Source organism: Macaca nemestrina, chromosome X (assembly GCF_043159975.1).
Source record: "Macaca nemestrina isolate mMacNem1 chromosome X, mMacNem.hap1, whole genome shotgun sequence".
NCBI classification, from domain to species: domain Eukaryota; kingdom Metazoa; phylum Chordata; class Mammalia; order Primates; family Cercopithecidae; genus Macaca; species Macaca nemestrina.
Window position 1 is genome coordinate 155873970 of NC_092145.1, and position 72089 is coordinate 155946058.

Genomic DNA, 72089 nt, shown 5'->3' on the forward strand with positions numbered 1-72089 from the left:
CGCCACCACATCTGGCTAATTTTTCTTTTCTCTTCTTTTCTTTTTCGTTTCTTTTTTTTTTTTTTTTTTTTTTTTTTTTTTTTTAGTAGAGATGGGTTTTTACCATGTTGGCCAGTCTGGTCTCAAACTCCTGACCTCAAGTGATCCACCCACCTTGGCCTCCCAAAGTGCTGGGATTACAGGTGTGAGCCACCACATTCAGCATTCAATTAATCTTTCTTATTTGACTAAAGCATAAAATATTTAACTTGGATCTCTATATTATTAATTTTGTGGAAAACAATTCCTAACACTTGACTCTAATTATATTTCTGTTACATTGAAGGAAAAGATAGATTCTTGTTTAGATGCTCTTACAGGACAAAATTCTCATTTTTAAAATCTTGATGCTTAATATTTCTTTGAACAAGCAGGTTTGTTGACATTGTGCTTTATTTAAAAAGCCAATAGTTTTTTGTTGTTGTTTGTGTTGCTTTTATTTCTATCTCCCTTCCCAGCTTCCTGTTTTCAATATTAAGATAGTTCACCAGCTTCTAGAGCCATGTAAATATAAGATCACGACTTAGAAATCTAGAAAAGAGAGAGCGTTCCCCAGTGCTTCAAATAAATTCACTGTGATTGCACTTTATTTTCTTCCATTCATCCTAAATTCTGTAGTCAAGCTCATCCGCAGGAATGATTCAAGAGCCTTAACTAATAGTTTACATAGTCGTTATAATATGGTTTGGCTATGTCCCCAGCCAAATCTCATCTTGAATTGTAGCTCCCACAATTCCCACGTGTGGTGGGAGGGACAGGCGTGGAGGGGAGGTAATTGAATCATGGGGGCAGGTCTTTCCTGTGCTGTTGTCATGATAGTGAATAAGTCTCACAACATCTGATGGTTTTATAAAGAGGAGTTCCTCTGCACAAAATTATCTCTCTTCCCTGCTACCGTGTAAGATGTGACTTTCTACTTCTTACCTTCTGCCATGATTGTGAGGCCTCCTCAGCCATGTGGAACTATGAGTCAATTAAACCTCTTTCATTTATAATTGCCCAGTCTTAGGTATGTCTTTATTACCAGTGTGAGAACAGACTAATACACATTATTTCTGAGTTAATTGTATAATAAAGAGTTAACAGACTAGGTTAAACTTCTTAACAATCTTTCTCACCTAGTTTTCATCTCCATCATTTTTTCTCATTACTCTTTGTATGCATAAGGCAAAACCAGGTCATTCACGGTTAACTAATGGAAGCCCATTTTCCCATCTCTGTCCATAGATTAAATCATCTCTGCAACTGGGACTCCTCCTTCTCTATCAAGAACACTGTTCTTGTTTCAAAGTCCTGTTTGCTCACCAGCCTTCGCTTAAAGGAGACCATTTATGGGCTGTGTCTGTCGTGCTGTTTCTCCAAATCAACCTATCTCCACTGTGTGATCTTCCACCCAGTGGTCTGCTGCTCCATTCTGAACTTATCACATTGCCTCTTGCAGCGAAAGTCTGGGTTCAAGTCTTTTCCATTCATTCCCAAGGCCCCTTGTGAACAGCAATCACTCATACTCACAGAGCCCTGTGAAATGCTGGTTTAGTTGAATTGCCTGTTGGAAAGGCTAGAATCTGAATAAAATCATACAAAGCTCACATAAAACCTTCCTGGAAGAGCTTTGAATTCAAGGTCAGACAATAGTTTTTTTTTTTTTTTTTTTTTGTAAAGACAATAGTTCTCATGTTGTAGTCTTAGCCCATACCTGATGTGCATTGTTGGGTAAAGGAAGTTAAACCCTTCAGTAATCAATTTCTCTATCCATTCAACCAGAAAGTTAAATCTGATCATTTTAAGGTATTCCCCCTTCCTCACATCCTGTGCTTTTATGAAGCTTATAATTCCTAAAAGGGTGTTAATCTTGAAGCACATCTTTTGTAAAGAGGATTGAATATTCTATTACACAAAAGATCCATGGATTGCTTGTGAGCGAGTTTTCTTAAAGCTGGGTGGCATATCAACATTTCTTATCCACACTGAACCAGCATCTGTAATTTTATGGTACTTGTATGATAGAATGATCAGAATTTTCCTAAGCTCATTTGCAACAAATGAGGGTAAATATTTTTAATTACTTTTTAAAAAAAAATTTCCCAGAGGGAAGTAAAATAAAACTTCCTTTCTCAGGAACATTAGAAAAGCCTGCTGGGGAATACAGAATCTAATAATATGATTTTTCTTCCTCTTCTAAGGAACGCAGCTTTTGATGTGAGCACTCTACTCATAACTGAGAAACACCCACATTTTTCATTAGAAGTAAAATTCTAAAATGTGAAACTTCCTATTGTGTTAGAGGTGAAGATTTGCATCTAGTGTGTTCTGTGTTCTAATTTTAGACGTGCTTTGCTTTTAAAGATTATCACTCAAAGAAGCTACAAGTACCAAAAAGGTTTAAGAAATACATGGTAGGTAATTCACACAGATGAGTTCAGAGATTGAAATGAAACAGCTAAAGATTAATTGGCAGTGAGAAAATCGAAGATGTCAACTCTACCCTGTAACATCAAATGACTAAATACAAAGATTTTTTTTTAATGAGAATATTTCCGTTTAGTTTTTGCTATTTATTTATTTCTGTTTAGGAAGCCTCTTTGAACAAAATGACTCCAACTGAAGAGATGTACAAATGACATTGTCAATTTCACTATAAAATTATGCAATTAAATTTGCTTTGCAAAAGAATCCATGCAATTAACCTACCACTTAATCTATGCTTCATGAATTATATGTCTTTCTTATGGGGTGCATCACAAAACAATCAAATGTTATAAAACAATTTTAAACTAGTTGATATAGGTTATCATCTCCTGAATTATGCCAGATATTGTATATTATGCATCTTACAAAATGAAAAAGATGTTAAAAATGAAATGGGTAGTTTTTATAGCAGAACACCAAGTGAAATTAGGAAAACAGAAAGTAGGCATTATTTTATACAGATGACACAAATATTTATGTTATTCATATACTCTTAAATATGGAAAATAAACTCCATTAAACAAATTCCATTCATTTTTTAGGTAAAAAATTGAAATCCAGAAAGGCTAAATAACTTGCAAAGAGTGAAAAAATTAGCTAATGTCAGGATCAGACATAAAATTTAGATTAATGATATCTATATACTAATATTTTCCTTAAGTAGGCATGTAAAATTTAAATGTTATGTATGTGAATTTAGTGTTTGCTATATAGGGCTATAAGTTCAGAAATTCAATATATCAAACCTCTGAATTTTTTTTTTTTTTAGACAGAGTTTTGCTCTTGTTACCCAAGCTGGAGTGCAATGGCATGATCTCGGCTCACTGCAATCTCTGCCTCCCCGGTTCAAGCGATTATCTCACCTCAGCCTCCTGAGTAGCTGGGATTACAGGTGCCCACCACCATGCCCAGCTAATTTTTGTATTTTTAGTAGCGGCAGGTTTCACCATGTTGGCCAGTCTGGTCTCAAACTCCTGACCTCAGGTGATCTGCCCGCCTGGGCCTCGTAATTTTTTTTTTAATTAATTTTGACAACAGTAGACCATCTTAAAACTTATGCTACAAATCAAGATTGTAACTTCCATTATACAGGTTGTATTTTTGTGTTATTATACTATGATAACTTTAGTGATTATATTCATAGAATATAATATAGGCAGGGTAACCTAAAATCATTTCACTCATTAGAAAATTATATTCATAATATTGAGATTAATTCTAAAATGTAGGCCTTATCTTTTTACACAAGGACAGATCTTAGCTAGAAAACATAACAAATAGGTTTTTAAGGTCCAAGTGGTCTAAATGTTGTGCCATATTTATCTATCTATCTATCTATCTATCTATCTATCTATCATCTATCATCTATCATCTATCTATCATCTATCTATCATCTATCTATCTATCATCTATCTATCATTAGCTTGTATTTAAAGGTAGTTTATAAAGTATTGCTGAGGTCAAATAATGTCTTAGTATTTTTAAACTTTTATTTTAGGTCCATAAGGACATGTGCATGTTTCTCATGTAAGTAAACTCATGTCTCAGAGGCTTCCTGTACAGATTTTTTCATCACCCAGGTTCTAAGCCTTGTACCTCATAGTTGTTTTATCTGATTGTCTCCTTCCTCCCACCTTCCACAGTCAAGTAGGTCCCAGTGTCTTTTGTTCCCCCTCTATCCATATGTTCTCATTTAGCTCCCACTTATAAGTGAGAGCTTAGGGTATTTGGTTTTCTGTTCCGGGGTTAGTTTGCTAAGGTTAATGGCCTCGGACTCCATCCACGCTCCTGCAAAAGACATGATCTCATTTTTTTTTTTTTTATGGCTGCATAGTATTGATGTCTTAATAGCAGTACTTGTATACAATTAATTATCCAACAAGTCAAAGTCCTATAGAAATTGCAGACGACAAGCTTCCTCCTAATTCAAAATGAGGGGCACTGTTTGCAAGAGGAATCACAGAAGATTTCCAGACAACTAAACTGCAACATGGAAGAGAGGAATTTTGACACCGGTGGCAAGAAATAGTATTGCCTGCAGAAGGAAGTCGTGATCAGAGGCACAATGCAAAAAAAAAAAAAAAAAAAAAAAAAAAGTAAAATTTTGTGCGCACCCAGAAGGATGAATTATCTCAATACATCTGTTAATGTTTTAAGGAAATATAAAGATGTTCCCTCTACCTCTGTCTCTCTCTATATGTGTGTGTGTGTGTGTGAGTGTGAATGAGTATGGGTGTATGAGTGTGTGCACACACACATATACATACAGAGATCTTGTTTATGATTGGACCCCAAAAGATTCTATACCAAAGAATGACTCCTACATTCCTCATAGATGCAAGTTGTACAATAACTTTCCATTGGATTTGTAGGTTATCACATCATTGTGGTTCATAAAAGCTATTTAAGAAAGTCTTTGGGGTTCATAACACGTTAAATTAATGGGTGAGTAATGACTAGTGTTATTGTAACTAAATTCTTTCCTCTTTAATTGGCTTAAGAGAAATTCCATTAAGAGAATTTCTGTATCAAATAATTATGCTGTCAATTCTACTAAAGTAAAATTCGGCCAAATGTACTATTTTATTATTCCAGCCAAAAGTACTACAGCGGCCATTTGAAAAGTGTAAATTTTAACTAAACTTGTTTTTGACATTTATGATGAGAATTACAAATAAGATATAAAATTATGTTCTTGGAAATGTAATTTTTTTGTATTGATGGGACAGTAGAGTGAACTGTAATGAATGAGGAAGTTAGCAAAATGGCATTATGCATTTTTCATCTTTTATCATTCTAATATTTTTGTAAGCTGGTGGTTACTATTTAATACATATGATCCAAAATGTGTATGAAGGTTTGGAGCTAAGTGAATTGTGGTCACGATAGACTAAGGACTAGTTGTTAAAATGCAACTGCATGTTTCTACATAATATTCTTTAAAATTCCTTCTAGATCTTCATAATCACAGAGAAAAAAAAAGTCAGTTCTTTAAACTGACATTTTTACAGCATAAACAAATACCTTTTGCTGATTGCATGTGATATACACTAAAAAGTTTTACTGTTAATATTAAGTCCAACTCTTAAAAAGAGTAGTCATGTGGACTCCTTATTTCTGAATTAGCCTTGAATTAGCTCTTTCAGTGCTCAAAAAAGTTAGTATTCTTGCTAAACCGGGATCAGTATTTTTTAACTCTTATGTCAAGGAGAAGAAGAAATTCTGATATCGGCAGGCACTCAAATTTCTGTTTTAGGTAAAGCAGTATCAAATTATATCTTCTGTTTGTGTTTATGAAGGACTTGGAAGCCATTGTGCTTTCAAGGAAATTTCCTTTTTTTTTTTTTTTTTTTTTTTTCATTCGTAGCTTCTATTAGGGGAATTCTTAGGATCAAGAGTTCTTACACTAAAACATCAACTATCACATGCAATCTTTCAACACGTGCATTTCTCCTCTTCAAACTTCTTCCAACAACTATTTTCAACTATTTTTTGAGACACTTAAGTTGTCGCTGGGCAGAGTAGAAACTTACAAACAGCATTTGTTCAGCTTTGGGGGGATGGCTTAGGATCACAATGTCTCGTTCTCAAAAAGCAAATATCACATACAATCACTTAACATTTCGGAAATCTGTGGAGTCAACTGTGGTTGTCGCAAGGATGGCAGGGTCTTCTCAGCAATACAACACCTACAACAAGACGCAGGACAGCTCTGAACGTAGAAGAATTGTCCCTTGACTTCACTCTTTTCACAAATCTTCCTATATGTAGGTGAAAAATCTGTTTATGACTCTTCAAGCCTGGAAGCTAAACCCATTTCACAGATGAAGATAAATAAGGTTTTGCACGTTTCTCATACACACCGAATTTTCAAGGAACACATATAATTATGGAACTCTAATAAAAATGCTGTTTTGTTTCTTCTAAAGTTCCTTTCTAATTGCGTTTTTCTTTCTGGATAAAATAGTCGCAAAGTTCATGTAAGTTGCAAGGAAATTCTATTTGAAATAATGACTCTTTCTATACCACTAAGATTCTAACGAAACTGAAAATGAGTTTCCTGGTTACCATGAAAATCTAATTTGAATTCTGGACTGAATGAAAACATTTTCTGTATTTCAAATCTAATCATGTTGGTAGGTAAAGGTGAGTGTTCACTTGTGATTTCCTGTCACCCATTTTCTTTTCCCTTAGCATGGGAGATATTTTCTTCACTGAAGAGGATTATTTAGGAAAAAAAAAAAATAGATCATTGACGATAATGAGATTTTTATTCAGTTTTTGTAATTTCTCCTCTACATGTACTGTCACAATGGGAAAATGCCAAATGCTTCTATTTTCCATTACTTCTATCAAGTTTTACTATTTTGGAAATTTAAATAGCATAAACACTTTGTAATGGATGATTACGTGGTTTCCCATTCTACAAAAACAGAAAAATGAAAATAATGTAATTTGGGATACTCAAACTTCCACAGTTTACTCCTCCTTTAAAACCTTGCTGGCTAGAATAAGAAGCAACAAAAAATGATTTTCGAACACATGGCGAGAACTTGACCCAAGAGACAAACATACCATATTTTTTCATGCAATTTCAAGAAGGCTATTATCTGAAGAGGTAGCCTTAAAGCAACCTGTGATTTATGAATTGCTCCCAATGCATTATTCCAAAACAACTGGAATGTCCTTATGAAACACTTGCATTGACCAGACGCAGCTAGGGTCAGAGTAGTTTCAGATTTTAAATCACCATATGTACCCGTCTCTAGCAAATTGCAATAAAATGGCGCTGAAAGTATAATTGCCTTGAAATAGTTACAGAATCTTCCTGTAAAAGGGCTAAAAGCGAAAAGAACATAACAGAGATAGGAGAGAAGGAGAATTTTGCCTGGAAAAATGGAGAATGAGAGTGATTTAAGCCCCAAGCAGCACAGCCATGTTTTACCATGCTTTACCTTCCCCCTGCCTTTCATCTTATTCATGCACAAGAAAGGAATACAGAGTTGATTTCCACACAAACTGCCAAATAGCCATAGTTCTAGGATGTAGAATAGCTTGGAAACTTTCTTCATTGGCCACATCTCCAATCAATGAGGCTGCCCTTAGCAGTTGAGAAGAGGGTGTTTAAGAGACCAAGAAACATGGATGAACTGGAAAACATTAGGACATTATGCTTAGTGAAGTAAGCCAAACACAGAAAGACAAATGCCCTGTGATCTCACCTGTTTGTGGAATCTAAAGGAAAAAAAAGAAATCAAATTCATAGACGCAGAGAATGGAATGGGCTGGAGCAGGGGAGGAGATGATGGGGAGACATTGGTTAAAGCAAACAAAGTTATCAAGGATATTGGTGAAAGGATACAAAGTTAACAAGGATATTGGTTAAAGAAAACAAAGTTGTCAAGGGTATTGATTAAAGGATACAGAGCTATCAAGGGCGTTGGTTAAAGAAAACAGAGTTATCAAGGATATTGCTTAAAGAAAACAAAGTTATCAAGGGTATTGATTAAAGGATACAGGTATTGGCTAAAGGAAACAGAGTTATCAAAAATATTGATTAAAGGAAACCAAGTTATCAAGTATAATGGTTAAAGGACACAGAGTTATAAGGATATAGGTTAAATGATACAAAGTTAGATAGGGTGAATAATTTCTGGAGATCTATTGTACAGTATTGGTGACTATTGTTAATAATAATGTATCGTATTCTTGAAAATTACTAGGACTAGATTTTAAATGTCCCCATCACAATAAAACATTATACACTCTGTGAGATGATGGCTATGCTAATTAGCTTGATTTAATCATTTCACAATGTACACACATATCAAAGCACTGTGTTGAACTCCATCACTAAAAGGCCAACAGCACAGCAGCATAGAGAAAAGTCAGAACATTAAATGCAGCCGGGTGTGATGGCTCACACCTGTAATCCCAGCACTTCAGGAGGCTGAGATGGGCAGATCACTTGAGGCCAGGAGTTTGAGACCACCCTGGGCAATATGGTGAAACCCTATCTCCACTAAGATACAAAAAATGAGTTGGGCATGGTGGCTGGCATCTGTAGTACCAGCTACTTAAGAGGCTGAGGCAGGAGAATCCCTTGAACCCAGGAGGTAGAGGTTGGAGTGAATCAAAATCATGCCACTGCACTCCAGCCTGGGCAACATTGAATGCTGTGGAATAGACCATTCAGTAGTAATGGGGACCAAAAAAATGTCTAATACCAAAGTAAGAAAGTGAGACATGGTAGATGATGGAACAGGGACAAGATATATTGTAAATATGAATTATGCAATCATTTTTTCAGAAGGGAGTGTGCATAAAGATGAGAGTGAATGGCCCTCAGAGTACAGGGAAAGTAAAATTCACAGTAGATAATATATTTATGTTATTTTTCAAAGTATCCACTCTTGGTAACTTGTTTTTACTGTTTATTTTTGTGTGTTCATTTTCACATAATTATGACTCTAGAAGAGATTGAGTAGAAGTCTTGGCTGGAGCAAGTAATGAAGGTAAGTTTAAAGTCATTTCCTGATTTCAAAACAAGAAAGGGTCTGTAGAGGGAAGAAGGTAGGATTTTGACTCAGGTACATCTGCTGCATTGCTTTGTTGACCTAATTCTGCATAAATGAAAAAAAAAAAAGGAAAACAAGAATTACCTACTCATGATGTTTGTAAGAACTAGGTGGGTTATATAACAGTCCCTGACATGTCACAAATCTTCAGTGTGCTATTATGATTATAATGATGGCTAGATAAGTGGTATAGGGGACTCGTTCAAAGTTCAAAACACATGAGGATCAAAGTGCATGAGAACTTGACTTAGAGGAAATCCACAGTCTTTTAAAGATATCTGTTACTTGGGTACGTCTCCAGGCCCTACTTTCATCACCTTTCCTTCCATTAATTAGAAGGTATTGCATTAAAAGGAAAATGTACTGCTCCTTGGTGCAACCCTAAATGAGCTGGGTGTGGTGGTTTAATCTTCTAAATACTAAGGATAAAGCCAAACAAAAGACAAGAGTATTATCACCACAGTAATTGCCTGAACAATTGCCCAGAGACATTCAAAATTATGAAACCCAATCATCAGCACTGAAATCAAAGAGAATTTGAATGATCTCTAGCAGCCGGAAAAGTATGTCTGCTCTCTGCTCTAATCCCAAATTTCTACTGAACTCAATAGGTCCCACTTTTAAAGGACACCTGTTAGGACTTGGACAAATGTATTAAATAGGTAGTTTTCCCCTGACATAATCAGACAACTTACATTGGCAATGCATCCATAATTAATCCTTAAACAAGGAACGTTGAGAATTAACTGTTGCATTTGACTATAAGAATCCCTGCATGTTGTTTTGGTTAATTCACTTACTGGACAAACCAAGAAAGTGATTGATTAGTTTGTACAAACCAAGACGTGATATATTGTTGAGAACGAATCACTTTTCTTTAAGCTTACTGACTTCTTCATCTAATTTAGAAATGTTTATGTTTAAAGTAAACAGTCTGCAACCATTTTAAGGCAATTCTACTTTCAGTGCCATTTTATTGCAATTTGCTCAAGCTGGCTACATATGGTGATTTAAAATCTGGAACTACTCTGACCTTAGCCAAGTCTGTTCAGAACAACTGTTTCATAATTTCTTACATAGAATGTTTTCTTTCCTGAAGTTTTGTATGCATCATATGCTATTATAGTTCTTGGCAAGTCTTCTAAATTCTTAGCAATATTATTCTCCTTTTTCAATCTGAACTGATTTTTCTTTTGTATATGATCTTTTATCCTAAAGCTTTCCTTCCCTGTTTCTTCAATTTTGAAAGAAAACAATGTGTAAAGCTTTATGCTAGTAAGTAGCGAGATGCATACAATAACCTGCAGACTGTGCAGAAGAAGGATGACAGGTCTAACAGAACATGGAAATGCTTTGCTCTGTGACCATACGAAAGAGTAGACACTGGATCTATTATGTCTAAACAAAGAGCCTCAAAGTGCTGAAAAATGACTATGTGATTCCAGTGTTTGGAAGTGTGTCAACGATATTAGAGTTGAAAAAGTCTAGAGTAGGGCGTTAACCAACATGGTGCCCTGAGTGCCAAATTAATGTTGTTAGTAGCAATGTTTACCAACTATCTACCATGTATTAAAAATTGAATCACTGCAATCTTATGATGCACGTATTAGAGGTTATGTTGAAAAATGGAAAGAATCCGAAAATTTAGCTCCTAAACACATGGGATTTTCACAGAATAATTATTATTGAGTGCTGTTGGAAATTTTTCTAAATTCTCAAGTATTTACTTCTCAATAATAATTATCTTCTTTTTCCAGTCTGAACTGATTTTTTCTTCAGACAATCTGCCATCCTAAAACTTACCTTCACTGTTTCCTTAATTGAATCCATTATTTCTTGGGGCCTGGGTTTTATTTATTTGATGATTTTGCTTTTTTTCCTGTAGAGTATTCTGTGAAAATCCCTTGTGTGTAGGAGCTAAACTTTCAGATTCTCTCCAATTCTAAAAGAAACCTGAGTTATCCAGCAAGACACATGACTAAAGTTGGTATCAGCACCATTTTGCATTGCCTTCTGGCAAGGCTCTAGCCATCCCACCTCTCTTTTTATTTATCTCCACTCTTCATTTGATTTGTGCCCCCCTGATCTTGTTTCAGATTTATTAAAGGACTAAGAAGATTAAGTATCAATTAATGAAACAGCTCTACTTGGCTCCTCATAGGTTCCTGGAGAATTTTTTTTTTCTTACTTAACAATTTAGTACTGTCAAGTGTGGCTGGCTCACCCGACACTACTCTAAGTAGAAAATACAGAGCTTCCATCTATCTTGGAATCAGCATTTTAATTAGCTGGCCCTCCATGGAGGATTGACAAGTGTTCTCTTAATTTTGGGAGCAGTCAGGGGATAATTCTCCTAGGAAAACTCCCATGCCAGAGGGTCTTATTTGGCATATTTAAGAAATACTTTTAGACGCCTCTTTAATTAGCTTCTGAAACCCTTCAATCAAGGTGTCACGGGCAGTTGCATTTCACTTACTTTATAAAAGGAAGAGGTCCACTTAAGATGCAGAAACACTCTGTGTCTCAAATATAACAGCTGCTGTAACAGAAACTCTTCAATGGGTATTTTCACACAGTTAACATACATCTACTTTTCCCATATCAAACACATCCCATCTCGGAGATTCAGCTGCACGGTACTTGTTTTTGGTTTTATTTTTTCTCTTTTCCTGGATGTTGAATTAACAATTTGAATCACTGCAATTTTAAGGTGTAATGATAATTTTGGGAAAGTATTTACTTTTAAAATCTTATGCTCAGACATCACGTCTCTGATTTCTGGCCATTGCTTAAAAATATAAATGCACTTATGAGTAAAATATCAAGGCAATATTGGCTTGTTTTTACTTTGAACTTCATTATGGTGTTATACTTTATTGAAATCATGACACTTTAATGCCTGTAATCCCAGCACTTTGGGAAGTCAAGGCAGGCGGATAACCTGAGGTCAAAGTTTGAGACCAGCCTGGCCAACACGGTGAAACTCTGTCTCTACTAAAAGTACAAAAATTAGCCGGGCATGGTGGCGGGCACCTGTAGTCCCAGTTACTTGGGAGGCTGAGGCAGGAGAATTACTTGAACCCAGGAGGTGGAGGTTGCAGTGAGCTGAGATCATGCCACTGCATTGCAGCCTGGGTGACAGAGCGAGACTCCGTCTCAAAAAAAAAAAAAAAAAAAAAAAAACCTGCCGCGAATACATTGTGTGTATTTCTTGGTATATATAATGCAATCATTTCAGTTTAACATATACTCAGGCATGGAAATTCTGGGTGATATGAATATGAGAAAATGCCAAATTGTTTTTCAAAGTTAGGTGCCATAGAAGTCCATGGAAGCTCCCTTTTCCCGTTTCCCTGACAGCACTTGGGGCTGTCAAACTGTTTCTCTTTAGGGTTGTAGATGCTGTTCCTCGTTGATGTTATGAATTGTTTTCTCCCATTTGCTATGAACTGGACTGCCTTTTGATAAGTTCATTGGTCATTCTAGTGTTCCCTTTTGTAAAGTTCCTGATTATTTTGAATTTTTTCTATCGGTGTGTCTTTCTTCTCGCTTTGAAGATAGTCTTCATAAGCCATCTGTTGGGTGTGTGTGTACCAAAAGCCTTATCTCACTACGTGGTTATGTTTTCCTCTCTTTATGATCACATTTGCCAAAACAAAGTCTGAAATGTGACACACTCAAATTTATCAATGCTTTTCTAATATTTTGCACTTTTGTGTCTAAATATCTCACTTTACCCTGAATTTCTAAAAGTATTCTGTAAAGCTAGGAGTAGTGGCACACACCTGTAATCCCAGCTCCTTAGGAGGCTGAGAAGGGAGGATCACTTGAGCCCAAGAGTTCGAGCCCAGTCTGGGTAATACAGCAAGACCCTATCTCTGAATTTTTAAAAATTCTATATAATTTTATAAATGACCACTGTCCAATAGAAAGTTCTAAAATGATGAAAATGTCCTAATCTTCATTATGAATACAGTAGTCTTGACTACATAAGGCTATAAGAACTTCAATGGGGCTAGTGAAAATGAGAATGTAACTTTCTTTTGCTAATTTTGTTTTATGCTGGTTAATTTACATCTGAATTGCCATACAAGGTGAGTATCATATTGCATCATAAAATTCTAGAATCTGAAAATTTAGCTCCTAAACATATGGGATTTTCACAGAATAAAATTTAGCTCCTAAACACATGGGAATTTCACAGTTCTTCTTTTTCATAATCTTAATATTGGTATCCAGTTAAGCAAGTCACATTTATTGGATAAAGAAAGGTGTACACACCCTATTGCTTCTCTTTCTCTGCATCACTCTGACAAATACATCTTAAAAGGAAGTCATGTTTACTGGTAAATGTGAAAGGAAAATAAATCTTGGGGTCCTGAAATCACTAAGCTAAAGGGAAAAGTCAAGCTAGGAACTGCTTAGGGCCAACCTGCTTCCATTCTATTCAAATTCACCCCTCTGCTCACTGAGATAAATATATATCTGATTGGCTCCTTTGGAAAGGCCAATCAGAAACTCAAAAGAAAGCAAACGTAATTTGTCCCTCTCCTGCCTGTGACCTGGAAGCCCCCTCTCTGTTTGAGTTGTCCCGCCTTTCTGGACAGAACCAATGTACATCTTACATATACTGATTGATGTCTCAAGTCTCCCTAAAATGTGTAAAACTAAATGTGCTCTGACCACCTTGAGCACATGTCATCAGGACCTCCTGAGGCTGTGTCATGCGCGCATCCTCAAGCTTGGCAAAGTCAGCTTTCTAAATTAACTGAGACCTACCATCTCAGATATTTGGGGTTCACATAAGTAACTTGAGTGACCACAATTACCACCTGAACCAGGCTATCAGTTAGTTAGAAAAATGGTCACCATAGTAAATAGTTAACATTTTCACATGTTTTCTTCTTTGATATTTTCATCTAAAAAAGAATGTTTAAGACATGATGTTTAAATTCAACTTCGGTCTCATCAATCTTGTTATTAAACTCCCTTTCATTTGCTTACATGAGCTTTTCCAATTTGATTACATACTTGTGGTTTTTGAACAAGCCCACACCTGTTCCTACTCACAGAATCTATATTACACCTGAATTTCATCATTGTTTTATCAGTTGACAAACTGGGCCTCAGCAAAGGTCTGGCACTAATATTAATACATGTGCCAACATTCCACTTGCCATCAAAATGTGAATTAAGCTATCCTGAAATAAATACCTTTATGGATTAAATGCCTTTATGGATTATTGCTGTCCTCACCATGGGGAACCTTCTGGTGGATATGGCATCTCAGAGGGAAAAATCCTCTTTTACTTTAGAGGTGGCATGAATTATTAAATGTGCCAACAGCAGCATATGTTTAAAATAATTTCTACTAGTTTGAAATATTTCATCAATTATGGAATAAACGATACTGAGCAGGTAAAGTGCTACAGTATCTTATTGCTTCAAGTGACCGATATTGATCATGTGTCATCTTTTTTTTTTTTTTTTTTTTCTCTTTTTTTTTGAGACGGAGTCTCGCTCTGTCGCCCAGGCTGGAGTGCTGTGGCCGGATCTCAGCTCACTGCAAGCTCCGCCTCCCGGGTTCCCGCCATTCTCCTGCCTCAGCCTCCCGAGTAGCTGGGACTACAGGCGCCCGCCACCTCGCCCGGCTAGTTTTTTTGTATTTTTAGTAGAGACGGGGTTTCACCATGTTAGCCAGGATGGTCTGGATCTCCTGACCTCGTGATCCGCCCGTCTCGGCCTCCCAAAGTGCTGGGATTACAGGCTTGAGCCACCGCGCCCGGCCTGATCATGTGTCATCTTAAGCACAGCCTTGCTATGGAGCAATGAGTATAACATAATATTCATAATAACATAACATTCAGTACAAGTCAAGGCTATTTTTCATGCAGGCATGAAAAACTGAACTCAAACTAGTGAACGAAAGTAAAAAAAAAAAAAAAAAGAGAGAGAGTATTGACTAGTATATGAGAAATTTTAGGAATGATGCTGTCCATCTAATAAAATATACCAGAGTCTTCAAATTCATATTTATTTTTTCTTGTATCAGCTTCAAGCATAGTGACGTTTTTCCCTTGGAGATGGGGACCAGTTGTTCACCAGGAGCTTAGGAAAAGTAAACCTGGTGGAAAAAGATTTTCTTCCTCAAGCATCTTGGCAAAATTTTGGGATTCACTCTCTTGGATCAACTTGGATCACTCTTATGGTCGGAGCTTGTTACGATTAAATGGGATGTGGTGCTTCAGTTGAATTAGCCTTGGGTTATGTATAGTGCCAGGGTCTCTGAAGTAGGGTCAGCTCTACTCAAAGCCCTGAAACTGGGAATGAAGACAAAGCGAGTAAGTATGTATTGAAATACGTATGAATATTAACTATTTTTAAAGTACTCACGTGTGAAATGATATATGAAATGTATAATATATGTAAAACCTGGTCACATTAACACCGTTATACCTAAAACAAGAAATTGAAGAATAGACTATTAGCAGTATTCATGGGGTCCTTCCCATGAATGCCTCCCGATGAAAGTGAGAAAAGTTTGTCAATTGGTCCTTTTCTCTCAGTTAGGATTGCTGGATTTACGCATGTATCTTCAAAAATTTTACCTGTAAGTTGGCTTTGGACTTGAATTTTATATAAATTTACCTTACTAGATAGAAATGCTATATTAGTCCATTCTCACATTGCTATAAAGAAATACCTGAGACTGGGCAATGTAGGAGAAAAGAGGTTGAATTGGCTTATGCTTCTGCAGGCTGTACAAGAAGCATGGTGGCATCTGCTTCTGGGGAGGCCTCAAGGAGCTTTTACTCATGGCAGAAGTAAAGCGAGAGCTGGCGTCTCACACGGCAGGAGCAGGACTAAGACAGACAGAGAGGGAGAAGGAGCTACCCACTTTTAAACAACAAGACCTCATGAGAACTCTATCATGAGAACAACACCAAAAGGATGGTGCTAAACCATTCTCGAAGGAACCACCCCCATGATCCAATCACCTCCCACCAGGCACCACCTACAACATTGGGGATTACAATTGAACATGAGATTTGGGTGAGGACACAGATCCGAACTATGTCAAATATATACTAATTTCATTTATTTAACTCAATATTATGCTTATAACTCCAATTTCATATAATAGCAGATGTGATCATTACCAAAATATAATATTCCCTGATATGAATAGAACACACTTATGAGTTCTCTAGTATTTCCACAGCTATGTCATTTTTAGTTTTATTCCCTAAAATAATAATAGCTGATGCTGGTTTGAGGATGCTTGTCCATGTCTCTCACTGCATTTCAATAAAAGGTAGTCAGGGTTGTATACTCGGGAGTGGAAGTGTTCAGTCACAAGAGACACATTTAAATCACATCAATATATCCCCAAAGTGTTTCATTCCCTCTGCCCCATGTTCTCATGTTCTTACAAACATCTGCTTCTGATGGACTGTTTAATTTTTGTCCAGCCTGTCAGTGAAAATGAATATCTTTCTGCAGATTTTTATTTTCACTTTTCCCTCATCCTGCTGAAGATGGCAACCCTTCCGTTCTGACCAGGTGTGGCTTCTTCTCTGTGAAATGTCTACTATTGCCTTAAAATGCATTTCTGATTTTTTTCTTCTATGTTTGCAAATTTGATTTGTTTGATCCCTTTGTGTTATACAGAGTAACCTATTTTTCTTTATTAAACATTGAAAATTCTACATGTAGATTGGGAGTTTTAAAGAAAATTTTTATAGCATCTATTCATCAGTCACTTTTTTCGATGAGCTTGTATGTCTTTCAAAACATCTTCTGCTACTATAATATAATGCATAGGGCCTTCTTTATCCATTCCGGTAAGTTTTTCTTTCTTTTTTTTTTTTATTTTAGATAGAGTCTTGCTCTGTGGCCCAGGCTGGAGTGCAATGGTGCAATCTTGGCTCACTGCAACCTCCGCCTCGTGGGTTCAAGCGATTCTCCTGCCTCAGCTTCCCAAGTAGCTGGGACTACAGGCTCCCACCACCATGCCTGGCTAATTTTTGTATTTTTAGTAGAGGCGGGGTTTCACCGTATTGGCCAGGTTGGTCTCGAACTGCTGACCTTAAGTGATCCGCCAGCCTTGGCCTCCCAAAATGCTGGGATTACAGGCCCATTCCACTAAGTCTTATTTCCCACAATAACAAAGGCTCTCGAGTCACTCCTCTGTTTGTATCAGGAATATGCTAGACACCTTCCTCTGTTATTCCATAATAGAAATAAAAATAGTATTTTGATGTCTAAAATTATGCCATTTTTACCTTCTTTGACTTTGAAACTTAAGGAAACAATATTTTGCAAGCATTACTTATAAAAAGCAAATAATTCTGAAAAACGATTGTGATTTGGCTAAAATGGGAGTGTCAGTTAATTAGTAAAATTTTTTTTCTTTTTAGTAAAAATATTTCTCTTGCTCATCAATAAAGAAACTTTCTCTGCTATGGTTCAATAGAAAACAATTCACCTATTAGTTTAAAATAAAAATGCATCAGGCAGGTTGATGTAGAATATATAGAGGATGTTACTCTAGATGTACTAACGCCAGTTTACTTATGTGTATAGTTTTTTTTTATCTATATGCATAGTTTTGTTAAATGTTTTACAACATAATTATGTATTTAATATGTGTATATTTAAGTGTAAGTATACATATCTGTTTGTCATCTATTATCTATCATCTACAGCCATTTATCTGCATCTACATATCTATCTACATATAATCTATATATTATCTATCATCTATTATTTATCCATTATCTATCATGTATCTACCTATATCTATCATCTATCAAAAAATACAAAAATATACAATAGTAGTAGCGATTGTTGTCTCTAGTGAAGTAATATTTATTTTCTCCAATTTTCTGAATTTCTGAAATAAACTTACCCAGTTTTGAATTAATAAAGTTCTAATTTCAAGTATAAGTATTTACTCACATATGAATAGAATGAGATCAGATTTTGTTGCCGATCTGTGTGAAAACTGGCCTGTGAAGACTGTTTCTATCTTTTCCATAACATAGTGGAAATGAATTATTTTCTTGTGCGTTCATAGGAAGGCTGCTAGATCAGCCGATACTGAGGAAGAGATTTCCAATATGGGTGGGAGAAGAAAATCAAGCCCTGTGGAGAACTCTCCAATATGTATCTTGGCTTCTATATGAAAAAAACACTTATGTAAAAAATGCTAAATATAAACGCCGGCAAATAAGTTTCATACCAAAGAAGTCAGAGAAAAGGTTATCAATTTCTACAAAGTAATACAGTTCTAAGTCCAAGAAAGAAGAAAGGGGAAATGAAAAAGACATTTGAAAACAAGGTGTCAACTCTTAGAGTTTATGCTTTTCCTCGTATAAAATACATTTCCATATTTAAGTCATAACTGATTTTAAAACATTCCCACCTTTCTAGAATTTCCATTAAATTTCTAAATTTTCCATCAGTAAAATTAAAACTTCACAGATATTGCTAACAATAATATTAAGAATACAAACTAGTACAAGTCATTATTATTTTTCCTTAAAGGTTTTGCCAATGATTGTGCTCACTGTTACATATGCACACACATCTACACAAAAACACACACCATCATTTCCACCATCAATGAAAATAAATATTAAAAATATATTTTACATATATGCCAACTTTTTCTTAAGATATAGTCAATTTTCAGGTTATAAATGTTATTTTGCATTAAAGCCAGGTAGAGTATATCACAAATCAAAAATAAATGGAATTTGCTTGTATTATAAACACTTAAAATTCTAACAATGAGTATACGTGTACTTAATATCTTGGGGGGAGCATTCATTTGACATAGTTGACAAACATTTTGGATTGCTGGGAGACAGTTGCTTGCAGGAAACAACTAAGTCATGGTTTGGGCATAATTAAAAGACACTTTAGCAAGTTTATCAATATGGGATTGGACAGATCCATTTGAGGTGATGAATTACTTTCCATTATATTCTTGTAGTCCCTTTAGCAGAATGAGTAAAGATTACATAGAAATGTGTCCTTCTGTAATTCTTCTCCTGAAACAAGGAAAAGGGTGAACTATTCTATATCAGGTACATTAGGTGATAAAATTTATTCTACAATAAAGATTTTGTCTAGTTTTATCCTTCCATCGAGGGAAAAGCAGATTACTTAACATTTGTCAGAAGCAGATTCTCATGATTAGGGCAAGATTTCCTATAAGGGTATTAAGAAATATAGAAAATTAAACCAAGTATTTTGTAATTTTCTCTTTACATTTTTAAATATTTTAGAATTTGGAATTCCAAATTTAGAATTTAGACTTTTAAAGTTTATTTATAAGTGATTCTCTATCAACTTTCTCTGAGCTTCTTAAATGATGAGTCTTTTCTTTCTTTCTTTCTTTCTTTTTTTTTTTTTTTTTTTTTTTTTTTTTTTGAGACGGAGTCTCATTCTGTTGCCCAGGCTGGAGTGCAATAGCACAATCTCAGCTCACTGCAACCTCTGCCTCCCGGGTTCAGGCAATTCTCCTGCCTCAGCCTCCTGAGTAGCTGAGATTACAGGTGTGTGCCACCACACCCAGCTAATTTTTGTATTTTTAGTAGAGATGGGTTTCATCATATTGGCCAGGCTAGTCTCGAACTCCTGACCTCAGGAGATCCGCTCGCCTCAGCCTCCGAAAGTGCTGGGATTACAGGCATGAGAAACTGCACATGCCTTTTAAACTCTAACTTCAAGTATTTCTTAGAAAACGAGTTCACTTGATAACATATGTATTTCTCTGGAGCAACATTTCTCTACTTCAGCACTACTGATGATTGGACTGGTAACTCTTTTGCAGAGGGCTGTCCTGTGCATTATAGAGTGTACAGCAGCACCCCTGGTCTCTACTCACCAATAGCAATCCTGATCAAGCTGTGATGACCTAAATAAAACATCTCTGTGCATTGCCAAGTGACTCTTGGGGGGCAAAATCATCTCCCAAGTAGCTGGGACTACAGGTGCACACCTCCATGCCCGGCTAATTTTTGTATTTTTAGTAGAGATGGGGTTTTGCCGTGCTGCCCAGGCTGGTCTCGAACTCCTGACCTCAGGTGATCCACCCACCTTAGTCTCCCAAATTGCTGGTATTGCAAAGGTGAGCTACCGCACCCTGCCAGACTTTATTTTTTGTAGAGTTACAGCCTGTAAGGTGGTCATGCTGAGGGCCTTGGAAGCATAGCTTCTGGTGCTACACCACCTTGCTTTTTTCTAGCAGCCACCTCTATCGTGTGCGCATCAACAAGAAGGTTCAAGCTACCTTCCCTGAAGTCATCTTGGTCCATGGGAAAGTTATGTAGCCTTGTTAAAACAACCAGACCCTTCCACTTATTATCTTTCTCAATTCTATCTTTTATTCAACTAGGACAGTGTAGAGAGCATCATTTGCTCACTCTGCTTATAGTCCCTATCTGGTGTGTTTTGAGCATCTTATTACTTGTCTGCTGCCTATCCAGGATGAGAGCTCCTGGAATTTCAGGTCGACATTAACTAACACTTAAACATGAAAAGCCCATCTCAGTGTCTGGTTGGAAGAAAAAAAAAATGTGTACTTCCCAAAGGATTAAGTCAGTAAATACATGATTATTACCTTTCATTACTACTTAGGGTTATTGGTTTTAGTCTTACTCTAGAATTCAAAGACCTCTCCTACAGAACAGCTGGTGCTCCATAAAAAATGAGTGAATGAACTCATCCTCACATAGAAATTGTTTTCACCAAGAACCTTTGAAACTCTACAGGACCTCTTAGAGAACTAGCTTCAATGTAAGAGATTATTAATACTTACAAATTCATAAAAATGAGTAACCTAGATATACTGCATGACTGAAAAGGGTTGCCTCATCAGCACCTGGCAGAGTAGCCAGTTATGATGCAAAATTAATGCAAACTAGAAGAACATGTGTCTAATAGATGCATTACAAAATTTATATATCTTTATAATAATCTACATTACTCATTTTTTCACCACAAACTGCAACACGGTATCAGTCAATATGGACATCTATATGTATTTTGAACTGACACTTCCCCTAGATCAGGCACAGTACTGGAAGTAGGCATAGAGATGTAAAGAAGAACAATATGGTTAATGCCATGATAAGGTGAAAAATTCAATCAATAAACAATGTATTTAGAGATTGCTATAAAAATTTACTATAAAGTTAATAATGGTGGTTCTGGTGATTCTAATGATGATAATGACATTAGAGGTAGTAATGATGGTGACTCTGGTATTTGTGATGATGAATATGGTGGTGGTGGTGATGATGATGATGATGAAGGTGACAATGTGATGATAGTGATAATAATGATGGTGATGATGGTAATGATGGTGATGATGGTGTTTGTGATGATGATGATGGTAATGATGGTGATGGTGATGACAATGATGACAATGGTGATGATGGTTATGATGGTGATATGATGGTGATGATGATGGTGACGGTGATAGTGATGATGATGATGATGGCGGTGGTAATATTGATGATTAGAATGGCAATGATGATGATACTGATGATGCTCGTGATGATGATACAGCCATACAGTGTTTAATGGTCATTTTTAATAAGATCTCACTACTTGATTTAATGTAGTTCGTACATATAAAACATGCATGGTCAGACCCAATCCCTAAGTAAATGTAATTTTTCAATGCATGTGAGACAGTGCAGTCCACTTTGCTTTTCCTTGTGTTCTAAGAAATGTAAAAAAGGGGTGTGGCGGTGGGCACCTGTAATCCCAGCTACTTGGGAGGCTGAGGCAGGAGAATCGCTTGAACCTGGGAAGGGGAGGTTGCAGTGAGCCAAGATAGCACCATTGCACTCCAACAAGAGCAAAACTCCATCTAAAAAAAAAAAAAAAAAAAAGAAAGAAAGAAAAGAAAGAAAGAAATGTGAAAAAGAAGGAAAAAGAAGAAGACCCCAAGCCTCCCCGGTACTCTCTCAGACATTACAGTACCTGCTTAAACACGAAATTGGCATATCAGTAGTTCTTTCATTTATTTGTAGTTAATAACACATCAGCATACTGTTTTTTTCTCACCCTAGTGCATAGAAATGTTACTAAGAATTGGTTTCTCAAAACATATCCATTTAGCTTGTCAATAGTTCCTTCACTCCATAGAATATTTTTTGAAAGGTAAACATTTCCTGATTAGCATATAAAGTGGTTATTAACAGATGAAGAGATTATTAACTATAACTTCGTGAATCATATATCAAATTTGAAGAACATGAAAAACACCTTCAATTAAGGCTGAACATGAAAAACTTATTTTTTGAAATACTGAATTATTAAGCACATATATACAGGTCTATTAAACTTATTTTTCGTGAGCATAAGTATCAAAATTTATCCAAATTCCTTTCAATTGGGGCTCTAAAAAAGACAATAGTAAAATTTGTTCTTCACAGAGGAGACATGATGATATAGTGGATACACATATTGAAGTAGAGATATTAAAATATTCTGGATGCAGCACTACAATTTATCCTTGCTTCATTTAGTTTCCCTGTCAAATTTTCACCTATTATAAGATGTATCTAAATTATTCTTGCATAAGCCTTTTTTTTGACCACCCATAACTCCTTCTGCAGTTGGTTGGAGCTTTTCTAATTTAATGTGAAATTTGACTTCCTTTCTGCTTGGTTGTCAGAAAGATGAGAGGATTATTGAAAATAGAAGTTTACCTGCCAAACAGTTGACTAAATATAAGCCAGGCAGTTAACTTTGCATCTTTCAAGCCAGTGTGCATTTCTGGCCGAGTCAATATTCACAGTGAAGAAATTGGCAAGTGAAAATCAGCATGAATAGCTATTATCTCCAAGGAAATTATCTTTTCCAATTCCCAATAAATTTTTGCTATCTAGAGGAGCATTATATGTAAATAGTCAATATAAATAAAATAGATGCTAGAAAGAAGAGAAATGGGCACAGTGCTGATTGAAAGGAGGGACCTCAGTGATAATACTATGCTAGTTAAAAAATAAATAAACTTTATAATTCAGGAAAGCACAGACCACTAAAGTCATGTCATGGCAGCCCACTCACTGTCCAAACAATTGATATTTTCTGATGGTAAAATTGAATGCTGGCTTTAGGGTATCTGTGTGTTAATGTTCTGATATTATTTTCCAATCAGTATCTTTAGTATTTCCAAAATTATTATTTAATAATCAAGTGTCTCTAATCAAATATTTTCATATTTAGAAAATTATAATTTTAAAATTATAATTAAAATATTATACAATAAAGAGCCAAAAAGAAACTTAGAGAGGCTAGGCAACCAAGGCGCACATTGCATACAAGTATTCTAGACGCATCTGATAGTAAGAAATTAATTGGCATGGCAGACAGAGAGAGAATCCAGGTGTTTTCCTTCTAAACTCAGTATCATTTCTATACACATTTTACTTAAATTTAGGAATTACAGCATATGTCTGTCCCTAACCAGAGGGATGTCCCCCCGATACTATTCTCAATCCTTAGAAAGAATATTTAGGATTAGGCAGAGCCAGGTTCTGTGGAATGATTATGTGTGACTGGACAGAAAATAACACATAATTATGTGTAGATATAGCATTAAACGGAATAAAGAGTCAAATTAAAAGAAAGTGCAGCTTGTTGTCTTGTTAAATTATATACTCTGATGTAAAATAATCACTCTATTTCCATAAGTAATCAGTGGTATAATGCTGTAGCCAATAATGATAACATAGAGTGTTTAATTTGGATCAGGTGCTGTGCTAACCACATCTGGAGTGCATTCCCTTTCTCCCTTCTGAATTCTCACAATTCTGTAACACAGTTCACATTACTATTCCTATGAACAATAAGCACTGGGTTGAAAATGGTGAAGGCCGTGTGTGGTGGCTCACACCTGTAATTCAAGCACTTTGGAAGGCCGAGGCAGGAGGATTGGTTGAGCTCAGGGCTTTGAGACCAGCCCGGGCAATACAGTGAGACCTCATCTCAACAGAAAATAAACAAAAAATTAGTTCACGGCAGTAGCACACACCTGTGGTCCCAGCTACTTGAGAGGCTGAGGCAAGAGGATCGCTTGAGCCCAGGAGGTTGAGGCTGCAGAGAGCCAGATTGTGCCACTGCACTCCAACCTGGGTATCAAAGTGAGACCCTGTCTCAAAGCAAACAACAAACAAGATATATATATATATATGTGTGTGTATATATATATACACACACATATATATACACATATATACACACACACATATACACATATATACACACACACATATATATATAAATATATATATATAAATAAAATAAAATAAAATGGTGACATTCTTAAGCATAACTGTGGAGGAGAAAAAAACGTTGCTTTCTCCTATACCCTTCTACATTCTTTGGCTGGTTTACACATTAAGTTAAAATAAGACAGATTAGCAGGAGACAAACAATTTGAATTACCTTCCTATGCAAAGGAGTTCCACAAAAATACGAAACTCAAGAATCAACCAGATCTATGAAGTTTACAGAGCATCCTGGACTACAGAAAGAAATAGGGGTCTGTGGCTTCTAGCAGGTGATGGAGACAAGTTACTGGAGGGTGAAGGGACTAGCTGTGTGGTGAGTAAAAGTTGGCTTGTTATGCAGATAAAATTATCTCAGGAGATCAATGTCTTCTCAGAGCAGCCCTATTCCTGGATCAGATATCTTTATCACTGAAAATTTGTTTTGTAAATGTAATTTGCTTTACAAAACAGCAACTTTTGAGAGCTACTCCTGTATCTGCAGTCTCTCAAAGCAATCAGCTCCAAATAGTCAATATGCCAAGTAGGTATATTTTGGTCTCCTGTAATCATATTCTGGGGTGATATGCATCCCAAGCCCCAATAGGACTTAGCAAGTAAATGCCGCTGTTCCAATCTGGGATTGTTATTGTGTATTTCATTCATTCATGCTATTTTAATATGAATTCTTAAATGCAATCAAAGGTACAATATTCAAAAGTACCAAAAAAACTAAATCTAGACTTCAGCCACAATATCGTACATTTTTGGGAGAAGTTTTCTAGAGAGATTACATGTTATATGCTACATATAAAACATAATGCATGGGGTGTTTGTATAGATGTAAAAATAGGCACATACACTTGTTTTTATCAGTCTGTCTATAATATGTATCTATCACCTAACTAGCTAGCTGCCTATTTCTATCACCTATCCATTTTTTCACTTATCTATCTAGAATCTATCCATTTATCTATCTATTCGTTCATCTGTCTGTTTAACCATCTATCCATCTAGTTATCTATTATCCACCCATCCAATCCATCCATCTATCATCTATCCATCCGCCAATCCTTTTATCTATCTATCTATCTATCTATCTATCTATCTATCTATCTATCTAACATAGCTACCTATGTGAAACTCACCTTTTAGTTAATAATAAATTGTGAAATAAATTCTGTTCAATACATATAGACCTGCCTCATTGTTTTTAAATTTGGGCAACTCTTTATTTAAAGTCAACACAATGAAAACCTAGATATTAGAATTGTGTAGATCAGTAAATTTTCACAAAATGTATATACCCATCAGCCAAATAAAGAAGATTACCAGCCTCATGACCCTGTTTCATGTGCTCCCACTCCTATGCCGAGGTGGTCATTACCCTGATTTCTAAGACTGTAGTTGGTTTTGCTTATCTAGAACTTCATATGAAAGGAATTGTAGTTAAGCAACATTGTCTCTGGCTTCATTTGCTAAATATTGGTCTTATGTGATACATCTCTCTCTTTTTTTTATTTATTTTTGAGACAGAGTCTTGCTCTGTCGCCCAGGCTGAAGTGCCATGGGGCGATCTCAGCTTGCTGCCACCTCCGCCTCCCAGGTTCAAGAGATTCTCCTACCTCGCAGCCTCCCGAGGAGCTGGGATTACAGGCATGCACCACCACCTGCGGCTAATTTCTGTATTTTTAGTGGAGATGGGGTTTTGCCATGTTGGCCAGGCTGGTCTCGAACTCCTGACCTCAAATGACCTGCTTACCTCAGCCTCCCAAAGTGTTGGGATTACAGGCATGAGCCACCGCACCCGGCTAATCCCTTTGGTTTTAAGCAAACTGCACAGTCTATACTTGGGAATAGCAGCTGATTGGATGAATATACCTCAACATGTATTTCTAGCTTATTGTTACTAGACATTCAAAATACTTCAATTTTGTAGCTATTATGAATACTTGTTCTTATTCACTTCTTAATGCCTGTGGAATTTGTTGTAATGCAACTTTTGTTGTTGTTGTCCATTTCTTGTGTCAGTAATTCATGCTCTTCTCTATTGTGTTTTTATTTTCATTTTTTTAATCAAGTCATTTCTATTCAAAACAATATATTTTACTGTTAATATTCTCAATTAATTTAATTTTAATTTCTCAATGAATTTAAACACCTTAGTGTTTTCCTAAGAGTTCTCACCCAAGGCAGATTTTAAGAATTTTCTTTAACAGTTCCTATATGATGTATGTATTAGCTTCCTACTGCTGCTGTAACAAACTACCAAAAGATTTGGTGGCTTAAAACAATGCAAATATATTATCTTATAGTTTGGGAGATCAAAAGTCCAAAATGCACCTCACTGGGCTACAGTCAAGGTGTTGGCAGGCATGTCTCATACTGGAGACTCCATGAAAGTGTTCACGTCCTTATCTTTTGCAGCTTCTGTTGTCTGCCTGTATTTCTGGCTCCTGGCCCCCTTTCCAACATCACTCTGAGGTCTCCTAGTGACATCATATCTGCCTCTGTAATTCTTTCTGCCTCTCTCTCTTCCTTACAAAGACCCTTGAGATGACATTGGGCCCACCAAGATAATCCGGAATCACATCCTCATCTCCAGATCCTTAACTTATTTGCATATGCAAAGCCCCTTTTTGCCATGTTAGGTAACATAGTCATAGGTTCCAGGAATTCAGATGGTGTATCAGTCCGTTCTCACGCTGCTGTGAAGAAATACTTGAGACTGGGTAATTGATAAAGAGAAGAGGTTTAATTGACTCATAGTTCCACATGGCTGGGGAGGCCTCAGGAAACTTACAATCATGGCAGAAGGTACCTCTTCACAGGGCAGCAGGGGGGAGAGAGTGCAAGCAGGGGAAATGTCAGATGCTTATAAAACCATCAAAGCTCTTGACACTCACTCATCATCACAAGAACAGCATGGGGGAAACTGCCTCCATGATCCAATCCCTTCCCATTGGGTCCTTCCCATAACATATATGGATTATGGGAACTACAATTCAAGATGAGATTTGGGTGGGGACACAGACAAACCCTATTAGATGCGGAAATTTTTGGTTTTGCTTTGTTTCGTTTTGTTTTGGTAGGAGGCAGTATTCTGCCTACTACAATGTGAATGAATGTTTTGTTGTATTTATCTAACTTTTGGGTTTTTATAACTTCTTGAATCTATTTCTGGATGTCTTCCCATAATTTGGATAATTCTGGTCAATATATTCTCTAATGTTCGTCTATCACCTACCTATTTCTTTGTCCTGAACTACAAGACATAAATATAACAAATATGTTTACCTTATCATATATATAAATATATAATATATAAACATAGATAATATGTAAATATATAATATATAAACATAGATAATATGTAAATATATAATATATAAACATAGATATTATATGTAAGTATATATAACATATAAACATATATACATATACATATTTTTGAGACAGGGTCTCACTCTCTCACCCAGGCTGGAGTGCAGTTGTTTGATTACAGTTCACTGGAGCCTCGACCTCCCCAGCTCAAAGGATCTTCTCACTTCAGCCCCCCAAGTAGCTGGGACTACAAGTATGTGTAACTATGCCCAGCTAATTTTTGTATTTTTTGTAGAGTTGGGGTTTCACCATGTTGTCCAGGTTGGTCTCAAACTCCTGGGCTCAAGCAATCCACCTGCTTCTGCCTCCCAAAGTGTGGGGATTACAGTTGTGAGCCACCGTGCCCAGCCTCACATATGATATTTTAGTTGCAGCTATGTATTCCTTCTATACTCCTATCATGATATTTTACCCACATTCCCATTCATGATTCCTTAATTTTAATAAAATCAACTTGTTTCTTAAATTATCTTTTGCTTCCTAGTTTCAGTGGTTGTATTTTTTGTATCTACTACTGTGAATTGAATCCTTGTTATAGATTCCAATGATCTAGAAGCAATCTTCCTGTGTCATGGGTTTCCTGGAATAAATTAGTAAAAACATTTGAAGGTCTCTTTTAAGAACTTAAATATCTATTGGTCTACTTTTATTTACTACTATTTATCTTATATTTCAACCACGTGTTCATGCTTTCTTGTATATTTGGTAGTTTCTAAATAAATTCTGGACACACTGTATGAAAAAATTGTATCTATATTACATAGTATATTGATGTTAATATTTATTACAAATGTATATGTGGGTGTATATATGTGTGATTTATATCTATCTATCCACCCAGTTCTCTGATACCTCTCAGAGAGAGAGAGAGAGAGAGATAAAATTAGGGATAGATATGTAGTTACGGATGAAATTCTGAAGTAATTTCTCTGTAGAATTTTTTTTTTCTGTCAGTCAACTAGAGTAGGGGAACTAGAGTAGGGGAAAAGCACCTTAATCTTGTCTGAACTTAAATTGTTTCTAAGTTGTTTTTAAGTCATTTTAGGTTTGCTTTACTCATATAGGATAACCCTTCCTGTGTCCTAACAGGCATTTTATTTCAAGGAGGAAGGCTGGTCATTATTTTTGCTGGTATCTGAACTCCAGTTTTTCTTCTTAGGCCCATGACTTCCCAAATTTCTTCTTATATTTTACCCTTTTTCCTACCAGTTCTCCAACATGACTGGCTTAAGTCATCAATTATCACAAGTGGAACAGATTCAGAGAATATTGGGCTGATCTCAATATGCATTTCTTATGGATTGTATGGCTCACTGTACACATCAACCTCATTAAGATTTTTAAAAATTTCTGCTTACAATTTAATGTGTAGGAACAGAAAACATTGATATTCTAATACTTCCCTAATATGATAGGGCAATGGATGTGAGATCCAGAAATGTCGATGAGGCATTCAGATTCTATACCTTTCCGTATTAACTCTAGCAATTCTATTAACTTGGGCATTATGAATGAACAGTGCCATACCTGTAAACAGAGAACATCCTAGTCTCTTTCAGGTTAACCTTGTCTCTTTGGAATGAGTCCTCAGTTTTTCTTGGATTTTGCCAAATACCCCCACTCTAAGGTAAGAAGGCAGGCAGAATATCTCTGCTTTAATGTGGGGGAGGAGACCTCAAATCCACAGGTCGTTTCCTGTGATGCTATCTGGAACTACATTACTAAGATGCACTGCTGAGTGGCACCTGTGGATGAATTTCTAGGCTTGTAAAATAGGTTCCACGTTTCCTCTGCTCAGAAGACTGTGAGGTATTCAAATGCTTGATCTTTGACCTCTTGCAACTTTGTTTTTTGATTGTTAAACATGTTTTGAAAATTATATTATTTTTATGTAAATTGTTGTATCATTCAATCTCCCCTAGAGTTATCATCATGGATGGAATAAATGAAAAGAAGTGAGGTTATGGATGTATGGATAAGCTAATGGATGGATGGATAGATGAATGGATGGGTGGATGGACTGGTGGATGGATGGATGGATGTGTGGATGGGCTGATAGATGGATAGATATGTGGATGAGCTAATGGATGGATGGATGGATGGATGGATGGATGGATGGATGGATAGATACATGGACGGATGGACGGATACATGGATGTGTGGATGTGTGGATTGGCTAATGGATGGATAGATGAATGGATGGATGGTGGGTAGATGGATACATTGCAGACTATTTATATCTCAAAATTAACCAGAGCATGAAAATTAGACCATGTTTTTCTTTAGAAGAATATTTAATGTATTTGGACATTGATATTTTAAGCTGAAACATGTACAAATTTTTTTCTTTTCTAGAAAAATAACAAGAAAACATTTTTCAGGGAAAAATCCATTGCTAATATTATGGTGATTTGTACTATGTCAAGAGGCATAATGAAAGTCCATAATGTCAATAATTTTGTTAAGTACAAGGAAAATATGTTTGGGGAATTATTGTAACATTATAAAGAACAACAGCTTGATTCTGTAATATCTGTATATTTTCTCCCCACTAACCAAGTATAAAATGGAAAATCATCAATCATGGATAATTGTCTTTAAGAACTTGTTTGATTTCTGTTAATGTAATGTTGCCTGGAATTACCATGGCATTTTAAGACTTCAGGGATTTTTTATACATGTTGGAATGGTGTTATTTTACTGGCTTATTGGTCTTCTTTGGATTCAGCCTCCTATGAATCACCACAACTCAATAGCAGCTATCCTAACAGTATTAGATAGATCAAATCTTCATTACCCTGAGAGAGAAAAGCTGATTTCTCAGGTAGCATGTGGAGATTCAAACATTTGGTAGAAATAGTCCTACACACACAGTAGTAAGGATTCGTTGTACTTTGCATACAATGAATTATAATTCAATTCCTGTTAAATTGCATATTATAGTGATATGGAAATAATAATAAAATATTTAATATGATACAGTAGAAAAGTAAATGAACTATAGCTACACACAGCCACATGGATGGAGCTCAATAACATCTTATCTAGTTTAAAAGGAAGCCTCAGAAGCCTCTCTAACCCATGATGCCATTGTTTTAAATGTTTAGCACGAACAATGCCAAGTGTATTGAACCATTTTGCATTGCTATAAAGGGATATCTGAGACTGGGTAATTTATAAAGAAAGGAGATTTAATTGGCTCATGGTTCTGCAGGCTATACAGGAAGCATGACACTAGCATCTGCCCAGCTTCTGGCAAGGACCTCAGAAAGCTTTTACTCATGGCAGATGGTGAAGTGGGAGCAGGCATGTCACATGGTGAGAGGGGGAGACACAGAGAGGAGGGAGGTGCCATACACTTTTAAACAACCAGATCTCACATGAATTCAGAGCAAGAACTCACTCATTACCTCCAGGAGGGCATCAAGCCATCCATGAGGGATCTACCTCAATGACCCAAACACCTCCCACCAAGCCTCTCCTCCAACATTGTGGATTACAGTTCAACATGAGATTTGGAGGGGGCACAACATCCAAACCATATCACCAAGTAATACCAACAATGGTATATGTGGCATTATATAATATTATAACAGTTTATTTTTAAAAATGATTTTTAAATTAAAATTGGAAATATTCCTCACCTCGATTGAAGAGGTAGGCAGATAGTTAAAGGAAATAGCACATCTGCTGATTAAATTTATTGCTAATGTTCTTATTCCGGAGTTGGCTTATGAGTTCATAAGTGCTTTTTAAAATGAATGAAAAAATAATCGGGGAAATGGATAGATGAATATGTGGATGGGCTAATGGATGGATAGATAGATGAATGGATAGATGGATGGAGGGATGAATGGGTAGACGATGGATGTATGGAAGGATGGATGAATGGATGGATAGATGGATGAATGTGTGGACGAGCTAATGGATGGAAGGATAAATGAATGATACATGGACGGATGGATGAATGGACAGATGGATGGATGGATAAATGCGTGAATGGATGTGTGGATGAGCTAACGGATGGATGAATAGATGAGTGGATGGATTGGCAGATGGGTGGAAGAATTGATGCATGGATGTGTGGATGGTCTTATGGATGGGTGTATAGATGAATGGAAGTGTGGGTGGGGTAATGGATGGATGGATGGATGGATGGATGGATGGATGGATGGGTGAATGGATGGATGGATGGATGTGTGTATGAGCTGGGTAAATAAATGGACAGATGAATGAAAGGACAAAAGAAAATCAAACATGGACCGGGCGCGGTGGCTCACGCCTGTAATCCCAGCACTTTGGGAGGCCGAGGCGGGTGGATCACGAAGTCAGGAGATTGAGACCATCCTGGCTAACATGGTGAAACCTTGTCTCTACTAAAAATACAAAAAATTAGCTGGCCGTCGTAACGGGCGCCTGCAGTCCCAGCTACTCAGGAGGCTGAGGCAGGAGAATGGTGTGAACCTGGGAGGCGGAGCTTGTAGTGAGCCGAGATCGTGCCACTGCACTCCAGCCTGGGCGACAGAGCGAGACTCCGTCTCAAAAAAAAAAAAAAAAAGAAAAGCAAAAGCAAACATGAACAAATGATGCTAGTGAACTGTCATTATTCCAGATCATTGCGCTTGAGTTACTAAAAGACAAACAAGGAAAAAAAACTGGGGAAATTCTATATGCAGAAGCATGTTTCATTCCAACACATGTGTCCAGATATCCAAAGGAAATTGTTTAATACTAGTAATGTGTGCAACATACCTGTCCATGGTGAAGCAACTTCTTTTGTCAATACTTACTTCACTTCTGCCAAATGCTGCTAGATGGGGCATGATATAGAATGCAGTGGCTTCTCAGAGCCCTGGCTATCATGCCCCGAAGTTCCACTTTGGGTAATACATTAGATAGCAAATCCCACCAACACATTTCTTTGTTGATATTTTCAGATGGCCTCCAAATGTGCTTTTTTAAATATACCACATTGAGCAATCAAATTCAAATCCAGAATACTGTGGTTTTACAAAAGGAAATGAGATGTGTTTTCTAAAAGCAAAGGGCAAAAATAAAATTGAATGAAGTGCTTGCACCAACTTTCTCTTAATCTTATCACCTACCCAGAATGTCTGAATAGGGTATTCTCAAGGCTGGGTTCTCTGTCTGCATGAGCATGAACTAACATCACTGAATTCTAAATGGCAAAACACATGCAGGAAAACTTGACCGTTGAGTTTCCTCATCCACAGATGCTTGTTTAAAGGAAGCAATATGGTATTAAGTCCGTGCTCATTGCCTCAGTTGAAGGAGCCAGAATATGCATCTCAGTGGCCTTGCCGATAGTTGGGTTGTATATTCTGGCTCCTTCAACTGAGGCAAAGAGCATGGACTTACCATATCTCCTTATATTCTTGAGAGCATGGTCTTATTGTAACTGCTCTATCTTTCCCACGACTGTGCTATTTCAACTCAAGGTTTAATTCTCATTAGATTTATTGATTGATACTATGTGATCAGGAAAATTGGTATCTTATGGTACAAAGAACTACAAGGCAATCCCCAGTGACCCACATCTTTGTATAATTTCCTCCCCTTCAGTGTAGGATGGGCCTGACAATGAGATGATGAAAGCAAAACAGCCAGCCCAGTGATTAGTTTATGCTACAAGGTACAGTTGACCTTAAGAGAGAAAGATTATCCTCAGTGGGCTTGATCTAGTCATGTTAGACTTTCAAAAGGACAGCATTATTCCTGGAAAGACAGATTCAAAGCATGAAAAAGACTACAAGAGAGAGCGTCTTTGCTGCTGGTTTTGAAAATGGACATGTGTATTTGACAAGGAACAGGCACCAAGGAACTGAGCCCTGCCCCTTGATAAAAGACAGAAGGGAAATGGAGACCTCAGTTCTACAACCATAGGAACTAGATTGTGCCACTACCACTGAACCCAAGAAAAAGAAGGGGCAATACCTCAATTTCAGCTGTTTAAGACCTTGGGCAGAGGACCCTGATATGCATTGTCCAAATTTCAGAACTGCAGGATTGTGAGCTAATGAATGAGTATTGTTTTAAGCACCTGGATTTGTAGTGATTTGTTATGCAGCAGTAAAAAAATGTATACTTCATAATCAGTGTATCAAATGAAACTTTGAATAAACCTTAGTGATAACAAGAAAAAATTACGTTATCGTGACCATGTTTTCTTTGGACTTAACATCATTTCTCTTTATCTAAAAGGGCTGATTTCATATCAAAATGTGACGTCGAATTCTTTTTAAAAACTGATTTAAGATCCCCTGCATTCTTAAGGAATTTCTCATTCATGGCTGACATTTATGTTTCTGTTCAAAATTCAAAATGCTACATAATTATAAATAGATTTTATGAAATATTTATAACTGGTTTATATTGTATTAGAAGTTTGGAAAACTGATCTTTGAGAAGAGTTTTAAAATTTAAAACTGTGCTAGATAAAAGAAGACAAAATATAAATTGTACTATAGGTAAATAAAAACATTTAAACTTTTTATTTCTGTAAAATGATTTCAACTACAACATCACAGATACTGAGACTATATTTTAAATGTTAGTGATTCATTATCCTTTTACTCAGACACTAGCATATACATAGACTAGAGTATTAATATTTTTTAGATGATCCTTTCCAATGAGATTATTTTATTTTTAGAATTAACTCAGTAATCGAGTTAATTTTTAACCATGAAGGGCATGGTTAAGAATATTGATTCCTTAATATTCACCACATTGCTAATAACTCATGTGAATATACATCTTTAAGCTATATATGTGTGCATTCACAATAGGATATTACAGATGACATACATTATTTTTAGCATTTTAGCCAATTTGAGAAAAATCATCTCTCTGTCAGAGATGATGTATCCCTTTGGCTCAGATTTATATGGTCTAGAAATGTCCAAATCAGATAATTATTGCAAACTACTATTTGATAGACTTCTAATTCAAATTGTTAGTCAAGGAATTGTAATTAGAAGACCTATTTATACTATTTTAAAAATGCCACTGACACCTAAGTAGATAGATAAAGATCTATAGTTCTTACCATTGTGATTCAAAGATTTAAGGATTTTTAAAACATATTGTTAATGAAGTTGACCAGAAGGCTGGGGAGAATGTAAAGATTTAGGAAAAGGCTTTCCCTATATCTGGTCTTTCTTGAAAATACTTAATCCGAAAGAGAGCACCAAGAAAGGAAACTATTTCTCTCACTCTCACACTGCTGAAAAAAAAGAAATTATGTCCAGAACTGCTTCTAATTTACATAAGAGGAGAAACCAATTAGCTCATGACTCAGATCAAAGGGACAGAAAAATGTAACTCAAATTAGGTGCCCATCCAGGGGCTAACAGGAATGGCCAGAGGGACTCTAAGGTTGTAATAACAAAGCAGTTACTGGAATAGCCATGTGAGTTGGCGGGCAGGGAGCAGGGGTTCACATAAGTCTGTTTGGATGACATGAGGTTGATGGCCATACAGTAGTGGTGATACAATGAGTATAGATTATGAAATTGGATTAATTCAAAATGTGGAGTACTCAGAAAACAATGGAATTCTTCAGATAAACCTTTTGGAGATGATATGACTTAAAATGGATTTCAAGGAGAGTAAAAGAAAGATGATAAAGAAGAATCTGTCTGCTCTGAAAACCATGCAAATGAAGGCAGGATTCATCAAAGTGCCTTTTAGAGAAAGTCTGATGGGACAAAATATAATTTTCAAGAAATGACCATGGCGATTTCTTCTTTTATTTTTTCAGGTGCATTTCCTGATGTGATTTGTCCTTCTCTAATCAGTCCCCTAAGTCCATGCATATTCTTAGAGTTTAAGGAGGGACAATCCACAGAATACAAGGTACAAAGAAGTCAATGAATGGCCACTGAGTTTCAGCCTCCTAGAATAGCTGAATGAATTGAAAGAATACAGGTCAAAAATGAATGCTGACTGGGGTGAGATGGTATAAATCATTCTACCATAAAGACACATGCACGCGCATGTTCACTGCAGCGCTATTCACAATGGCAAAGAAACAGAATCAATCTAAATGTCCATCAGCGATAGACTCGATAAAGAAAATGTGGTATATATACACCATGAAATACCATGTAGCCATTAAAAATAATGAGATTATGTCCTTTGCAGGGACACGGATGGAGCTAGAGGCCATTATCCTTAGCAAACTAATGCAGGAACATAAAACCACATACGGCATGTTCTCACTTATATATGGGAGCTAAATGATGAGAACACATGGACACATAGACGAGAACAACACACACTGGGGCCTACTTGAGGGTGGAGGGTGGAGGAGGGAGAGGATTAGAAAAAAATAACGAACACTAGGCTTAGTACCTGGGTGATGAAATCTGTGCAACAAACCCCCATGACACAAGTTTGCCTATGTAAAAAACTTGTACATGTACTCTTGAATTTAAAGGTTTTTTTGTTTTATTTTGTTTTGTTGTTTTTTTAAGAGTGCTTTTCCACCATGCACAGGGTAAAGATTCCAAGGACTGCGTGAGGAAAGGTGAATTAGAACAGTCAGGAAAAGAAGTGGGCGGAAATGCTGATGTCCTTGGGTACGGGTCTTGCTCTTGGCCCTCTGAAGCAAATCAATTCTTTCTGCCCTCATTCCCAGATACAAATAGTGGAATATTCCAAGATCTTAGAGTTTCCTGGAGAAGCATTTTTTTTTTTTTTTTTTTGGCGATAGAATAATAGAACATGCTGTATCTAGGCAGAGGGATTCATAATCATGTCAGATTGGATCAGCGTGGCTTAAGAGCTTCAGAATGGACTCATGCGTTGAGAGCATATGGAAAATGGTAGGGGATAAGTTTAACCTACAGTGGCCAGAAAAAAATACACTGCACTGGCCAGCACAGCCATACTTTGAAGACCAGATGGAAATGACCATATCTTAAAAGACGACTTCTTGGCAAAAGTGTAACACTAAAGGCCAGGTGTAAAGTCATTTTCTATCCTCCCCTCCTTTCTCATAATCAATCAGTCACTAAACACCTTTCCAATGTTTTTACTCATTATCCCACTACTGGGTACTGTTGATAAATTAAATCCTAATGCAAAACATGGCAAGCGATCATTCTCAAATTGCTGACCAGTAGGAAAATCAGTAATTTATTTTCAGGGGGAAGTTTTCTACAAAAGGTGTCATGTAAATGATTGACAAAATGAGTGCTGAAGGTGATATTGAGACTAAACTTGGAATTTCCTCGGAAAGCAGCATTCAAGAATTTTGCCTTTGCTAAATGTCTCTAATACTCTGCTAGTAATTAGCTATTGATTCAAGCTGTCAATGATCATTCTACCTTGTGTCTTTGCCCATGGAATGAGAAATGTATCCAGTCAGAATTAATCCTGAAGCCAAATGCAAAAGAAAACATTTTATTTACATAATGCCTGTGGTGGAGGAAAAGCAATCTAATTAGAAATTAAAAGGCAAAGATAACTTTCGAAAGTAAATTAAGTTGATGAGAAATCTAATATGATTTGTCTCATACACTTGCTTTTCTATGAAAACTCATGTCCTCTTTCTGAGGAGAAAAAGATGGTATGATTTCAAGGGCAATTGGGCAGTTGTAAATTTTACCATCTTTGATACAGAAAGGAGCCGATGTGCTATAAAATGAGGCATGGAGCGTGTACTTGCAAGAGAGAAATACTGAAAGCAGGACATACATTCTTATTAACATTCTTAGATTATTTCAAACTGTCCCTTGTGCCTGCTTTACTTTATGTTTCTTTTTAAAATAATAATACTTTTAAATAATATCATTTACCATTTTTACGGATATATTTTATTCTCTTTATCATGGTCGCTGGGCTGGCATCCCTTATTGTATCCTCATATTTGGTTCACTCTATCATTTATTTCACAAATATCATTGCCATTCTGCTATGTGTAAAGATTGGGGTAGATGCAAGGAAAATATAATTGAAAAATGTGATCATTGTGGTCAGATATTTCAAATTCTTGTAGTTGGACAAATACATAATTGATATGCATCATCTATATTTTGTACTTAGGAGAAGGGTGTACAACATGCAATAGAATAGAGAGCCCATGAAACTAAGACCTGGAGACACTAGAGAGGCTCAAAGAAGAGGTGATCTTGCCTCGAAAATTTTGATTTGTTTTGTTTTGTTTTGTCCCAGACAAAACTGGTGACATCGTTCAAGGCAAAGGCAACTAGTTGTGGATAAATGCATGAATATCTGGTCATGTATTAGTGTTTCTTCCCTTTGTGTCTTCCACATTGACATCGTGGACTGATGAGCTTTTGCTACCAGAACAGTCTCCCCTGAGCTTAACCACAAATCAGGGTCTTGATGCTCTGTTGTATGAGTCTGCTGGGGCTGATATCACAAAATACCATGGATTGCGTGGCTAAACCACACAAATGTATCTTATCAGAGTTCTGCAGGCTGGAAGTCTGGGATGAAGGTGCTGGCGGATTTGGTTTCTAGTGAGGGCTCTCTTCCTGGCTGGCAGATAGCCATCTTCTCGCTGTGTCTTTATGTGGCACAGAGAAAGAGAGAGGGATAGCTCCAGTGTCTCTTCGTCATATAAGGTCATGAATCCCATCAAAAGGGCTCTACCCTCACGAATATTCACCTAAACTAAATTACTTCCCTAAGGTGCTATCTCTATATACCATCCAACTGGCAATTAGGGCTTCAACACGTTAATTTGAGGGTGACACAATTCAACCCACAGCACTGCTGAAGGCATCGGAAATGCTAAAATAGTTAAAATTTGTACCTTCAGAGACAAATCAAAGCCTATGTATCTGGCCATAGCCACCAAGTCCTTAATAAGCACTAATATATATATATCATATATACAATTGTATATTGCTGAAGAATAGATCTTGGGTGTCTATTCCAAGTAAAGTTAGGAGTGCGTTCTTGTCTTTCCTGGCATCACATGCCTATTTTTACATCATTTTGGAATTTAGAATAAATGATTCTAAAATACAATGGTAGTATTTTTATATTTGCATCACAGTAAGGTAAAAGTTTGTCAACATAAATAGCAGGCAGAGCGACTCACTGCAAGAAAATGATATTTGTTTGGGAATGGACATTGCAATGGGAATATGAACACCATAGTAAAGTATGTGTGTATTCAGGAAGGTAAAGAAAGACAAAGATTTTTGAAGGAAAAGTTGAGGAGGATGCATAATTGTTGACATGATTATCTTTGTCTATGAGGATCAATAACAAGTGCAATGTCAACTGGAGTTGCACAGGCAGTTGCTGGGCAGATGTCCTTGCAGAAGTTCTTTAAGGATGCAGTGGTCTTCGTGCAAGGTTGTGGATTTTGCAGTCTTATGACAGTTCTTGCTATTAGGGATTTGTGAGTCACCCTTCCTCCTCTTCATGGCCTGCCTCAGCTCTGTTTCCCAGGATCTTTAACACAAATCACCCCACTTTTATTCTGACAACATTCACAAGTTTAAATAAGACACATATGTCCAATTTTATTACACTTATATCAACATTTCAAACTGACTGTTATGGTATTCCTAAAAATAAAGAATTAATAAATCTATTTCTTCTTCAACTTAATAATCAATCATTTTATCCACAGGTCATGTTTTCTTGTGCATCTTCCTGGTTCAACTAGATACTTTCTTTTTTAAAGATGAAGTTCTTTCATTAATATTCAGAGTCATTCTTTCCCCATAAACAGCAATTTAGTTGAGAAGCATTAAGTGGAACCGAGTCCAAAAGGCAATAATATAAATGTTAAACAAACAAACCAAAACCCTCCACCTGACCAGAATATCATCTTTGCATTTGATTTTCTAGAGAAAGAGATGAAAAAATTCCAATGTTAAAAATTCTTCTATCTACCACAATTCCCCAAAAATACATATATGAAATAAATTGTAGTAAATGCCTATTCAGTGCCTTTAGTAACAAGGTTTTTTTTTTCCTTTTACTTTAAGTTGACATGTAATAATTACACATATTTATGGCATACTGAGTGATAGTTCAGTACATGAATACTTTGTGTCAGGATTAAATCAAGGCAATTAGCATATCCAACACCTCAAACTTTTATCAGTTCTTTGTGTCAGGAGCATTCAAAATCCTCTCTTCTAGCTTTTTGAAAATATACAATACATTATTTTAACTATATTCACCCTACTGTGCTATCAAGCATTAGAATATATTCCTATCTTGCTATAATTTTGTATCCATTAACCAACCTCTCCCCATCCTTCCTCCCTCCTACCCTTCCCAGCCACTAATATCCACAATTCTACTCTCTACTTACATGAGGCATTTCTTTTATCAGCTTCTATAAATGAGTGTGAACATGCAATATTTATCTTTCTGTGCCTGGCTTATTTCACTTAGCATAATGTTCTCCAGGCTCATCCATGTTGCTGTGACTGGCAGGATTTTATTCTTGTTTGTGGCTGAAGAATATTTTATTGTGTATCTATATGACATTTTCTTTACCTATTCATGTTATTGGGCATTTTAGTTGATTCCACATTTGGCTGTTGTGAATAGTGCTGCAATAAACATGGGGTTGCAAAGGTGTCTCTGACATATTGCCTTCCTTTCCTGTGGATACCAGGTAGTGGGATTGCTGGATCATACGGTAGTTCTATTTTTAGTATTTTGAGAAAACTTCACATTGTTTTCCACTGTAATAATTTACAGTTCTGCCAACAGTGCTAAAGAGCCTCTTTTTCCCCTCATCCTACGTAGCATTTGTTACTTTTTGTCTTTTTGATAACAGCCATTCTAACTGGGAGTATATCATATCTAATTGTGGTTTTGTTTGCATTTCCCTGATAAGTGATGTAAAGCATTTTTTTCATATATTTGTTGAATATTTGTATGTCTTTTTTGAGAAACGTCTATTCTAATTCTTTATCCCTTTTTAAATCACCTTATTAGTTTTTGCTGTGAAGTTGTTTGAATTCCTTGTGCATTACAGATATTAGTCCCTTGTGGAATAAATAGTTTGCGAATTTTTCCCCCATTCTACAGTTTGTTTACTTTGTTGATGATTCCTTTGCTATGCAGAAGCCTTTTTGTTTGATATATTCTCATTTGTCTATTTTGTTTTTATTGCCTTTGTTTTTGAAGTCATACCCATAAAACTTTTGCTTGGATCAATGTCTTGAAGCATTTCCCCTGTATTTTCCTCCAGGAGTTTTCTATTTTCAGGTCTTACGTTTAAATCTTTCAGTCATTTTGAATTGTTTTAGTGTATGATGAAAGACAGTGGCCTAATTTTATTCTTCTGCATAGGGATGTCCAGTTTTCCCAGCATGATTTATTGAAAAGAGTGTCCTTTCCCCAATGTATGTTCTTGGTGTCTTTGTCAAAAAGTAGTTGACTGTAAGTATGTGAATTTATCTCTGAATTCTGTCTTCTGTTCCATTGGTCTACATGTTTGTTTATATACCAATATTATGCTGTTTTGGTTGTTATAGCTTTGTAGTACATTTTGAAGTCAGGTAGTGTGATGTCTCCAGCTTTGTTTGTTTTGCTCAATATTTCTTTGGCTATTCAGAATATTTTCTGATTCCATAAAAATTTTTGGGCTGTCCGTTTTTTTTTTCTCTGCAGAATGTCATTTGTATTTTGATAGGGAACACATTGAATCTGTGTTTGCGTGGTGTAGTATGGTCATTTTCACAGTGTTAAATCTTCCAATGAATTCGTATGGGATGACTTTCCTGTTTGTGTGTCCTTTGAAATTTCTTTCATCAGTGTTTTCTAATTTTCATTATAGAGATCTTCCACTTTTTGATTAAGTTAATTTCTAGTTATTTTACTTTTGTAGCTATTGCTTTCCTGATTTCTTTTTTAGCTCATTTGCTATTTGTATACAGAAACACTACTAATTTTTGTATGTTGGATGTTGGATTTCTATCCTGCATCTTACTGAATTTATCAGTTTTTTTGTTTGTTTTTAGAGACAGAGTCTCACTCTGTCACCCAGGCTAGAGTGCAGTGGCGCTATCTCGGCTCACCGCAAACTTCATCTCCCGGGATCAAGTGATTCTCCTGCCATAGCCTCCCGAGTAGCTGGGATTAGAGGTACCCGCCACCGTGCCTGGCTAACTTTTGTATTTTTAGTAGAGATGGGGTTTTGCACCCAGCCTATAAGTTTTAAGAGTTGGTTTTTCTGGTGGAGTTTTTAGTTTAGTTTTGTTTTTTTTAAATCATGTAACATTATATCATTTAAAGAGGGGGCAATTTGACTTTTCTTTTTTCAATCTGAATCCCCTTTCTTTCTTTTTCTTGACTGATTGTTTTTGTTAGGACTTCCAGTACTATGTTGAATAGGAGTGATGAAAGTGGGAATTCTTATCTTGCTCCAATTCTTACAGAAAAGTCTTTCAGCTTTTCCTCATTCATTATGATGTTAGCTCCCACACTAGTTTTTGGAACACAAACTTCCAGCTGTCTGGCAATAAATAGCGGAAAACATAGAGTAAGTAATAATGCACATTTATGTTGAAATATATTATTAACTTCAAAATTCTCATATTTTTGTGTCATATGTATAGCCATGAAAAAACTAACACCTTAGGTTCAACACAGTCTTTTTTGTTTGTTTGTGTCTTTGGGAAATGACTGTGGCAATATTTCCTTTGAAGTCTAGGAAAGCCCCTGCCTTGAATGTAACATAAAAGAAAAAAAAAGAAAAAGAAAGAAAGAAAAGAATAACATTCACTAAAGACATTAGGGAATGTTTTGAACTGGATTTCATTTTTCCCCAAATTTATATCTTGAATTCCTAACTTACATTATCTCAGAATGTGACTGTATTTGGAAATGGGATCTTTATGAGATAATTGAGGTAGAAAGAAGTCATTTAGCTGTGCCTAATCCAATAGGACTAGGGTCCTTACGAGATGAAGAGATCCAGACACAAACACACTCAAAGGGATGACCACATGAGGACACAGGGAAAAGATGACATCTACAAACCAAGGAAAGAGTCTGCAGTAGGAACCAGCTCTGTGGACACCTTGATTTTGGACTTCCAGCCTCCAGGATTGTAAGAGAATAAACATCTGTTGTTTAAGCTACCTATCCTGTGATTCTCTGTAATGGCAGCCCAAGTACACTATTATGTAGGTAATCATGAATAATATGTGTAGTAATATTCATCATGATGACTGATTAAGAGAAAAAGAATGTATAGTTTAACGTATAAATTATTTCAGAGACTCATTAGAAACCCTAGTCTTCTTTATAATAGAGAATTTTCTCTAAAGGAAAATCCATCTGGCATCCAAAGCTACTATAGTTCCAAGGCTAATTTTCTTTCACCTAATTGAGGGCATTAACGATATCTTTTGAGGATTTGGTCCCTTCTGCTCCTCTTTCATGGCACAGATCCCAAAGAGGAAGAAAAGGACTCTGCTTGTCCATTTAGGAAACCCTTCCCTATTTTTGTGGATGGCTGTCTCTCAGGTAGGTTGCTCTGAAGTTTTGTTCCTTTATCTGAAGATGGCCAGTTGCGTGACTATATGTTGTTCGTTTGCTCATGTGTTCAATTTTTAAAGTTTTTTTTTTATACTGAGATAACTGTAGACGCTCATGAGATTGTAGGAAATAATAGAGAGAGATCTAATTACATTTTACCAAGTTCCCTTCAGTTATAGCATCTTCATATTTATAATATAGTATCACCTCCAAGATATAGACCACAGATAGTCAGATATTGACCATGATAAAAATCCCTCCTTTTGACGTTTCACAGCTACTTGTATTTTCCTTCCCCTCTCAACCTCTCCATTATCCCAAGCCACCCACTCATCAGTTCCTAATTGATAAAACTTCATTTTTATTTCAAAAATGTAGTATAAGTGGGATCAAGCACTATGTAAGTTTTTGGGATTGGCTTTATTCTTTTAGTTTAATTCCCCTAAGATTCATCCAAGCTGATGCATATATCAATAGTTTGTTTCTTTTTAATTGCCAACTGATATCTTATGGTATGGATACACCATTATTTGTTTAACAATTCATTTGCTGAAGGACAAGTTGGCAGTTTTCAGTTTGGTACTGTATGAATAAAACTGCTAGGAATATTTATGTATAGGACTTTGTGTGGATATAAGTTTCCATTTTTCTGGAATTAATGTCCAAAAGTGCTGGGTTGAATAGTGGTTGCTTATTTATTTATTTGGAGAAATTGCTCAACTGTGTTCTAGAGTGACTGTTTCATTTTGCATTCCTGTAGAAATATGTGGCTGATTGAGTTTTCACATTTTTGCTAGAATTCAGCATTTAATGTTGTCATAATTTTTTTTTGTCAGTCTCATAAGTGTGTAGAGATATTTCACTATAATTTTACCTTGCATTTCTGTAGTACCTGATAACAATGAACGTGTTTTCATCGGTTTAATTGCCATCTGTAAAACCTCTTGGGCGAAAATTCCAATTATTGCTTATCCATTTTCTTTTTTCTTTTTTCTTTTTTTTGAGATGGAGTTTTGCTCTTCTTGCCCAGGCTGGAGTGCAATGGCGCGATCTTGGCTCACTGCAACCTCTGCCTCCTGGGTTCAAACGATTCTCCTATCTCAGCCACCTAAATAGCTGGGATTACAGTCACCTGCCACTACGCCTGGCTAATTTTTTGTATTTTTAGTAGAGACGGAGTTTCACCATGTTGGCCAGGCTGGTCTCGAATTCCTGACCTCAGGTGATCCACCCGTCTCAGCCTCCCAAAGTGCTGGGTTTACAGGTGTGAGCCACCACGCCAAGCCTGCTTATCCATCTTCTAACTGGACTGTGTGGCTCATTCTACCATTGAGTTTAAAGAATTCTTTATTCACAGTAGGTACTAGTTCTTTGTCAGATATGAGGCTTGCAAATAGTTTTCCAGCCAGTGTGTTTTCAAAATATCATTTTCTTATTTATTTAATTTTCTATTAGATTTCAAAAAAGAGGTATTTTGAGACCTGGCTTCCTTGCAATTTTATCATGCCACATTCAACATTTTATGAAGAGTACTATGTATATTTTGTTTTTACACATTTCTATTATAAAAGGAGATGTTCGTCATCTAATTTAATAATGCAATTTTATTCAAAACCTGAAATGAATTATTGTATAATTCACATTATATTACTATCTAATGATGTTTGTAAACTCTCAATAACTTTTCTGTGATTCAAGTTGCTATAATTATCTTATTTCATAATTCAGTATACACCTAAACTTGAACATGTTAAAGAACAAAACCACACAGTTTATATTTTGTTATTATAACAGTACTGAAAAAAGTATTGTGAAAAATAAGCCTCAAATATGTGTATTCATTAGAATGCCTTATTTTGTTATTTATTTTTGTTGAGAACTCTGACATAAAATATGTGTGTATGTCAGGGGTGAGGTGAGAGGGCCGAATCATGTCTATTCACTTTGACTACTTGGTCCTAATGAAAAGTGTTTTTGACTCCGATAATCAAGTATACAACTATTTTTAAATTGTACTATATTAAAATTATATAATTTAAAAATAATTGTGCCCCTGATAATCTATGACATTTGTATATGTGTTGTGTATTTTGATGATTAAAATGGATTTATCCAAATGATGAATGAATGTTTTCAAATATTAACACAGTAAGCAAAATCAAAATGCTCATCTCAAAAAACGCACACTCCTTGATAAAAATTAGACGCTATTTCTATATTTTAAAATAGGAAAAATAATTAGGACATTAGATTAGAAGAAAAACACCTCATCTTATATTTACGCTTGATGATGGAACATGCAACCTTTTCCTTCAAAATCAAGAAGCAAGCGAGCACATGTATTACCTTGTACATGTTCAATATTGCATGTAAGGTCCTAGTCAACTTAGGAGAAAACATCAAAATTGTGAAGAAGAAAACATGAAAATAATTTTCACAGATAAATTGAAGTACAAATGATAAAAATAAACAGATACATTGTAAAATTAATAGTTTAGGCATCACTTGATATAAGACCCTACCATCACACAAAAAAGAAACCCAGATACTTTCCCACTGGACAGAAGAAAGGTATACAATGTTGTTTTTGTTTCTAAAAAAATGAAAATCATTTACAAAAACAGTGTACACCATGCATGGGGATTAATCTAGTAAAGTATTTGCATGGCATATTGCAATTTGGGAAGAAAATTATAAATTTGTATTAAAACCCAGAAGAAACAAGTGTATTATTCCTTATACTTCTTTTTTATTTTCCCAATTACTATCTAATACATTTTTCCTACAAGGGACTGAATCAAGAATGTCCATAACATGATTAATGCACATTACAGAGAAGGTAGACAAGTCTGTGGGAATATGGCATAATTACAACATGAAGAGATAAAACTCAGCCACAGAGGAAAGGACTTTTGAATAACGCAGAAAATTCCTGCAAGAAAATCTCTTACAGGCTTACATATTTGACTCTGTGTGCAATCCAAAAGCCATAATAGCTTTCTCTCCTGTAGACAAAATATGCTTATGGAAATCCTATTTTTTAAAAATCCATGTTTTCTAAAGCTCATCCATTAAGTAGACTTCTTTGGTACATGATGCACTGAGGACAGAAGCAGAAATACAGATACTGGCCTTGGTAGAGTTGACGTAGAAACGTGATGTTTAAGGGATTGATCTTAAAATCGCTTCAGACATCCAAGCTACATCCAGAGTGAAAACACTCTGTAGTTTAGAAATCAGCACAAATACAAAGTGTTTACAATCCAGGCAGAAGCATGAGCTAGCATGCTACATTAAATCAGAAAATAATAAGTGAAAACAATTCTGTCAATTCTGATGAAAACAAAAACATCTTCCTAGTTACGGAATGCATCTATTAACAAAGATGAAATATTCATACCAAAGGCAGGCTAAAAGTATCACCCCATAAAATTTAGTATCTCAATCTATTTTTTTCAGTAAGCCCAATCATTCTTAATTTGTTCCCTTATAGACTATATCAAAGATTTATTAAAATATTCAAGCAATTTTTAAGTATACAATCTGCAAGAACATTTTATCCCCTTTTATAAGACAGCAGGATTTGTAAGAACACGAGGTGACAAGTTCTGTTAAAGATTGACAATGTTTGGCTGTGTCCCCATCCAAATCTCATCTTGAATTATAGCTCCCATAATTCCCACATGCTGTGGGAGGGACCCTGTGGGAGATAATTGAATCATGGGGGCAGTTTCCTCCATACTATTCTCGCGGTTCAGAATAAATCTCACAAGATCTGCTAGTTTTATAAGGGGAAACCCCTTTCACTTGGCTCTCATTTTCTCTTGCCTGCCACCATGTAAGACGTGCCTTTCACCTTCTGCCATGATTGTGAGGCCTCCCCAGCCATGTGGAACTGTGAGTCCATTAAAACTCTTCCTTTATAAATTACTCAGTCTCAGTCTCAGGTATGTCTTTATCAGCAGCATGAGAACAGACTAATACAAACATGTCCCACTAGTATGTGTTGACCACCTGGACATGGATTAAAAATGAGAAGAAGAAAAAATGAAGGATGTTTGTTTTAAATCTGCCCTAGTTATCTGCTAATATTCAAGTAAGTCCCTAGAGCAACTTGTTAAAATCCAGATTCTAATTCTAAAGGTGAGGGGCATGCTTCCAGCTTATATTTTTATATTTTTCAGTTTTATTGAGATATAGTTGACAAATAGAAATTGTAAATATTTAAAGTGTTCTACTTGATGTTTTGATATATGTATACATTGTGAAACAATCACCACAATCAAGCTAATTAACAGATCCATCATCTGACATTTTCTCCCCCTCCTCTACTTCTTCCTCTTCCTCTTTCTTCTTTAGCAGTGAGACACTTACAGTCTATCCTCTTAGTGACTTTCAAGTATATGGTACAGTATTGTTTCACATGGTCTCTACGCTTAGCATTAGGTCTTCAGAACTTACTCATCCTACATAACTAAAACTTTGTACCCTTTGACAAATAGTTCCCTATTCTCCCCAGGGTCCAGCCCCTGATAACCACCATCCTACTCTCTGTTTCTATGAGTTTGATTATTTTAAATTCCACATAGTATTAGTCTGTTCTCACACTGCTAATGAAGACGTGCTTGAGACTGGGTAATTTATAAAGGAAAGAGGTTTAATTGACTGACAGTTCAGCATGGCTGGGGAGGCCTCAGAAACTTACAATCATGGCAAAAGGGGAAGCAAACACATCCTTCCTCACTTGGTGGCAGCAAGGAGAAGTGCCAAACAAAAGGGGGAAAAGCCCCTTATAAAACCATGAGATCTTGTGAGAACTCACTCATTATCATGAGAACAGCATAAGGGTAACTGCCCCATGGTTAAATTATCTCCCACCAGGTCCCTCCCACAATACGTGAGGATTATGAGAACTACAATTCAAGATGTGATTTGGGTAGGGACACAGCCAAACCATATCACACATATACTTAGAATCATACAGTATTTGCTCTTTTGTTCCTGGATTACTTATAAACCATCTGATATGGTTTGGCTCTGTGTCCCCGCCCAAATCTCATGTCAAATTGTAATCCACAAAGTTGGGAGAGGGACTTGCTGGGAGGTGATTGGATCATGTGGACGAATATCCCCCTTGCTGTTCTCATGATGGTGAGTGAGTTCTCATAAGATCTTGTTGTTTAAAAGTGTGTGGCACCTCCTGCTGTGCTGTCTGTCTCCTGGGCATGTGAATATGTGCTTGCTTCCCCTTTGTCTTCTGCCATGATTGTAAGTTTCCTGAGACCCACCCAACCATGCTTCCTGAACAGCCTGCAAAATCATGAGCCAATTAAGCCTCTTTTCTTTATAAATTACCCAGTCTCAGGTAGTTCTTTATAGCAGTGTGAGAATGGACTAATACACTATCCTACCCAAAAACAAAGAAAATCTTTTTATAACATAGTCTTCTGCCCCTATCTTAAACTCTCATTGCTAAGACCTTTGGACTGGCTTTGAAAACCAACTGGGAGTAGGCTTCAATTTTGTATCCAAGCTTACTTAGCTCCTACCACTGCTACATTAGTGTTCTGTGATATCAAATTTGCTTTCATTTATTTGTATAATTCCTTCTTTCCTTCTACATCCTTAGGCTAAACTTGACAAAAACTATGATACCATTGCCCCACAAAATAAACTCTTCTAAAGATTATATAAATAAAAACATAGGTACATAATTACTATCTGTATGCTGTGTATTATAAGTGTATATGCATAGATTTACAATACTATATACAAAGTATACAATATAGCATATTGTATTTATATTACAACAGGATATACATAAATTGATATATATAATATATAATATGCATGGATACAATACTATATATCTAATACATTAGACATAATATATACATGTAATATAGGTATATAGATAATACAAGTGCAAAAGTGTATAGGTAAGATATTACATATTAAAATGATAGTATATTATATATTATAGCACTATATACAGGACGCATATATATTTGTAAACAAAAAATGATACAGATAATTTTATTTTAATCCTTTGGACTGGAGGTTGTTGTTTAAAAAAGTTATTTTATTATTATGTACAAACATGCACACACAATGATTTTGTCCTCTTAATAATGTTTTCAGCCAAAAATAAAACAATCTTACTAAATTTTTCTGCAGCAACCTTTCCTAATAAGTTAATTTTTTTTCAGAATTCCTGATTAAGCCCAACCAACATAAATTCAGAGGAAGGTAATTTTACTCTCAACGTTTTAACAACCCTGCAAATATGCTTTATGATTATTAAAGGTGCATCTGCATCAGGCAAACTCCCTCTCGTCTTTCTCATTTTTATTAGCATGCTGACTTCATAGCAGCTCCTGTGGTTCTCAACTTCCCCAGTGGCTTCCAAGACACTGCAAGCCTTCAAATCAAGGCAGGTCTACTCCTCCAGAATGAGAATGAGGAGATTTATTTCCTGCCAAGTATTCAGGAGTGCTTGAGAGGACAGAGTGTGCTTTCTCAAGACTCTTCAACAAAATATCTCTAACAAACACGTGGAGAGGTTAAAAGAGAATTCTATATCCCTTCGTGTTTTAAGAAATGCTTAAGAATTTCCACTGGGTTGGATCAGTCTATAATCTGTAAAATACTGAAGTAGTGTTTACAACAACATGAACATTTCTTTTTAAATCATGGAAAGCGAATACCATAAGCATTCTGATTTATAATCTAGAGATAAGCAGAATTCTCCACAACACGTCCTGCAGCAGCAAGAACTTCAACAATATATATGTGTTTGTGGTAGACCTAAAATGTGTGCCCCCAAATTCCTAGACCTACTGATGGTTGCAAGTGTGTGACCACAACCCTACATATCCAGCTTCCTATATATTCCCGCACCAAGTCTCACTTTCAGAGTTCCTCCACTATCTCATTTTGCAGCCCTGGGTCTTGAGCTTGTTTGGGTAGATGGTAGGTCAGCCTCTCCGACCTGGGTCTCTGATGCTGTCAATTTTTGACTCTTCTTCCCGAATTTCCGAAAGTTTCATTGATGAGGAGATAAAGAAATGGCAACTTGATTCCCATTGATAAAGAGTATTGGTAGGGTCTGTGTTTTTGGAGGGTCTGTATGGTAGTGTTTTAAGGAGCCCAATTTCCTGGACTTTGATTCTGCAAAGGGTTTGATTTACCGGGCATGGGATCAAGTCCAAAGCCAGGGATTACAAAGGACAGATCATTTGGAAGATTTGGTGACCAGACTCCAATGAATCAGGAACAGTGTGAGAACCATAAGTGGCAATTTTGTCCAGATATTTTTGTTTGTCACAACAGGGAGGAAATTGACTTTTATCCACTGGCACAGAGTGGATAAAAGTCAATACAATGCACAGATTTACTATTACCTAGCCCAGAATGTCAACAGTGCTGAGGCTGAGAAGCCCTGGAAGAAAAGTATTAGAAATGAAATCTCAGAACACCTGATATTTCTGAGAACAAAGTTGTCAGACTCCAGTTACGGTTAAGGACAAGGTCTCTATCAGGGAGGTGGGCCTGTGTTAGGATTCTATAGAAGTTAAGGGTGCAGGTAATTAATGGACTAAGTATTAGGATGTGCTGGAGAACAGCCCTGTATTCATTAGTATGTATGCTTAGGGGCCTTCTTGTCCCACATTTCCACTAGCTGGAAATGTCCGGATATTGGGTTCTAGAGTTTTTTCTTCAATACTTAAAGATGTTGAACTGCTCTGTCTTAGTCTGCTTTGTGTTGCTATAAAGGAATTCCTGAGGCTGGGTAACTTATTAACAAAAGAGGTTTATTTGGCTCATGGTTCTGCAGGCTGTGCAAGAAGCATGGTGCCAGCATCTGCTTCCAGGGGGACCTCAGGAAGTTTCACTCATAATGGAAGACAAAGGGGAGTTGGGAGTAGCACATGGAAGAAGATGGCGGAAGTTTCCGGTGTTTTTTTTTTTTTTACTTTTTGAGGCAGAGTCTCACTTGGTTGCCCAGGCTGGAGTACAGTGGTGTAATCATGGCTCACTGCAGCCTCAACCTCCTGGGCTCAAGCAATCCTCCCACCTCAGCCTCCTGAGTATCTGAGTCCACTTGTGGGCACCATCATGCCTGACTAATTTTTTTTTCTAGAGATAGGATCTCACTATGTTGTCCAAGTTGGTTTCGAACTCCTGGTCTAAGTGATCCTCCCACCTTGGCCTCCTAAAGTGCTGGGAATATAGGTGTGAGCCACTGAGCCCAACACAGACTTTTTTTTCAACCATCACATTTCATAAGAATTAATAGATTGAGAACTCACTTGTTATTGCAATGACAGCACCAAACCATTTATGTGGGATCCATCCCATGACCCAAACACCTCCAACCAAGCCCTGCCTCCAACATTGGGGATCACATGTCAACAAAAGATTTGGCAGGAGCAACTGTCCAAACTCTATGTACCCTGCCCCATTTCCTAAGGCTGGCCTGGATACACTCATTGAAGCTATTTGAGAAGGCCCTGAAGGAAAGGACAATGTCAAGAGAGTTTCCTAAAACAGCCACTTTGCACACATCTGGTTTACATAGGCAATCGTTAACTTTTGTATCTGGAACTGAGGTTTAAACTCTGCTCTTCCTTCCAAAAGTGGGTTTTACACACACATAAGTAAGATATCAATGTTTAATATGTTTTTAAAAATGAGCTGCTGTTCATCAATGGATCCCAGCAGTGGATCAAGGAATGTTGTTGTGTTTATGTGTTTCTCTATTGTTCTAACATGTTTGCAGCACTAGTGGGCATTGTCTATTAGCCTCATTGTACACTCAGGCAGGGTAAAGAGACATGCAACCACAATGGTCTAATATTCCCTTTGCATGTGTTCTTCAAGGGCATCATTGTTTTACAGGGATTTCCCCTGAAGGCCTGATATAAAAAGAACGTGTTTTCATGTGGAGTATTTGTTTCTTCTGCTTTGTTCATCTTTGCAATCAAATGTCAGTGATAGGTGCTTTCCCTGAAGCGATCTGGGTCTGATTCTAGTTGCATCTGAATGAGGTATCAATGTTGCTGACTGGAGTATAAGATGCATGCAGAGAATACATCCCAGGTAATCTTGATTCAAAAATGACCATGTCTCAGGTGCTTTAGGAAATCCTTTCTAAGGCCAGGGAAGATTTAGCAGTCTCTCCTTAAATCAAGAATATATCATTCAAGCCAAATAAATATTATACACTACACAGCACACATATTGATATGCTCTTGAATGCAACTTATTACTTGACAGCAAACGTGTAATTAAAAAATTACTGAAACTGTTCAAATTAAAAAGGAGGCATGTAGAAATAAAATTTTAAAAATATGTTTGCTGTATACAAATATCATTTAAATAATGTTTTTACTTCTCTGCATAATCATCTAAACATTTCACACATTATTTAGTGAATATATATGAGCAATATTAATTTTATGATTCAAATAGACATTTGGAACTTTGATTATAAAGTCATGTTTTTAATATTATCCAATTATTTTATTACCATTCACATCTTATATCACCATTTATATATTAATATATGCATACATATTATTAGCCTCAATCTCCCTGGCTCAAGCAATCCTCCTGCCTCTGCCTCCCATGTAACTGGAACCAAAGACATTTGCCACCATGACTGACTAATTTTTGCATTTTTTGTAGAGACAAGGTTTTGCTATGTTGCCAATGCATTCTCAAACTCCTGGGCTCGAGGGATCCGCTTACCTTGTCCTCCCAATATACTGGGATTACAGGCCTGAGCCACCCCGCCTGGCCCACTTAATCCTTAATGTGGCATGTGCTTCATACTCTCCCAGGGCTCTTTGCCCTGGGGTCACTATTTATATCCTTACATAGTGCTATTGTCTGAATATCAATATCCCCGCAAAATTCCTATGTTAAAATCAGCACTCCCAAGGGGATGGTGTTAGGAGGTGTGGCCTTTGGCAAGTGATGAGGTCATGAGGGTGAGCTTCACAGACGGGACTACTACCCTTATGAAAGGCACTAGAGACAGCTTCCGCGCCCCTTCTGCCATGTGAGGACACAATGAGAAGGCTCTATCTGTGAATCAGGAAGCAGGTTCCCACCAGACACAGAATCTGCCATTTCTTAATCTTGGACTTTCCGGCCTCTAGATCTGTGGGCAATAAATGTCTTGTTTCAAAGCCACTCTATCTATGATGTTTTGTTAAAGAAGAAACAAACAAAAGAATGAATGGAAACATATTTCACCACCAAAATCATTAACAATGTGGAACCCCATGCCAAATTATTCCATTTCTATACGTGCAAAGAATCCCATTAGATTTAGGGTGAAAAGAAAAACATTCGCTGCAGTTTTCTCACCAGGGAGAAAACAGCCTATTTTTTTTAAAGCAGATTCTTAGTCTATTGAGTTTTATTATTTTGGATATATGGTATGGGAACAAAACATCCAATATTTGTCATAATGTTTTGATATATTGTTTTGATTCATTCTAAAATATTTGTTAGTGAAAGGTTATACATTTCAAAATAATCCAAATTTCTTTTTATCCCTCTGTCTCTATCTCTCTGTCTCTGTCTCTCCTGCTCTCTTTATCTCTCTGTCTTTGTCTCTCTTTTTCTCCCTCTGCCTCTCCTTCACTTTTTCTCTGTCTCTGTCTCCCCCCTTGATTTTTCTTTCTCTGTCTCTGTCTCTTCTTTTTCTCTCTCAGTCTCTGTCTTTCTCTCTCCTTTTCTCTGTCTCCGTTCTTCTCCTCTCCCTCTCTCTTTTTCTCTCCATCTCTGTCTTTTTCTCCTTCTCCTTTCTTTTCTCTGTCTCTGTTTCTCTCTCCCTCTCTTTCTCTGTCTCTCTCTCCCTCTTTTCCTTTTTCTCTCTCTATCTCTGCTTCCCCTCTCTCTAGCTCGCTCTCTCTCTCTCTCTCACACACACACACACACACACACACTGTGCAACAAATTTGTGCCCCTATAATTCTAGCCACATGACCTACAGCAAATTCTTAACTTGCGTTCACATTGACAGAACTCTTCTCTAACTTAAATTTTTCCCAGAACATATAGGCATTTTATAATAATAATACATATATGTGCAAACATATAATGAGAGAGACATCATCGATTGCTACATGTTGTTGATCTCAACCTGGGCTTTTCCCTCCTTGAATTCACTATGCTCTTACCTCCAGGCTTTCTACAAAGGGGTCCTTTTCTATCATTTATCATATAAGTTTCCTGGGAATTCTTCATGCCTCACCTAAGAACAATCTAAAGCTAAGAAATGGTATCCATTGTACAGACCTGCTGGTTTCGCTTTCAAATCTCTGTGTCATCCAAGTTTAAGCACATATTACTTAAAAGTTGTTACCATAAGATACGGCTATGTAAGGTCTCTTCAAATTGGTGACACGTGGAAGTTACTAGGTTCTTTGCAAGCCTATGCCTCTACCATTTTACTATGCTGTTGCCATCTATTTTATCATGGGGTTATATTATCTACTTGAAATCAATATATGATCAAGCCAATCTACTAGGTTTTAAAAACAGTCAAATTAATGGAAAGTGATTGGGAAAATAATAGTTAAATTATTTGCTTTATGTCATATGGATGACAACAATAGATATAAAGTAATACCATCATTTTACTATCAAGCCTCCAAAAGTTCAATCCAAACCCCATTTTGAATACAGAAATTAGGGTAAAGACTTATGAATTTAGTGGTCATTTAAATACATCTTGCACAGTGGAAACAAATACTGGCAGCTTTCCCTCTCTCTCTCTCTCTCTCTCTCTCTCTCTCTTTTTAAAGACAGGGTCTCGCTCTGTCACCCAAGCTGGGATTCAGTGGCATGATCACAGCTCATTGCAGCCTCAAACTCCTGGGCTCAAGCAATCCTCCCTCCTCAACCTCCCAAGTAGCTGGTACTACAGGTGTGTGCCACTATGCCTGGCTAATTTTTAATTTTAGTTTTTTGTAGAGATGGGGTCTCACTATGTTGCCAAATACATATGGATGGCCCAATCATTATGGAATGATCCTAAATGGGAACATATATGGGTAGAAAAGTATGGAGTTAATGAGGAAATCAACATGTGAGAGGATAGAAAAGTGTCAGGGTTTGATGATACAGAGAAAGGTATGAAACCTAGAAGAGATTTGAAAGGTCAACCTGACTTTGTGGAACCACAGACTTTGTGGAACCACAGACTAAACAAGGCAGAAAACAATAATGAAAGCTTTTGCTTGTTCACCATTATAGGAGTGAGGCTAAGCAGAATTTCTGTGGATTTTGACCAAGGCCATGCATATGAGGCCATCATCATGAATTGTGTCATACTCAGTGGCTATGGCAAAAAGGTAAGGTTTATACTATGAAGAGGCAACTCATGACATTAGCATGCAGCAAAAGAAGGCAGAGTGATCCAAGGTCCCCAGATCTCACCAAGAGGGGCACAGGTGGGCATTCAGAGATCAGACAATAGAATCATGAGGTGGGGAGATTTCTTCTGAACATGACAGAATGCACTGAGCCTGGGGGTCATGACAGGCTGGGTCTTGTACCCCCAAAACTCCCACCCCAACCCCAACACCAAACATTGGTTATCATCAGTGTCAATAAGGGATTGAATCTTTGTGAATCAGCCTTGATCCTTGAAATCCAGGGGATTTCAGGGCACAGAAAGCTGAATCCTAACAGAATAGTAGGTGATGTATTGGCCAAGCAGAATTCTTTTGTGACTTCTCTATGCCATTTGGGGTAAAAAGTGCTTCATCATTATAAGTCAATTAATAATTATAACTCAACACATAATCTTTTTTTGTGAAAGTTCTCATAGATCCCTGTTCAACCCATGCATTTCTGATTAAATAATTTAATGAGAGTATTGTTCTCAATGCAGATGTGCATGAATTGAACAGAGATCAATCTGGTGACTTAATTTAAGGTTTTCCCCTTCAATAAAGATTCTCATGGCCGTTGTTGAGTTCCTCTGGATTCAAATAATCTAGAAGAAGATTTCCCTTCAAAGTCTGGAATCCCCCCTTTAAAATAAAATTGCAATTACTTTAGCAATTTAACTTTATTGTTCTTGACTTTACATATGGTTGTCTTTACACACATAACTTTCAGAGCTAGATAATCATTTTATTTTTTTTTTACTTTGACATTGTTATATTAGGTAGTCAATATCACTACCTTGTACTGTCTAATAAAGCAAACATTGTATTTTTGCTTTATGTAATTTTGGCATTGTGACTTCACATGAGGTATTCTTATTGTTACTTTTGAAATAATAATAAAAATGAAGCTAAGAAGTTAAGTGAGAAGTAAAGTCTTCTGGGAGAAAACTTCCAAATCATTCAACGAAGCCGTGCAGCAGTATTCCTCATCTCCACTTTTAAATATACTAACATTATTTTATTAAGTAGACTATAACCATGTATATGTTTAAAAACTGTTTAGAAGCAATTGTTATTTACTAATCTAGAAGTATTTAGATATACAGTAGAGGCATGTGAGATTACAGAACTCTTTAAAAAAATGGTTTTTAAAATGTCATTGTGAATTAAGGAAAAGAGATGGTTATATGCTAACATGAATCACAAGCAGAAAGAAATTCGGGGAGAAGTTTCCTAGAGTGACATTATCTCGTACTTATATATCACCCTATTATTTAAAGGCATCTATGATAATCAATAGAAATAGTTAAGCTAGTATATTACTATTAAAAGCTAGATATCAGTGAATAGACGCACATACATTCATATAAATGCATTAGAAAAATACATTATGCAAAACTATTTAGAGCCATAAAAATGGCTGTATTAGTCTGCTCTCACATTGCTATAAAGAACTGCCAGAGACTGGGTACTTCGTGGAGAAAAGAGGTTTAATTGACTCACAGTTCTGCAGGCTGCACAGAAGCATGGCTGGGGGCGGGGCTCAGGAAACTTACAATCGTGGTAGAAGTTTAAGGAGAAGCAAGCACCTTCTTCACAAGGTGGCAGGAGAGAGAGAGAGAAAGGGGCAGGTGCCACACCCTTTTTTTTTTTTTTTTTTTTTTGAAGTAGGAGAGAGGTTTATTTTTTGTGTTGAAGAATGAAAGGCCAGAATGAAAGGCACTTTTTACATCCCAAAGGATGTAAAGACATTCAGAAAGTCATCAATGGCTTTTTTAGCAGCATCCATTCATCTGCTCCTCAAAGGCATGGGGTCATGTGATTTTGAGAGTGTTGACTCTACTCCCAAATGCATGAGTCATGTATAATAATTTTGGGGACAGTGACCCCATTCACAGTTCCAGAGGTAAATCCCTCTCCAATTGACTAAAACCAATCAGAACATCCTACTCTTGCATGGGATCATTTCAGAGATGGGCACAAATCTCATCCTAAGCCAATCAGAGCACAGCACTTCCCTTGGCTGTGGTAACTGACTCAGAGATGGACATGTGACCTATTTGCTCAGTTAGAGTGAAACCTAGGATTTTTGTTTGGTAGTTGAGATAAAGACACTTTTCTTCAGGAAGATGTGGTGTATGGAACTGTTCCAGACATTTTGTCACCATGATAAAAGTGAGTCTGAAAAGTAAACCATCATGTGAAGGAAGGCAAAATCAAGAGAAATGCAGAACAATGGAGTCAGCACCCTGATCAAGCCATTCCTGAAACTAGTGTTGACCCATTTTTATTTACATGAATCAATAAATTCCTTTCACTGTTCACATTATTTTAAGCTGGAGTTTTCTCCTGAGAACTCTATCATGAGACAGCACTAGGGGAATGGTGCCAAACCATTAGAAATCACACCCATGAGCCAATCTCCCCCCACCAGACCCCACCTCCAACACTGGGAATTACAATTCACCCTGAGATTTGGGTGTGGACACAGAGATAAACCACATTAATGACTCAGCAGATTTTTTTCACTCTGATTTTCAAGATGTTTGCCATCAAGGTAGCTAATGTCAGAGGAAATTACTAACAGAATTGTGTTTCTTAAAGAACTTTTGGGTTTTTCAAAGAATGTGGTTGTTTTAAACTATAGACCAGAAACATGTTTCTTTCAAATCAAAAAGTCTAGATATTATTCAAAGACACTGTCTTCTTGGAACCTGGGTCATAGAGAAAATGTGATGTTACTAAAATGTTATTATTTGGCCTTTTGGGCTATATATCAAGTGAAATAAAAGTGGTTTGTTAAAATCGAACAACCTCACTGTCGGTTAAAAGAAACATCTTGTTTATGTTGTAATTGTTTTGTCCATTATTTTTGCTCATTGTTTTGTCCATTGTTTTGTTTTATTATTCTTCAGATGAGTAATAAAAATTAATATCAGCGTTTAAACAGTCTCATTATTAAAAAGGAAACATGATCTTCAGCACTCCATCAGCCTGAATTAGACTTAATAGAACAAATTCATACCACAAAACAACCTAACTTCTCTGCTTTGCAATGATACTTAATTTTAAAACATGGTCATCAGAGTCTACGTACTATTTGTGCTGCCTTGGGAAATGGACTGCTAGCTTTCTGGTGAAATCGCAAGTATCACACATTTAATAGAATATCAACAGTTCATAATTATTGAGGAAACAGTGAAAATTTTAGCTTCACTTTGGTTTTTAGATTTGAACATCAGATATGAAAACATTTGTTGGCCTGTAATTTTTTATTTGCTCAACTTTTGATATTTTGGGGGAGTTTTAATAAATATTTCCATGAAAGTATTCAGGTAAAGTGCCATGAGTCTTTGCACAGCAATCACTGCCTCATCAGGGTGCTGCAGTGCGGCAAGATTTATTTATGTGCCGCTGCACTCACTGTGTTCTTGAGAATGAAGGGTTGGTTATTCCATTCTGCCACAAATTGATAAATAACACTCATGTGTTTTGCCATGAAACTTCTTCAAGAAGATGGATGTGATGTCTGCATCAGCTCCAACTTATCAGCCTGAGGGAAGATGAGACACATCCATGTTCCTACAGAACTTGAGTCTGGTCCAAGTTCAATCACCTGGATGCAGGTGTAATGTCCCCTCAGTGGAATGGGTGCGCCGTGAACTGGAAATCAGCTGCCCTCACACCACCACGGATGTGGCACGTGGTTATGCATGTAACCCTTGAATGTGGTGGGTATTTTTTTTCTTTATCTGTAAACTGTACATAAGGGAGTAGATGTTCTCTCTGTTTCCCTCACTCCCTAGCATTTGCCCCAAAGTGGAGGGTGGAAATCTGATAATATTAAAGAAGTAAGCATTATTTTATCATTTCATTTTACCAACGTGTACATATCCTCTTCTGGAAGAGACTGAAGGTAGCAACTTCTTCAATGATGCCTGTTAGACTGAGAAGGCACTAGTGAGGTTCTGTTGGGTTATGCAGTGCTGTGGCATTCGGTAATTATGTCTATGCTTCCTAAGAAGCCCATCCGTAGTGCTGTCTGACTTCAATCCACGTGTTAGTTTATGAGAATTATTCTCATCCTGTATGACGAAAACAAATATACTACAAATTTACTGAGAAACGAAAGGTAACGAAAACTCTTTTCACATAAGTAACAGTGAAGCAGAAAATGGGAAACAGTCCATAACTTGGAGTTTTCTTTTTTTTTCTTTTTTTTTTTTGAGACAAAGTCTCATTTTGTTGCCCAGGCTGGAGTGCGGAGGTGTGATCATAGCTCATTGCAGCCTCCAGTTCCTGGGCTCAAGTAATTCTCCCACCTCAGCCTCCCCAGTAGCTGGGACTACAGACTAATTTTTAAAAATATTTAAAAATTATGCACACTTGGTTAATGTATAAAATATTTTTCTCGTGGATACATGGTCTCACCATGTTGCCCAGGCTGGTCTGGAACTCCTGGACTCAAGTGATCCTCCCACCTTGGCATCCCACAGTGGTGGGATTGCAAGTGTGAGCCACTACACCCAGCCAATATGTTAATTATAAAAAGTGAATTGCAGCTTCCTAAAAAGTGGGGCAGTCATCAAGGTGATGCAATATGCTAATTTTTGTATATGTGTTGGTCAGTGTTTATTTTCCACGCAATGGAGTGAAAGGAGAATGGTGGCATTATCAACTAGCCATTTTCAAGGTGTGGTTTATTGATTACTACTTCCATTAGATTCACCCAAAAGCTTTTAAATATACGCTTCATTAGCTTCTTTTTAGACTTGCTGGACCAGAAATACTGGAGAATGGTTCACATGGCCCTGCATGTTTAAGAAGCATGATATACATGCCAAGTTTCGAGAGATATAAACCTTAAAGGGTCATGGGTAGAGTTGGAAATCAATGTCCAAAGGTCTGCATGGACTCCTTGGGTCTAGACTCAGTTCCCAAAAGGGGGAAAGTGGTCGAAAATTATGTTGACTCTTGGGAGGCAGATCCTACCTCCTGAAGATTTGGAACTTCAGGACTCTGGCCAAGTAGACTGGGGATGAAAATTATTCCTCTAAACCCAGCAAGAGAAAACAGAGTAGTAAGAAGATGTAAGGGCTTGGAAAATACAGATGAAAGGGCAATATTGTTTTGGAAGTTTCTCTAGAGGGAGTTGGGATTTGCCTCAGCCAGGCACCCAAAGTTTGAAAAGCTCATGTCAACATGAACTTAAACTGGGGGGTAAGCCAAGTTACCAGGGACTTTAAGGAATTTGGGATAAGGAGCGATGGGTTAAAAAGTCAGTAATCAAAGGCTAGCCCACAAAAGAACCTACATACTCCTGTTCCAGGCTGGTTGTGATAAATCCATGGGAAGATGGCAACGGGAATACAGAGGATTGAGTCTCATGCTTGAGATCTGTAGTGCAGAGTTTCTTGTAGAGTCTATCAAAATGGTGCATGACAAAAATTAGCTGGGGGTGGTGGCATGCGCCTGCAGACCCAGCTACTTGGGAGGCTGAGGTGAGAGTATTGCTTGAACCCAGGAGGTGGAGGCTGCAGTGAGCCAATATCACATCACTGCACTCCAGCCTGGGCAACAGAAGGAGACCCTGTCTCAAGAAAAGTGGGGGGAGGAGTGCACAGAAGGACTTTTTTTTAACGGAGAAGGAGAAATGGGATTAATATCTTGCTCCTGTAGAAGACGTAGAGGAATGAGGAATAGAAAAGAGTTAGGCTTCAAAATTTACTTTATTTGGCAGCTGTTTCTGGGTAGCAAAGACAGCTTCATGATACACACTGATCATTTACATAAAAATAACAAACCCATCAGCAATATCCTTGAATATGAAGGAGGATTATAAATACATGCAGTCTTTGATTTGAAAGAAATAACATGGTATCTATTGCGATAAATAACTCTATAATTTTACAATGAAACAACAACAAAAATTGATGCAATTGCGCTACTTAGCATCTCTTGCAGTTACAAAAGTATCACTATTAAAATATTGTATCTTCATCATATGAGGGAGTTTCTTTGAAGTGTTTATGGCTATCACAGAATTAACACTGACTTGTTATGTTGTAAACTGTCCTATGGGGTAGTATTATAGTCATAGTAATGCAATGAAATATAATGCTTTTTTAATGGAATTTTCTTTTTGTGATTTTTAAAGTGACTCAGTTTTCTTTTTCTTTGAAGAAAACTGACTGTTACTTTATAATACATTGTACTGAAAATATAGAAAAATGACAAGCAAAACAACTAATGGGCAAATACATTCAATTAATACTATGGGGAAAAAGGAAATATATTAATATGCACAAATCATCTTGTCAGAGTCCTCTCTGTGAGCCTCAAATGGTACACCAGGTAAAGTCAGGCAAATCTTTCTGCGTTCTTTTCTTTGTTTGACCTAAACATATGCAAGGAGCTGGAATTATCATTCTAAGTACCTTGTGTTCTGTGAAGAAATAACATGTAGGACAATGCTAGTTGTTTTCAAAAAATAGAGGAATATGATCATTCAGTTCTGGGAATTCATAATCTATTTTAGAGTGTGGTTGAGGATAACTATGAATGCAATAGATAAGATGAAAATGAAAGGAATCAATACCTAGTGAATGGGCTTATATTAACAAGATGCACTGATTATTGATAGAGGCTTTGCAAGTCATATATATGACAAATATACATGTCAAAGACATATATACAGGTATATTTGTCATATATATGACTTTCAAAGGCTCTATCAATGATATACATGTATATAAATATATGCATCTGTGACATGTATACTTGTCTGTTTTAACTGTACAAATATATGAATACACACACATATGTACCTATTTATTAATATAAGTACATGTGTATTTACTTATCTTTATGTATAATTATATAATTATATATAATTTTATTTATGCAATATAATGCATTTATATTTATTATATTGCATAAATAAAATTGTCTTAGAGACATGATTAAAATCATATAAAAATAATTTTACACATTGTATTTAATAGACATAACATAGAAATGATATATTTATAAAAATACATATGTAACTCTGTTATATAATCCTATATAAGTAATAATATATATTACTTATTTAAAAATATGCAATATTATATATTTTATGTACAGGGATTTCAAAAGGGATTGTGGTTTCTGGTTTATACAATTAGCCATAGTAAAAGGGATTAACTAAAACAAAGTCAGAATAAAGCAAGTCCAGAATACAAAATAGTCTCTTACTGTAATAATTCATGTTGTTGAATACAAAATTTTGTGTTTCTTGCAGCTATGGTAGAAACTGAACTCGGTAGGAATTTTTTATTTTTATTTATTTTTGCTTTGTAGTTATTTATTTTTTCACTTTTGAAAATTCACTTCTTGCCTTGGAAGAATTTACCTGTAGGAATTTTTATTATCTGATGAAGAAAATACACATTTGTCATAAAAATCATTTTCTCTGGTGTTTCATTAAACAATAAATCAGTTGCATATTCCAAACATTGGAGTGCTGGCAGACAAAATATGTAAATAAGAACTAAAGGTATAGCTGAGTTCAATGCCAATAGAAATTTTCCATGTGCAAAACGGGGTCTCACTGAGCTGCCTTGTGAGGAGCTGGGGAGTCTTTGACTAAAAGCCAGCAAAGGCGGGCACAAGCCTGGGTCTTTGAGTAATTGAGACCAAATCATCCCACCTGTGGAAGGGAATGAAAGCTACCCTCACTGTGTGACCTTGAGGACCCAGGGTAGAACCCTGAAGGGTACAGGAAAGCAAACGAGCAAAAATAGCAAAAGCAGAATCTTTGCACATTTCAATCCAATCTCTCTTCATGCTCAAGATCCCAGGACTGCACTCCTTGGAGATGCTGTACTAGAAACAAGGGTTTCCCCCTGCGACGCGTGTTATAAAGTTCAACGGGTATGATGAGATGCTTCCTAAAGTGATTTCAGGAACATTGAATAGTGCAGAGAGATCCTAATGCACCATTCACACTGTGTGGTGCACTTAAAAATATGGTTTATGTGGAGGAGTAGGATGGGAAGAAAGAAAAGGAGGATAGGAGCAAAGGGAAGGAAGAAAAGAAGGAAAGAAGCAAGGAAGGAAGGAGGAGGGAGAAGAAAAGAGAAGTAAGGAGGGAGAGAAGGAAGGAAAGAAAGGAGGGAGGGAGGGAAGAAAGAAGGAAGAAAGAAGGAACCAAGGAAGGAAGGAAGGGAGACAGGGAGGGGAGGTAGGGAGGAAGGAAGGAAGAAAGAAAGGAAGGAAGGAGACAGGGAGAGAGGCATAGAAGAAAGGAGGAGAAGGAGGGAGGGAGAAAGGAAGGAAATAAGGAAAGCAGAAGGGAGGGAAGGAGGGAAGGAGGAAAGGAATGAAATAAGGAAGGAAGAAAGGGAAGGGGGAGGAGAGAGGAAGGGAGGGACATACGAAAAGAAGAAAAAGAGATAGGGAGGGAAGAAGAAAGTGGAGGGGAGAAAAGGAAGGCAGGCAGGATAGCAGGAAGGCAGGAAGGCAGGAAGGCAGGAAAGCAGGATGGCAGCTAGGCAGGAAGGCAGACAGGAAGGCAGGCAGGAAGGAAGGAACTGACGTTTTCACCAAGAGGAGTCCCGTCCCCTGTTAAATCTATGCATTCAATATCTTCCCAGTTGTAGAACCCTGCAGGCCCCTAGTTAAGGAGGAAGTCATCCAATGAGGAAGCGACCCAGTGTCTGGTGTAGTCTGGTGTTCCAATAAAATATTGACACCTGCCAGGTTACTGAACAGGGGAAAGACAAAGAAAATTTTCATTAAAAATGGGTAACACATAGATCAGGTATTTCCGAAATTGCTGTGTATAAATCTAAAGTGATCTGCTGAGGATGTATGAATAGGTTGTCAACTGCCAATGCAATTCTTTTTTATTTTTATTTATTTATTTATTTTTTGAGACGGAGTCTAGATCTGTCGCCCAGGCTGGAGTGCAGTGGCCAGATCTCGGCTCACTGCAAGCTCTGCCTCCCGGGTTCCCGCCATTCTCCTGCCTCAGCCTCCCGAGTAGCTGGGACTACAGGCGCCCGCCACCACGACCGGCTAGTTTTTTTGTATTTTTTTAGTAGAGACAGGGTTTCACCGTGTTAGCCAGGATGGTCTCGATCTCCTGACCTCGTGATCCACCCGCCTTAGCCTCCCAAAGTGCTGGGATTACAAGCGTGAGTCACCGAGTCCCGCCAGCCAATGCAATTTTTGTCTGGTGGGATAGCCGGGATGTTGAGGGATAAAGTTCACATGTTATTGCAGATACAGACATTTTCAAGTGGTATTTTAATATTCATTCATTATAAAAGCCCTTAAATGAGCAACAAATAATTAAACAAAATTTTTTAGTCTTCCTCAGCCCTAGGAAGACATTAGGTTAACGTCACAGAATTATTATAAATAATGATAATAAAAAGAGCAAATGAGATAAAGCACCTATTTCAACCATAGAAGAAACTTAAAATAACCCCTCACATGGTTCGTGGTTAAAACTGAGTCTGTTCATTTGCCAAAATGATATATTCATAAAATGCTTTCTGAAATACACAATAATTTCCTAGGGAATTACTTATTAATGTCGATCCCATTGTGTTTTCTAAGATCTATGGTTTTTGTTTCAGTAATAGTGAGGCAAATGTCATATTTCTTATAAGAATTATATAAACGCTCAAGGTATTCTTAAGGGCAGATTCTATGTTTTAATAAAATCCTACAATCAAATAAAAAATGATGTTTGTTTTCTTACTTGCTGTAGCTGAAGAGCATTTGCAGAAGAAACCCAACTGCTGTATTTTCAAAAAGACATTTTTAGTTAAAATTTCTCTGCCTAATTGCCTCAAATAATTTCCTCCTGAATGTACCATGGGAAAGTCAAATGAAAAATTCTAAAGCACAGCAGTTTTCTTCTTCCTTAAAAGCATTTTTTATTCTTGTATGTTCCATCTTCGTTAAGGTCATCAGCCTTCACTCGGCTAAATAAGAAAGAAAACAAATTCATCTTCAATTCCTTTTATAAATATACATTTTTCATTTTCAATAGCTTTAGGGGTCCAGGCGGTTTTTGGGTGCATGGGTGGGTTGCACAGTGGTGAAGTCTGGGATTTTAGTGCACCTGACACCCGAGTAGTGTACATTGTACCCAATAGGTAGTTTTTCATCCCTCATCCCCATCCCAGCCTTCCTGCTTCGGAGTCTCCAGTGTCCATTATACGATTCTGTAGGCCTCTGTATACCCACAGCTTAGTTCCCAACTCCTTTTATGCCTTTGGTGCAATAGCAATCAATTACAGATTCTACATCTGCTGATAATTGAAATAACTCTCTTTTGCTCTATTTACAACACCTCTGATGTAGCTTACGTTTTTATTTGGAATTCTACAATACTGTCATCCTTTTTAAAAACTAGATTGAATGTGGATTATTCACTAAAACATCATTTTTAGTGAGAAAAATGGATTCCATAACCTTACCATTGTCTAAAAAATACACAAAGTTTGATGTCAATGAATTCCCTTAAAAATGCCCAACAGATAATACCCATTATTAATAACCTGATGTGCAACTTTGATGTGCTTTTTAAAATGCATATAACCAATGGACACACACACACACACACAAAAACATTCATTCCTACTATTTTATTATTGGCTTAATGGTGGCCTAGTAACAATCAACTGTAGGGTTTCTTACTATGAAATGTTCCTGCTGTGCACCTTTTTATGCACACATGTAATTATTTTTATAAAATTTATATAAAATATATCTGTGGTGATCTATTTGACAATTCTTAATATAATACATATTACCAAATTATTTTCTATGAACTTTGCCTCAATTTACAGTCTTCCCAGCAATAAATGAGAAGGGTGAGAAGGGAGGGAGGGAGGAAAGGAAGGAAATAAGGAAGGAAGAAAATAAAGGAAGGAAGGAAGAGGCAGGGAGGAAGCAAGGGATGGAGGGAGATAAGGAAAGAAGGAAAAGAGGGAGGGAGGGAAGAAGGAAGGAAGAGAGATAAAAATTTTCTACTTTTTCTTCTTCATGACACTGCATCATAGAAAACTTGTTTCCAATATCATAGATTAAAATCCCTTATTACCATTTTTATTTACATTTTTTGACTTCTAGCAAACCTGAGAACTTGAGTGTATTTTTAAAGATAAGTTCATTGATCTTTTGTCATTCTAGTTACTTTTCTATTGTAGAAGCGTCTTTGCATATTAGCATATTAGTGAAATCTATCTCTCTATCTTTATTTCTGTATTGTGGTATGTATTTGACATAATTTCTTCTAGTCTGGTGTTTATGCTATGATTCTATAATGCACTATTTATGAACCCAATCTGTGTAGTCCTCTAAGTGGATCCTCTTGTCACCCTTCATCTCCATAATTTTTGTAATTGTAACATGATAGTTTTGTTTGTTTTTAAAAACACAATTATTCTCTTATTTTCCAGTGTGTAAAGATCACTCAATCCCTGTTCCTACTTTTCAACAATCCTATTCACTTTGATTTTTCAGCTTCTTGTGATCAAAAACAGGAGATAATTTCCATATTAGACAGATCTCCTCGATTCCCATGAGGCCCTCCAGAACTAATCCTGGGGAATGAATTTTTATGCCTGCCACCTCTCTCCTCTTCACCTCCAGACTTCAGGAATGAACTTCAGGGCTGCTCACAAGCAATACTAGGTGCATACTTATTAATAATCAGCTGCCTACATTTGCTCACTTACCAAAACACTCACCAAGGGTTTCACACTCTGTACACAATTCCATGAGTGTTGGACTCGGTATTTTCGAATAGTGGGCATTCTACGACCCTTTTATTTGCGTCTTTTCCATTATGCACTTGGTGATGTTTGCTTACTTATCTTTTTTTCACTCTCTTACACTTTTCTTATGTCTTACAGGTAATTCTTTGAGAAAATTAAGGTGAATGGGGATAGATATATGACCAGCATTTTCTACGTAAAAGTCATTTGTATATGTCAAAGAGCTGAAAAAATTCAATATAATGTTAATGGGAAAAGGAGAACTGACTCTCCCAGATGTAAAGAGTCGTGCAGAGTTGTTCAAAGTTTCACATCTATTGGGCCACTACTTTTTATTTAATTGGCTGCCCTTTAAATGTCTTGGGAATGAGGCAAACTAACCCAATGAGTTCCCTAAACTTCAGGGAATAGATAGCAAGCCTTCCGGGAGGTTCTATTTCATCTTCCATGCCCAGAGTTAAGGCAAGAAGTGAGCCTATTCCTCACAACCTCTCCCTATATACCAGATAGGAGAAAAGCCCAAAGACTTGAAAATAACATTTCACTAATTTTTACTCCTAACTCTCTTATTTTCTCAACATATGGGATGAACTAAGAGTCACAAGGCTGATTTTTGCAAATACTGTGTGGTGATCTTATAACTTTCATTTTACAGTGGAGGAGTACTTGTGTTATTTTTTCTTGAGATCTCAGCAGAAGCCAAGACTAAATCAGTTCTATTTTAACATCATATTTCAAGAAGAAGTACGTTTTATGGTATGATTTTGAGCGAGAAAATGTGTTCATAAAGAGATATTGTGTTTAATTTATCATTAACAGAAGATTGTGGTCATCATTGTCAAGTCTGGACTATTCTTTTTTAAATATTTGAGAATGAGCAATTAATTTTGCAATTGAATATTGTCAATTGGGAAAGAAAAGTAACTAATTCAATCAAAGTGTGTTTTATATTCTTCAACACCTGTTGCTTAACTTGCTATAATATTTTCTTATATGGAAAATGTATATTACGGGTAAGGATGCAAGTCAAAATAGGTAAATAAGTCAAATTATATCATCATGAAAGTAGTTTCAGAATAGGATACAGGCAGATCACAAAAGCAAGACAACACTAAACTAAATAAGCTAAGGTTTTTAGACATAGTAGTTTTTATAACGGTTATTTGATCAACCATCTGTTTCAAACTTATACCTTTATTTTCAGTATTTTTTAAGCTATCAAAATTTGAAGGTGAAATAAATTACTATACATGCTCAAGGGAAGGCAGTGTGTTCTGATTTTTTTTAATTGATTAGGCAAAAATGTAAGTGCTGCTCAAAGATGCAAGTCAGCCGACTGATACGTGTTAGAAGAATGTGAGATACTTTTATGCTTCAAAGGGCTGAGAAATGCAACACAGCATGAAGGGAGGTGAAGTGAAACCTCTCAGAGGTCTTAATAGCCATTCCCTATAGTTAAGGGGGCTCAATGGGCTAGGATCTGACTTATACCTAAGACATCTGAAGAGCAGATAACAAGGTTCTTAGCTAAAAAAGCAAAGGATATATGGACTATCTTAAGCTCATAGAGAGTCCATGATGCAGTCTTTCCCGTGGAACCTACAAAAGAGAAATCTAACCTGAAGACAGCTCATATCTTGCAGATGATTGAAAAGGTAATATAATCTAGCAAGAAGAGGCTCTATGGAGAAAGGAGATATAAGTGAAATATTTCCAGGCATCAAAGGCAGAGACACGGGGGAGGCTACCATCCCCAAAGAACCTGTGTGAGTGTTGCATAAAAAAACAAGTCACCTTTAGACACCTGCCCAGCCAACAGCATGATGTACATGAAACAGCACTTTTGAGTATTATAGGAGTCTGATATTTTAAAATAAAATCGAGTTGTCTTTTATAATTAGAAGGAAATCACAGAATTTTTGTTTGTTTTTCGTGTGATCTGGGAGTGACCAGAATAGTTGAATCACCGAACCAAGTCAGGGAACGCTTTCTAGCCCAAAGAATTGGATTCAATTGAATGCCAACATTTTCCTTTGTTACATTTAGGATTCTTGTTCAATATAACAGTGACAATATCAAGTTGTTAACAGACTTCATAGAACTAAAACCAAACCTCTTTGTGTTTTCTGTTTAAGAACATCATTTAGAGTCTAATTAGAACAAGTGACAATATCAAGTTGTTAACAGACATTATAGAACTAAAACCAAACCTCTTAGTGTTTGCTGCTTGAACACATCATACACAGTCTAATTAGACTAGTCAAATTTTATGTAATTACAAACATTAGAAATTGTTTTGAAATTGAACATTAAATTACTTTAATTTCCAATATTTTATGTAAACACTAATTAATTTTTGAAATTTAAGTAGAAAATGTAATCTGGAAAATAAATCCTACCATTGTGCTTAAAAATATAAACAAAAAGGTAAATATTATTTTTATTATTTAAAATACAACCTATTATAATTACTACCTAGTGTTTTTGACAATTAAATGTTTTCATCAATATCACACTTTTAAAAGTTAAGGTAATACAATCTTAAAATAGATGTTAATGAGACTTTTCTGACAATTTTGTAAGAACAGTTATGTACCGGTGTTATACTGCTTCTTGGTCTTTAGTACTGACTCACTAGAATAGGTTACTTAGAATGAAGCTTTTGAGCAGCTGGAGATTGCTATAAAAATAGGTTTGCTCCTTTGTTTAGCTGGATTACACACACCAACACCACAACATACAAATACAGATTGATATATACAAATTAATATATATTTAGCATGCTGATTTTAATTGCTAATATAATATCTTAACCTACTTTGAAATAATGTTTGCAAATAAGCTTACTTTGATTTACCATAACACTTTATACTATAGAATATGTATGTTCATGGACGTCATAAAAATGATTTTAAACTACCTCTTTCAAATTTCACCCATTCTCATTTCATTTCCTTTGGAAAATACAGATCTGGTTTCCAGAAATGATGTGAAAAAGAAATGTCAAGAAAGGTCCTCATGCTGCTTTTTTGCTTTTTCCTTGGTTGGAATTTCCAACTCACCATTGATCTAAGAAGCTTTGTTCCTGGGTGTATACATTTGTTATGTCTACTATATATACCATCATTGGCTTTTTCTTCACAGTGCAACTGTACTGTACCACACAGGACACACTTACATGAATAAGCAGCCATTTGGATTTTTAACCAGGAAACCCTGGTAAAATTCTTGGTTCTGTTGCATGCATGAGAAACTATAAAACTTTATCTCCCTCATTTGATTTTTAATTCAATAAAGCACAAGTTCCCAATGAGGAAATAAAGCAAGTGAAAGGACATTGCAAACTGTAGTGTTATATGAAAATCTAAGTTTATATCATTATAGATTGTGAAATTTACATGTAGTATACTCTCTTGGGTATTGAAACAGGTTCTTTAAAGAGAAATACATAAAATGGAAAACAATAATAATCATACATTTTGTAATCATTTATGAACTAATTCTCTAATCTATAATTTAAAGAAGGCTTCTACCTCCTGATCCCTGAAAAATGAACAAAAATAAGATGAATGACTAGATTACAGAGTATTAACAGGAAGGTAATAGATATTATAAGACACTCTACCTGTAAGCCTCTCTTCTAACCCCCTTATCCACTGAAATCGAGGGTTGGTGTAATGATCTAGAAACTTCAGGAAGTTCTATGTTGTTTTTGTTTGTTTGAGATGGAGTCTCATTCTGTCACCCAGGCTGGAGCACGGTGGTGCAGTCACAGCTTACTGCAGCCTTGACTTCCTGGGCTCAAGCCACCTCAGTCACCTGAGTAACTGGGACTACAGGTATCCACCTCCATGCCCAGCTAAGTTTAAAAATTTCTATGTAGAGGCAGGGTCTCACTATGCTGCCCAGGCTGGTGTCAAACATCTGAGCTCAAGTGATCCTCCCATTCTTCAGCTTTCCAAACCACTAGGATTTCAGGCATGAGCCACAGCACCCAGCCTGGAGGTTCTATGCTGCTGCATGCATATTGACTCTACCATCTTTTCACAGACGCGTTCAGTAGGGTTCATCGCTTTGAAATCAATGTTCAGCCGCTACTTAGAATCAGCCAATATGAGAGCAGAAGCCAAACTTCCATCTTAAGTCAAAACTGCACATCCCAGCAAAAGTTACAGTTTGTCTTAGGTGCCTGGTCAATCGTAAAGTGGAACTTTTTTGGATCATTCATGGGTAGTGACAAGCATGATGATTAGGGATTCAGCCAATGGAATATCTGGACACACATCTCCAATAATAGGCTCTTTTCCATGATCAATGAAGACATTTACTTTGGGAATGAAGCAGACCAAATTACCGTTTTCTACATTCATTCATCAACTTACAATGCGAACTCCATGGAATAGTTCTCTTCTTTTGCTCTTAATAATTTGTATCTTTTAACTCCCAACTCCTTGACTGTGTCTGACTTCTGGCTACATGCATTGGGTGAAATTGTCACATTTTATTAATATGTCAATTTTTCATTTGTATCCTGGTTCACCTCTTTCTTGTTTTATGACTTTGGACATAATCCCTCTAAAATAGCATATAACAGCATTAGTCTCCTAATGTTTTTTT